The sequence below is a fragment of the Mustela putorius genome, unplaced genomic scaffold (genome assembly GCF_011764305.1).
Source record: "Mustela putorius furo isolate JIRA1106 unplaced genomic scaffold, ASM1176430v1.1 tig00000997_pilon_pilon_pilon, whole genome shotgun sequence".
Taxonomy (NCBI): Eukaryota; Metazoa; Chordata; class Mammalia; order Carnivora; family Mustelidae; genus Mustela; species Mustela putorius.
Window position 1 is genome coordinate 1,468,144 of NW_025421527.1, and position 58,871 is coordinate 1,527,014.

Consider the following 58,871-nt stretch of genomic DNA (forward strand, 5'->3'; position numbering starts at 1 on the left):
TGACAAGCCCTTGAAACAGACAGAGTGGCTTTCCCCTGAGGACTTAAGTGCTCTCACCTTGAGTTTTGCTAAGGACAATCCTAGCCTTACCAAGGCCCTACCCCAACAGGTCCGACGAGGATCCTGTAAGTCTACTTTAACAATTACTTTAGGAAACTTTATCTCTAAACCTCCAAACTAGTATCGAGAATCATTCCCAAGCATATGGCCCACTGATACACATCTAAAGGGTCTCACGAGAAGATTTTTATTACTGGTAATAAATAACCTTTCTCCCAACAATACCTAGCCCCTCAAGATCCTGGAGACCTTGCTTCCAAAAATCCTTGGAGACTTACATCATCCATAATCCCCTTTATCCTCACCCACTGCCGAGTCCACCCCTACTCTGCCTTTAAAAACTCTGTAATCTGGTTCGTGGTCCAAGTCCCTACTCCACTGTGTCGGGTATACTTGGGCCCAAGCTTAAGCTTGTCAAATAAACCCTCGTGTGATTGCATCGGTGTGGGCTCCTTGGTGGTCTCTCAGACACAAAAACTCCATAACAACTCCATCTAAACAGAGGACTGGGGAGGGAATAGAGAAAGGGAACCATCAGCATCACAGCTGTTGCATTTGGGGGAGACCTGTGACTTTTCCCTCTCCTCCTCACAAATGAGGTGCCCTTCTCATGATGTCCATTGAGAGGGGCCTCTGCAAGCGCCACTTGGGAGATTCAACGTATGCCAAAGACGTGGATACTAATGTCTCACTTCCTGGCCAGGCAGTGGGTCTGCTGATCTTCCCTACGGTGGAAGTGTGGCATTGGATGGGAGCACACCCTTGACTGGAATGGCAAGGATGTTGTTTCCCCAGAGGACGCTGAGACAGCAGCCAGGCTTCACAAGGTAGGTGGATTCCAGTGGCGAGAGGGAGCTACATCACCGGTGGGAGCTGAGTGGAGAAGAGAGGGCCAGGAGAGGCCAAGTCAGAGAACCTCTCCCACAGCAACACCGTCTTCAGTGAAGAGCTCCCCACCCCCACAAACCTTGCTGGGCCCCTTAAAGCACTTACAGGTGCTTCACAAAAAATCATATTCAGGTACCTCTGCAGTGGGTCAGTATCCGCCAGAGAAACAGAAATGACCGACAGCCGCCAGGCAACAGTTGGGCTCTCTCCTCCCTGCCCTGAGCCACTTGAGAAGCTGGAAATGGATGAGGTAAAATGGGAGGGTGGGGAGCTTAGGTCATACTTCCCTCCCGAGTACAGAGTTTCTGGACCATGAGATAAGCCTGTGCTGGAGTGACAGGAAGAAGTTAAAAGGGAGTTTTACATCGAACTGTACTATTAAATTACTAGAAGTGATAAAAATGAAACTGAGGGATTTTCCCAAAACATCCTTAAGTGACAGAAGGCCAATTTGACAAAGACTTGATAGTGGAAGGAGGGAAAAGATCATTCTTTGATGTTAGCTCCCAACCGAGTTCAGAATATTTCTGAAAATGTGGTAGTATTTTGGATGTGTGTGTGTGTTCATAAAGCGCTGCTATGAGTCAAACACAACCTTCGATTTAGTGCTCAGAAAGAGAGACATGGTTCTTGCCTTCATGCAGATGATATTCTAGTCTGGAAGTCTGCCCTAAGGAAAGTTAGTTATTTAATTTCAGTTAAGACAGTGCTACAGGAATTAGATATGACAACTTCCAGACAGAAGAGCCAGTAAGGACTGAGCTGAATCAGGAAGATGGGATCTAGTTTTGAGAATCAGGGAGAAATTCCCTTTGGAATAATCAGAGACTGAGAAAATGAGCAGGCATTAGATTAGTCAGGGGAGTGTGTGTGGAAGAGGAGCCCTCGGGATGGAAGAAAGGAGCATCCGACAGGGATACTCTGGAAGAAAAAAACAACCTGGTTGCTGGAGAGATTTAAAAAAAAAAAAAAATCCAAAGAAAGCTATATTTTTTTTTTCTTTCTTTCTTTCTTTTTTTTTGGAGGGGTGGTCAAGATGCCCCCCCCCTCAGTGTTCCAAGATTCATTGTTTATGCACCATCATATTTCTAGATGCCAGAAGAGAGAGCCATCTTGGGTGGTGGTCCTAGAAAAATAAACAAGTTCTCAAAGAATTGGATGTTCCTTCGCATAATAATCCTGGGGCTTTAATTTCACAAGAGTCAGGGTCATACCAAAGAAAATCTCCGTTTTCCTGATAGGACTGAGCCTGTTTATTTCCTAGGAAAACTAGTGAGAAAATTAGCTGCCAAATTTCACTGGCATGGAGACTTGATTAGTGGTCTCATCCTTTAGACTACAGTTTACTTTTCCCTACTCCCAAACCAACTTTGATTCAGCAAAGGAGAACTGCAGTCACATCAGGCTAAAGCCAGAGCCTCTGTACTTGCAAAAGGCAAGGTGTGTGTGTGAGTGTGTGTGTGTGCATGCACGCACGTGTGTGTGTGTGTGTGTGTGCAAGATACCCAAACAAAAGAGAATTTCATTGAAGGGTTTGGGAGTAACCAGGAGAATTGAGGGGAAAGTAAAACCTGGTGTCTAGGTAGCAAGATTTAGTGGGCAAATTTTTAGGGTTCCCCATCAAGATGAATCAGTTGTAATTATTTTCCAGACTTGTGACACTGCTTTGTGTGCAAATTCCTGTAACTAAGCACTGTTTCTTCTAAAGTTCCTTGGGCTTTCAAGATCTACTAGGCGATTCAATAAAGAACTTTATTTGCATCCATGGTAGAGAGGGCATTATTTCTCTAAGAAAAACAGGAAATACAGGAGTTAATCTGGAAAAGGCCAGTAATCCCTTTCCAAACTCTTGTGAGGGGACTGGGAGAAGTAAGGTGGGAGGAGAATCAGCACCTCCCCCTTGTGAATCTCCAAGTAATCAACAAAGATAGTTATTGGTAACAGATCCATAAGTCAGGACCTACAGAGACACTGCCCTAATTCCCACTTCCCACCTCTCCGGCTTTGCACCAGCAGATAAAAAACTGAATTCAGGAAAGCCTAACTCAGGAAAAGGAGGGAAGCTTTGCCATTCCTGAGATATAGGCTGAGATCAGTGGGTCTGGGAAGGCTGGAGAAAGTGTGGCAGGAAATGAGACTGATGGGACTGTGGGGCCCATTTCATACAGGGTCTTGGGAATTTTATCCCAAGAACATTGACAGGCAAATGATGGGCTTTCAGCAGGGAAGGTGCATAGCCAGATTAACAGTTTGTAAATGGGGGAGCCTGGGTGGCTCAGTGGGTTAAGTGTTTGCCTTCAGCACAGGTCAGGATCCTGAGGTCCTGGGGTCTGCCCTGATCCAGCTCCCTGCTTCCTGGGGAGCCTGCTTCTTTCTCTCCCTCTGCAGCTCCTCCTGCTTGTGCTCTCCCATACACGCGCTCTCTCTCTCTTTCTCTCAAGCAAATAAATAAGATCTTTTAAAAAAAAAACCTGTCATCTCTTTTTTTTCTCAAACCAACAAACCTGATATTTAGTTGGCCATGTTGCCATTCATCTAAAGGTTGCATTTCTCAATTCCTTTACATGTAGATAAATTTTAGCCATGTCTATACAAGCAGAAATTGTGTGGGATTTCTGGGAATGGATAGGAAGATATTTTCCATTTCTTTTTTCATCCTGTTTTTTGGGACAAAAATGCATGGATGGAGTTTCAATAACCATTTTGAAACAGAGCATAAGGGCCATGAAAGAACCACCATATCCTAGAGATATCCCAGATATCCTAGAAATATACAAAATATCGTTATACTGAACTAAACTGCCTACCTCTTTTTTTGTTGTTGTTGGGAGAACAATAAACGTGCATCTTGTTTAAGGAGCTCTTTTTCATTTCTCTTTAACTCATCTAGTCTCAATCCTAATTGGTTTTCATGTGGACTTTCAAGTAGATTTACCCACTCCCCAAAAGGAAACAACTAAAAGTTATAGCTAACTCTTGCACATAGAAATCATGCCATCCATACAGTCTTCTATGAGTTCTGTCAACTAAACGATGGTTATTTTCCCTTTAGTTCTCTTTTTTACAGGCCAATCTTACTTTTGAATAGAAATTCCAAATAAAATATTACCAAATTGAATTCATCAACATAGTAAGATATGCTATAGAACTTATTCCAGGAAAGCTAAGATAGTTTAACTTTTAAAAAAATATGTTTATGCCATAAGTGACTCTAAATCTCACAAAACAAACTGAGGGTAGCTGGGGAGAGGGGGGTGGGGTTATGGACATTGGGGAGGGTATGTGCTATGGTGAGTGCTGTGAAGTGTGTGAACCTGGAGATTCACAGACTTGTACCCCTGGAGATAAAAATATATGTTTATTAAAAAAAATCTGTTTATGTAATTAACCACATTGGCTAATTAAAGGGGGGGAAAGCAGAAATCACTTCAATAAATGAAGAAAAAAGGTGAAATATTTATGACAATTAAAAAAATCAACCTCTGTAGCTGAGAATTATCTTAACCTGATAGAATTTCACACATACACACATACCCACACATGGTACACACACATGGTATGTGTTAGCAAAAATGGCAGAGGAAGGTCCTCCAAAAGCTCTCTCATCAATAAAATCAATGAGAAAAGAGGGATAAAATAATCAGAACCAACTTTTTCAAAATTCTAGAAATGAATCAAAGGCTTATAGAAATTCAGAGAGTCTTTATTCAAGAAGAATGGCTGAATCCCAGTAAGAGTAGTGACTTTGTGGTATTTTAACTTGCCCTACACCCATCCTACTCTGTCTAGCCTCTCTCTTGCCTTTAAAACCAACTGCCCACAATTATGGTGAAAGCCAACAGTATGGCAGCCACTGGCAGGGCCAAAAGGGGTTGGACCTCCTTTGAAACTTCACTCTCAGAGAATTGTCATTGTTTGATCTATCTGGTGGTTCCTTGAAAGACCCACTTGTGGGGCTGTCTTTATTGGACATGACTGGGAAATGGCAGTGTAAAAGCCTTTATCCTGGGGGTGTTTGTCAAACACAATTAGAGGCAACTGATTAACTTTGCGGCTCTCTCAGGTATTGGATAACAGTTCTCGTATTCTTATTTTTCTGTGGAATCGAAAAAAAGAGAAGAAAGCTTCCATGAATAACAGCTAGGTAGGGGTTATAGGTTGGCTATAATTCAGCGGGGCTCTGCCCCACAAATGTCTTTCCATTTCAGTTCCCAGGCAACAGGAGCAGCTTATTTCTCTGTTGGGCTATTCTCTGGTAGAGGGTATGAATACAGAGTAGAAGGGTCTTTTTTAAAACTCAAGTTTGGCTGTGACATTTTCATGCTTAAAATCTTCAAGGATAGGTGCCTGAAGGTGACTATTAATCCCTACATGACTTGGCTTCTGTGAATTTCTTCTGTCTAATTTCTAGCCTGGCCCCTCCTTTGCATCAATGCTGCAAACTTCCTGAACTACTTGTAGTTCCTCAAATTCACGCAGCTTTTGCTCAAGCTTTTGTATTTCTTGGAATCTCCCCTCCTCCACCCTCCTTCCTTGCCCAAAAACTCCTACTCATTTTTTAAGATTCAAACCAATTGTTGCTTCTCCAAAACCCCAAAACCACTTCTTAGGGATGACACTCTCTCCTTCCCCATACATTACTTCTTTATATCCCCTGTGAGATGGAGATGATTACTACGGAGAAGACTTGGAAATCATCAGTAGGGAAACCCATAAAATTTGTATTTTCCCGTATTTTCTTCAGTCTTGAAAGACAAAGAGAGGGAAGTGAAATGCCCAAGGCCATATAACAAGTTACCTGCTAAGTTGAAGCTGGAAGTCAAAGATGTTTTCTCCTTCTTTTGGGATTTGCTGATGCCCACTTGGGCACTCTGTAGAACTTGACATATTTTCTCTTCTATGTTCATATAGGTATCCTGGGATTCTCTTAAATCCAAGACCACTGAATCTTGCAAGACTTGCTAAGATGGCAACTTTGGAACACTTGTTGTTACATCAAGAAATCCCTGAAATGAGTTCCACTTTTAGGCTTATACCTGATGTCTAGAACCACAGTGGAAACCTCTGGAAGGCTGCATGATGTGAGGGAAAGAGTATAAACTCTGGAGCCAGACATCTTATGTTTGACTTCCAACACCCACCAATTGTCAGTTTTAGAACCCCAGGAAAAGTAAACTTTCTAGACTCAGTTTCCTCTGTGAAAAATTGGATGCTCTTTTCATCCAGATTAAATGGGTTAATAGTAGATAGATCTTGGTAGATCATTCAGCACAAGCTCTGGCATACAGTAAGTACTTAGTATTAGTTGCCTTCTTTTGTCTCATACTGCTCCCTTCTCTTTCCCAGGCACAAGACTTTAATTTGACTGAATGAGGACAAGATCTCTTGGCCTCACTTTTTGCAGGTGTATAATAAGAGGGAATTGATTATGTGCTTTCTGTACCCCAAATAATATCTCTTTTCTATTTTTCTTACTTTTGACAATCTTTCCTTCAGGTCTGTGGACATGGCACAAAGCCTGCCCATGGGTGTGACTTACATGACAGAAGTTTTGCTCTCAGAGGAAGTAGAGGGGAGTTGGGAGGTACCTGGGGAAATGCAAATTTGTGGCTAAGTAGGAGTTCCCTGGGTCTGATGATTTCCAAGATGCTGCTGAGATATAATTCCAGTGATGACTAGAGAGGAGAGGCCAGTCCTGCCTCAAACAATGGTTGTAATTAGCGTGTCTATTCTATAGATATTTTTAACACCTACTGTATGTAGAGTATTGTTAGATTGGGGAAACATGCATATAAATAGAGCAAAATGAAACTTGGGGAGGGGGGTGGTAGATTGACTTAAACTGAAGAGAACTGGTTTCTGGTCATTGCTTTATAAAAACTGGCCATGTTGCTTCTGGCAAGTCCCTCAGTAGTAAGTGTTAACCTCTAAAATATGGCTTTCTGATAGTGAGATGAAGGACATGGAAAAATAGCTTCTAAGGTTTTGTGTGTGTGTGTGTGTTTCCGCAGATTTATAACTTCTCTGAAATTGAGCTCTATATATTCAAGTACTCTCTGGAAATTTCTATCTGGAAGAACCATAAACACTTCAACTGAACATATCCCAAGCTGACAAACTAATCTTATACTCTTGCTCCCAATTTTGACCCAAAGTTATCTTTACCTCCTATACTTCCCATCTTAGAGACTGATATTGTTATACTCTTGAAGACTATACCACAAATCTAAAGGCCATTGTATATGGGTTCTTCTCTGTCACACCCCATGTTCAATCAGTTGCCAAACTTTACCAAATCCACCTATGAAATGAGTCTCCAATGGACCTCCATCTCCCCTACCTCACTGCCACTTCTTTGATGGAGATTATTATCTCTTCTAATCATCTTCCTATCTGTAGTTTTACCTAAATCTCTCCCATACCGTGCCTGAAGTGATCTTACTGAAGGAGAAATATGGTTACTCACCTGCTTAAAACTTTTGGTGGTTCCCATCAAGAGGATGAACAACTTTCCAAGAATGTATTTAATTGTTTATGTCTGAAAAAGAGTTTTGATTAGGTGGAAGGAGGGACATTATCTGTTGCTGGAAGGTCTCAGTTCCCTTGGTAGAGTATCCTTAGGAATGAATGAAAGACAAAACAATGAGGAAGAGAAGGGAACTAGCAAATATTGATGCCCATGCTCTATCAAATACTGTACATTATATACACGATGTTGTTTTACCCCTTGGAAAATATATGAGACATTTAAGGTCAGGTTCCCTCCGAAGCAGGCTCTGAGATGGAGATTTGTAAGCAGTAAGTGCACTGAGGAATACTTGTGAAATCACCTGTGAGAAGTGAAGGACAAAGGACTGAGCAGAGGGAGAAGTTGAACTCTGGAAGCAGTGGGAACAAAGGCCTCAGCTGACTATTTGAGGTGTTCCAGAGCCGGGATGGCCCCTAATGGCTGCTCCAAATTGAGGCATGGGGACTAGACTTTTATACCCGTTCAGTGTCCAGATGACCAAGTAGATGCAGGTGGTGTTCATAGATGGAATTGCCTGAGGGTGTCTCCCAAGGAGAGACTTGACTGCAAGCCATCAGGCCCTGATGCTTCTGGCAACTGGGAATGGTTGTTTTGGTTCTCAGTCCCGAGCAACATACCCTAAAATCCATTACATGAATAAACTTGTAGTGCACTATTTTATAGATGGGAAAACTTAGTGTCACCAAGAATGTGACTTATGCCAGGTCATGCAATTAGTGAATGAAATCCCTGTAGTTATACTTCATATTTTTCTGACCCCATGCTCCTTTGACTACAAATATTTCTGCAATTAGAAAAGCCTTCATTGGCATCAGGTCAAACCTGAACCCTTAGGGACTTTGTATGGCACCATAAGCTATCACACACATTAATCATTAGAGGAAGAATTAGAGCCAACCCATAGTGGGGCCAAGTATTTAAGGACTTAGAGATTTCTGAGAACAGACAGTGTAAGTTTCAAGATCTGTCGGGCCTCCAGGTGAAAGCCAGGACCTGCAGAGCAGGACCATGCTTATGGAAGGCCCAGCATGGGTCTTTGTAGAGGACTGGTAGCTGGAAGAGCCATCAAGGCAGCAATCACAGACGTGGGAGCTGGTGACCAGAAGTGAACGGCAAGTTAGAGAGCTCAAAAGACTGATGATAGTGGGACCAAGGGGAGGGTGGAAAGGGCAGATGGAGGCAGTTCCTAAGAAGACAGAAAGTACCAAAGCAGTCAAGGGTCATAGATACTTAATGATAAATATATTGGGATATGGTGTGCAGAACTCAGAAAGAATGATGAAGGCTTTGCTAAGCAACATGTCTCCCAGGCCAGTGTGGCAGGAGGTGATGGAGCTTATATTCAAGTGCTATTCCTGTTCCTTATTTACTGTGGGACCCCAGACAAGTTATTAGCTGTCTATGACTGTGCTTCCTCATCTGTGAATTGGGGGTAGTAAGGTCTAGATCCAGTGTGAGCTCATGGGAAAGAGAAGCTGTTTCTGTTGTGGAATTCTCATATTCTTCCATGCCCATGACATAGCATACTTATGTGAACAAGCCAACTTTAGAACCCAGGCTCTTAAAGTAAATTCTTGTATTTTGAAAAGTTCAGTAAGCAACATAGGAAGCACTGTGATTGCCCCTCTTTCTCCCAGCTTCTATCTCAGTGCGGAATGGTGGACACTCTGGGATGCGGGTACACATGGCAGGTACTAGCTGGAAAGAAAGCTGAGAAGGACAGCTAGGTACCAGGGTACCACCTGAGCCTGCAGGGTTTTATATTCCAGCTGCTTGCATCCAGACAAGATCAGAATTTAGCATTTTAATGGCCTTAACCCTGGTTCTATCATCAGAACAGGGAGCTGGGAGCCATCCTTCTTAAAGACTGTACAGCACAAACAGAAGCCTGTTCTCAACTGACTTATTCATTCCTAGAAAAGGATCTCAGGGTGGAACCCAGGGCTTGCCATTTTAACCCTGTTATGTTGCTTAACAAAGCAAACAGTTGAACTAAGGAAAGAAGCCTCTGTGTCCAGGTATGGTCTGTACTGTCACCCCATGGAAGGCCTTCTACACTTTAATGTTTTGAACAATTTCATGATCTTCTTTTGTTCTCTTTTTAAGTCAAGATAATTATTCATACAATATTCTTTAAGAAATCCTTGTTCATTAAACTAGGAAATAGCATATAATCATACATTTTTATGTATTATGTTAAATAACAAAGAACACAAAAGTGTGTGCAGAACTGTGATTTTAGTTACACACATGCTTGTGGAAGGGGTAGCCTACTGAGGCAAGAGGGAAACTCACACCAGCCGTTGCTCAGGAGGGATCATGGCTTCCATGGCGGGCTCCAGCGTCTTGACCATGACTGTTACTTACAACAAGCCCAACTACCGGGTGTTTACTTAGGATGACCCCCAAGAGGCATTTTTTACTTGAAACTTCATAATACAGCAGAATAAATTGAGGTGTCCAACCCATCTCACAGAGAACTCTACAGGTATTTTTATAATCATGGTTAAATTAAACAATAACTAATTACTATGGTGTGTAATTTTGATCTTGACTTCAAATCCTTCCACACGTAGATTTTGCGAAACGGAACCAGGTGTGGCTAATGATTCAGTTCACATTTTCATTCTGTTTCACATTTTCTCTTCTGATTTTTGTGTAATGGTACAGTTCCTGTTAGGCTTTACATGCTGATGTTTTTCTTTATGAAATGTGATTTTCTGTACTGAAGTGTTCAATTCCTTTATAACAGAGTTTTAAAATACTTGTTGCAGAAAATTCACTTCTCTGCCTTAAATTGCTAAAAGTTTTTAATGGCTTATAATGTGCTTCATCTCTAATTTATGCCACAAAGCTACTGTTGTCTCTCATGGGGAAGCCCAGGAAAGACATCCATTACCAGAGTGCCCATAGCATTCTGGTCCAGTCTCTGAGGATTGTCCCTGATCTTGACCATAAGGTAGTACTTCCTGTGCATCACCTGCTGCAGCTATATGGGGTTCATCATCGAATCACTCATCCCTACTTTCAGGAAATGATGAAACCAAGAGATACCAAATTCAAAATGGCCGCCACACGTCAAGCTCCGAGCTGAGTGCCTTACTTGCACTGATGTCATTTAGTTTCCCACAACTCTGTGAGGTGTTTCCTTATCTTGAGGTCACTGATGAGGAAAGAAAGGTTCAGAGAGATTGTGCAACTTGCCCAAGGTCACCCGACTTATAATTAACAGACTGGGGACTTGAACCCAAATGTCTCTGACCACAAGTGGAGTTCTGAGCCAGACTACTCTAGGGCCTCCTAAACAAGGAGTTGGAGATCTACAAACTTGAAAGCAGTTGCAAAAAAGGTAGAAGATTATGGAAGATTTTACTTACTTTCTCCTTTAAAAAAATTATTTATTTTAGATAGAGAGCAGGGTGAGGAGTAGGGGGAGAGGGAGAGAGAGAATCTCCAGAAGACCCTCCGAAGAGTGCAGAGCCTGACCCGGGGCTCCAACCCAGGACCCTAAGATCATGACCTGAGCAGAAATCGAGAGTCAGATGCTTAACTGATTGAGCCACCCAGGCGCCCCTCTTTCTTCTTTTAAAATGTTCAATACTGTATTATATTCGCAATTTTAAAAAGAAGAGACAGAACCCTAATTTTTAAAAATCCCACTTCCTACATTTCCCACTCTTAACTAGAAATATTATTTGATAAATTTATTCAGGTGGTTGATAACTAAATGTGTAAGTCCTTGTTATGGTTCCATCATTAAGGGATGTTGAGAATCATTATATTTAAAACTGATAGAATGTTTTCCTCGTGATTAGCATGGGGTCAGGCAAGTGCATGGAGAAGAGGAAGATATTGGACTTCCTTGCTGTGTGTCATTCCAGGGTATCCCCATACTGTCCCTCTCTTCAGTTATGCCAACTAGAGTTCTTCACTCGAGTCCCCTAGTCTACAGCTCCATTTTCCAAGCTGCTCAAGTGTCCTAGCTTTTCCTTCTTCCCTGGACTTATTTCAGGTCAGCCTACATCATTGGCATGTCAGTGCCGGAATCCCACTACATTCACGGCTTGTGAGCATATCAGAAGTTCATTCAGTGACCCATGGGGCATTCAGTCCTCCTCCCCATCTGTCTTTGTCTCTCAGGAATGTGATCACTGGTTAGGGACTGGGACTACTCAGAAAGGAATGAATCCTTTTCCCTGATGAAAAGGAATGAATCCTTTTCCTCATCAGCTTTGCAAGATGAGTGCTCAGTGGACTTGACCAAGAGCCTTCTAGAACTGCCAATGACGAGCCCTTAGTTTGAGCTTTGTATGAAGGAAAGAAGAAGGCTGACCACAGTCATCCAGGATTTGTAGCATGCTTTGCAAGTTATTGTCATGTTTATAACTCTATCTAAGAAGGGAGATCAGAGCTATGGGAGGCAGCTTTTGGCACACAGAAAAAGTTTGAGGTTGGTGACTCAACAGCACTGTTGCTGGTTCCTAAACTCGGTTCCTTCCTAGAAGGAGTGGAATTGCGTGGGCATTTCCCTCTCTGTAGCAGCTTATGCCAGTAGAAAGCAGGCCAGAAAACTATATGGCTGTCATGTAGGATAATTTGGGGGATACTAGGAAGGACCCCCAACCCTACCAAGAATGTGTCTCAAAGAGCTATGGGGACTGTGGGACAAGAGAGACTTAGTCTCTTAGTCTCTTCTGGGCAGGCCCAGAAGGAAGAGATCCCCACATATTGACTCTGAGGTCTGGAAGGAGGGCAGGAGCATCAGGGGAAGTGACAAGAGTTTGGGGAGGTAACCTCAGATTACAGATGCCCGTGGATATCTCTCCTCAACCTCTAGATTCTAGTGTTCTGACCTGGATCTGAACCCTGGAGAAGGTGCTGATGTAGGAAACATGTGGAAGACCTCGAAGATAGCAATTTCAGCTTTACAGGCTAGGTAAAGGCCAGAAGGCACTTCCAGTGGCATCTTCACAAGCCACACTGGGCCACGTCCCCAGCTTCCCTTTCTGAGCCTTGGTCACTCAGTACATCCATTTGCTCAGATGGGTGGCTACTGGCATGAACATGTTGGGCAAAACCTGGGTCTCGGTCTGGGATAAAGCCACCTCATAACCTGGTTTCCCCACTCCCCCAACCCCCAATGCCCTTCAACCCCTACAGGCCCTACCCAGGAGGGCTGTCTGCTCCACTGGTCTGCTCAGTCTCTGTAACAGACACCTGTCCCATGGGCTTCCTCATCTCACCCAACAGAGCTGAGCTACGGTGTTTTTTCCAGTGATTTCCCCGGGCTGATTTTAGACTTTGCAATCCGGTCTCCTAGGAGATGTTTCAGATTTTGGGGGAATTTTGTATTTTCATTTTGGTTTTGTGGGGTTTTTATTGTTTTTTAATTGTTTTATTTATTTATTTATTTATTTTTGATTTTTTCTTATTCCAATGGAGATGCTTATTATGGGCTCCAAGCAGCCAGGTAGTGTGCTCTGCCCTTGTGAGATCCCTCCTTGAGTTGCTGGCTCATGTTATAGGGGCCTCTTTGGTCAGAGGCCTTGATAAGCATAGTCTTAAGCTGGGATGCCAAGATGTTCAGGGGCAGCCCAGACACAGGCACTTTCAGGCAGGTCACTCTGCAACCCTTGCCATAAAGGGTCAGGAGGGAAAGTAGCAAATCTTAGGGGGATGTTACACCCTTCTGTTTAGGAGATAATCTCAATGTGCAGCCTACCTTAGATCGGGGGAAGGCTCTTTTCCATAGACATATGGTCTTCCTCAATCTTAGAAAGGAGTTCCATAAAGCCAAAGGGAAGGAAGTGCAGCTTTGTCACCAGTGATGGAAGTCAGGGGGAGGAAATACTGGACAGGGTTCTCCTGTCGCCCATACCTTCATCTGTGCCAGATGTTCCATGGATAACAGGCAATTGACTAACATAAGCCCAAGGATTAGTTAATGTTCTTGCCAAGTGTAATGGAAGTAGTATGGTGAATGGAGAGAGCAGAGACTCTGGAGTCAGGTAATGCAGGATTTGAATCTAGTTCTTCCATTTTGGGCACTCTGAGCCATTAGACAAGTTATTTAGCAGGTCTGTACCTCAATTTGTAAAATAGTGATAATTATACCTGCTTTTTTTTAAATTATAAAAATTAATGAAATAACATAAGTGGAAGCTACAGGCATCCAGGGAGTTTAATTAGGAGGATTTTTTTCCTCCTTACTTTCTTGAGTATTCATGGGGATAATGAATATACTCCAGAGAAAGAGAAAGAGGTTTTGACCTGGAGACAGGGTTCCCAAGTTTTGTCCAGTCCCTGCTTTCCATCACCACCAGATCTGCTTCCTTCATAGAACTGTTACAAACATCAAATAAGGTAGTGAATATAAAGGATTTTGAAAATGGACTTATGAGTGTGAGACTTTATCACTTGTACATCTTTAGTTGTGAGTTTGTTCAAATCTGCTCTTTATAGCTGATGGAAACAGCTTGATGTACCAGATACAGTACAGGATAGACTGATTTTTGAATGTTGAACCAGCCTTGCATGCCTGGGATACGTTCCACGTCATTGAAACATAACACTTTTTATACATTATTGAATTCGATTGGACAGTACTTTGTAGAGGATTTGTGTACCTATGCTCATGAGAGATATTGGCCTCTAGTTTTTTTCTTGTGATATTTTTGTCCAATTTTGATATCAGAATAAGTTATATATTGAATAGAATAAGCTAGAAAGATAGGATAGAGTGAGTGAGTTAGTATGCATTCTGATTTGGAAGGTTATTTAATTGTTGGTTCAATTTGTTAATAGAAATAGACTTATTTAGATTGTCTATTTCATCTGTGAGTTCTGGCAAATTATGTCTTTCAAGGATTGATCCATTTTACTGATGTTATCAAATTTGTGGGCTTGAGGTTGTTCATAGTATTCTTTTATTGTCCTTTTTTTGTCCATGGGTTTGGTAGTGATGCCCCCTCTTACATTTCTGATATTAGTAATCTGTGTCCTCTTTTTTTTTTTTTTAATTTATTTAGCCTGGCTAGAGGTTTACCAATTTTCTGGTCTTTGCAAAGAACAAGCTTTTGCTTTCATTGATTTTTCCCTATTAATATATTGTTTTCAATTTCATTGCTTTCTACTCTAGTTTTTATTATTTCTTTTCTTCTGCTTACTCTGCACTTAATTTGCTCTTTTTTTTTTTTAAGATTCTATTTATTTATTTGGCAGACAGAACTCACAAGTAGGCATAGAGGCAGGCAGAGAGAGAGGAGGAAGCAGGGTCCCTGCCAAGCAGAAAGCCTGATGCAAGGCTCAATCCCAAGACCCTGGGATTATGACCTGAGCCGAAGGCAAGGTTTTAACACACTGAGCCACCCAAACGCCCCTAACTTGCTCTTCTTTTTCTAGTTTCCTAAAGTGAAGGCTTATATTGATTTTAGATCTTTTTTCTTTTCTATTATATGCATTCAATGCTATCAATTTGCCTTTAGGCACCACCTTTTTTTTTTCCTGATTCCTACAAATTTTGTTAAGTTGTGTTTTCATTTTTATTTTGTTCAAAATATTTAAAATTTTCTCTTGAGATTTCTTCTTTGGCCCATATGTTATTTGGAAGTGAATTGTTTAATCTCCACACGTTTTGGGATTTTCCAGTTGTTGTTTTTTTCGTTGCTGTTATGGACTTCTATTTTAATCTCTCTGTGGCCTGAGAGCAGACAATGTATGATTTCCATTTTTCCAAATGTATTAAGATGTGTCTTACAGCCCAGAAGGTGGATTATCTTGGTGAATGTTCCATATGAACTTGAGAAGAATGTGTATTCTGCTGTTACTGGGTGAAGTAGTCTATAGGTGTCAGCTGATTTGTGGTGGTGTGAATTTAGTAGTGTCCTGATTTTCTGCCTGTTGGATCTGTCCATTTCTGATAGGGGGATGTTCAAGTCTCCAATGATGATAGCAGATTTATCTATTTCTCATCATAGTTCTACCAGTCTTTGCCTTATGTATTTGAAGCTCTGTTGTTAGACACATATACGTTAAAGATTGTTATGTTTTCTTGGAGAATTGACCCCTTTGTCGTTATATAATAATTTTGCTCTGTCTGAAATTAATATGGCAACCTCTGCTTTCTTTTAATTAATGTTATCATGTTTTCTCTTTATCCATTTACTTTTAATCTTTATGTGTCTTTATACTTAAAGTAGGTTTTTTATAGATGACATAGTTGGGTTTTATTTTTGTTTTGCTTTGTTTTTTTGAATAATATTTCAATTTATTGTCATGGTTAGTCTGTGAATAAGACATGTATTTAGAGCAGATAGTTTTCAATCTGCCCTAACATGTGCCCACATATCTTCACCTGGAAAATGCAGCATTTCAAGCTTCAGTCAGAGTAGATTATTCCTTTTTCACTTTCACAACTTTTTTTTGCCGCTGCCGGAAGTCTTCTTGTCATTTGTTTCGAATTCTGTAGTCAGTGCATCTCTCACTGCTTTTGCACAGATCTGGGAGTTTCAAATGTAGCCGAGTCCAGTCTGTCACCAGTACACCATCATGATGTAAGGACAAGGCTCTGGACCTGCCAATCCTGCCACTTCTTGCCCTGGTCTACCTCTCTAATGGCCCCTGCTGTCCACCAAAAGCCAATAGGATCTTGTTTTTTGATCCATTCTGACAGTCTCTGTGTTTTAATTGGTTCATTTAGACCATTAACATTCAAAATGTTTCTTGATATTGTTAGAATAACATTACCATATCTGTTACTCTTTTCTATTTGTTGCCCTTCTGCTTTGTTTCTATTATTGCCTTCCCTCTTTTTCTGCCCTTTGTGGTTTAATTGAGGATTTCATTTTCTCTCCTTAGTACATAATCATACTTTTTTTTAAAACTTTTTTTTAGTGGTTGCTCTAGATTTTGCAATATACATTTACAACCAGTCCAAGCACATTTTCAAATAACACTATACTGTTTCATGGGTAGTGTGGGATCTTATGTAAGAAAATAATCCTAATTCTTCTTTCCTATCCCTTGTATCATTGTCATTCATTTCACTTATATATAAGCATTCAGAAGCACGTATATACATAAGAAATATACATAAGCACACATAATTGAATACATCGTTATTGTTATTATTATTTTGAATAATGTGTTATCTCTTAGATCAATTAAGAGTAATAAAAATAAGCTTTTATTTTTATCTTCACTTATTCCTTGTCTCATGCTCTTTCTTTCCTTATGTATATCTGAGTTTCTGACATATATATTTTCTTTCTCCCTAAAGAACTTCTTTGACTATCTCTAACAAGGCAGAGCTACTGACAAAACATTCCCTCAACTTCTGTTTGTCCAAGAAAGTCTTTGTTTCTCCTTCACTTTTGAAGGATAATTTCTCAGGACTTGGAATTCTAGGTTGGTGGGGTTTTTTCTTTCTCTCAACTCTTCAAATATCTCACTCTCTTCTCTTCTTGCTTCCAGTCACTTTTTTTTTTTATTTAGGTTAAAGAAATATGCAACATCAAAGACATATATAGCAACCTCATTTACTGGTCAGTGACATTAGTGACTTTTTGCTGAATAAGACCGTAGTTGTTAAATCCTGGAATACTACTTCCTCAAATTCTGTGTTCTATTCACAACATCGAAGCTACAGTCATGATATACTTTTAAGTTTAATCTGAATTATCACCTTTTCTTTATAATTTTCTTACATCCAGAAAACCAACATAACATTAAATCAGAGCTCTGATTCTATCATTTGCCAATAGGCTCCCACCCTGGCTGATTTCAAGCTACAAACATGCTGTCATTGAAAGTAATACAGAGCCCATATGATACCTGGTATTTTATTTCCACCATAGAGATACAATAGGTGTAAATGTCCTCAAGACCATAGATAATAATAAAATGTTGTGAACTAATTAGGAAGTAATTCATTTTGAGTTTTCCCCTTAGTTATTATTCTCTCATCTACAATTAAATAAATATAGTAAATTCATATAAATCACATTCTTAATAATGGTAATATTTATCAATCACCCAGCTTGTAAGATTCCTGAAAATTTAACAATCAGCTCTCAGTAGTTGGTACATGCTGGCTCCCAGACCCCACCAGGTAGTATTTGGGAAGGATGCTTGGGTGTTAGATGAGGGAAGGAGAAAAGCAGTGAAGATAAAGGGTAAGTTCCCATATATCGCCAAGTCTTGTAACCTTAATTTCCTCAGGAAGGCCCATTGGAGAATGCCTCAGATCTGTTAAAAAAATTTAAAAAAAAAATTTTTTTTTTCATTTATTCATTTGAGAGAGGGAGAGACAGAGAGAGCACAAGCTGGGGGAGCAGCAGAGGGAGAAGCAGACGCCCTGTTGAGCCAGGAGCCAGATGTGGGGCTCAATTCTAGATGTGGAGATCATGACCTGAGCCAAAGACAGATGTTCAACCATCTGAGCCAACCAGATATCCCTAAAATGGACTTTAAAAACAAGAAGCTGACCTTTCAAAATCTCTTCCTGAACACTGGTAAAAGTATCTTTCCAGTATTTTCATTTTTACAGCTTAACTCGTGGAAAAGTATGTCTTTCTTCTGCCTACTTTAGTCCCTCCCCCTCTACAAAAAGTTAGACACAAGCTCTGAAATAAAGGTACCCCCTCAAACACAACCGAGAGCTCACTAAATTCTACCACACTGCACCATCTGGGAAGTTGGATTTCTGCCAGCTGATCCACCCTTGCCTTCCCCATGTCTCTGGGGCTTTGACATCAGGACCCGACTGCGTGTGGAGGGGTTCAATGAAGTTATGGAACAAATCAGACATGAAACACAAGAACTCTTCAAAGTTTAGTCATCCAAGTTCAGCCTTGAACTAACTGACCCAGATCTGACAAGCCTTCTTTCCACTCTAAGAAGGGTTACCAGACAGAACTACCAGGGAAGGCTGGGGTTGGGAGGAGGGGGGTCAATTTCTGCTCAGGGCTGGGTTTGCTGAACTACTTTCCCGTCTTAGGCAGTCTGAGCATTTGACACGGACTTCTTGGGAACAGCAAAGTGATTTGAAGCCTAAAAGGAGATGAGCAATCTCCGACACTCAGGCAGAAAAAGTCCCAGTGATACAGGAAGCCATCTGGTTCCTGATGCATAACTAGGCGGCAGAGGCACCTCTGCCTGACACGGACCTCATTCCGTCGTGGCGTCTGCAAGCAGTTGTAGGGCTCCTCACGGGCTCCCTTCCCTCTCTTCGCCAGCTGATGGATCCCAAGAGGCTTCTCTCCTTGAACTTCCTGCTGTTTCTCTCCCTGGCTTTTGAGCTGAGCTGTGGAACAGGTGAGTGTTCATCTGTTTGAGGACGTGAGTCCCACCATTACCTGCCAGGAGTCAGCCAGACCATGGTTGGAGAAAAGTCACAGGGGCTGGGGGCTGTGGTTTGGCTGCCTCTCTCTCTCAGGGACTGGCTCTGAGTTCCTTCTGACTCTTTCAAAGAGGAAGGAATATTGTGGGTTCCTGGATGCCAAGGCTCAGCCCCACCAATCCTAGTTTCCAAGGAAACCAGGAGCCCTCAGCCAAAGGTACAGGTAACATTGCAGACCAGGGTCTCAGGATGGGACACTCTGGTCAAGGTTCTGGTTGAGTGGTTGTTTTTGCATCTGGCAAATACCCAGGCTAAGGGGCTGAGGTGGACCGATGGAGCTTGGGAGACGATGACTCCTACTTCCCTGCCCTTGAAGGGGATCCTCACACATGTGAGCAGCCCAGCCAGAACCACGGTCCAACAACAAGGAAGGGCTATAGTGTAGAAGTGAAGTGAAAACCTCAGGCATCAGTTGAGATCAGACAGTGGCTCCAGTGTGGTCATGCTGGTGGCTACTTTCCTGGAAGAGAACCTCCCAAGGCAGTGAGATGGGGGAGAGGCCAGGATTTCTGGAAATGCAAATTGGGAACTCTCAAGGGTCTGGGGAGCTCTGGCTGTAGGGCCAGACACACAACACAGGGTTTGGGGCTGAGCTCTGCTCTTGTCTTTCAGGTTTGTGTCCCTCCTGGAGGTGAGCTTGGGTGCTCTGTAGTAGTATCAGGGCTATGAGAAAAGGTATTTGAGAAAGAAAAGCCATACAAGAAGTGGACTTTGGGCTCACTGGGAATGTTTCAGAGCCTGGAGGCTGGTTAGACTAGGGGAGGCAGCCCAGAGTGGAAGCGGTATTAAGGGAAATCCTGAGGCTCTGGGTGTTTTGCACTTGGGGTTTTCAAGACCGCAAATCCATTAAGGACTTTTACAGGAAAAGTCCAGAGATACTCTATGGATGTCGGAGAGGCTGTGCATGGGATCTATCTTTTACTAGACTCCTAGATAAAGAGGACCTTTCTCGACCCCCATTTCCCTCAGAATCAGGGAGACCTAGAGCTCTTGCTTTCTGAGGTCTAGGGAAGGGGTGATTGAGCTCAAGGTTCAGAAAGCCAGACTGAACCACTTTAAGCCACCACAGAGAAAGCCAAACCATCCCAGATGCACTTCATATGTGGCTACCACTTGGGGATATTTCTTAGTGACTATCAGGAGTGATGGGGTTGAACAGTGGGTTGGACTTTTTAAATCTCTGTGTTTACTTGCCAGCTAGCCAGCCTGGCCCACGGTGCTCCCATGGCACCAGGTGCTGGCAGCTGCTCCGCTGGAGGCTTGACAGTCCCTGGTCAGCAAGAAGCCCAGCTCCGTGGGGTGTGTCTACCCAACCTGCAGTGCCTGTCTTCCTTGCATTCCGTTTTCTCTGAAACACGCACAAAATTTTTAGTGTTTTTATTTTTAAATACACACTCTTTTGTGAAAACCCGATTAAACACAGATGGAAATGCTTTGCAAGTGGGACAGGTCAACCATGACAGTTACTCAACCAAGAAGTGCAATTCTTGTAAAATCAGGAGCCACTCTCCTCCTTATCTCTACTCAGCTTACCTCCCAATTCCGTCAGAATTGTAGAATCAAAAGTCCACATGTCCCTTCCCCCAATAAAGTGAATTTTCCATTCCCTCAATGGCATTTAAAAGAAATAGACTTTATTTTTGGAGAAATTTGGGGCTCACAGCAAAAATGAGCAGAAGGTACCAAGATTTCCCCCACTCCCCCACATACATACTTCCCCATTATGAGCATCCCTCACCAGAGCGACGCGTCTCTTACAACTGATGAATTGCCCCAAGGGGATGTTGTATTCCTCCAGGTGGGTCCACCTCATTCACACACATGAAGGATAAGTGTGTGGGCTTCAGACTTGGCCCATCTTTGCTCACTGGGCCATTCTCTCCCAAGGTGCCGATCGAAGCTTCTCAAAAGATTTAATACTGGGATACTTTTTTCTCTAAAGATTTAATACTGGGAAATAAAGCCATCACCTTTGCATCTCCAGCACCAGACTGGAAACCATAATGTCAGGGCTGATTGGTTTTATCCATGGGTTGGTTGACTTTGGACAATCCCATTGAGTAACTATCTATTAAGGACCCCTGATGCGGCAGGCATTGTGCGAGGGGTGGGGGAAGCACAAGGAGCATCCACAGCCTCTGCCCAGGACCTGCCCCAGTATCTGGTATATCAGAGCCCTTCCACAAATGATTGTTGAATGAATAATAATAGTATGCAAAGCCTTGTTTGCTATATTAGGCACTGTTCTAAGTGCTATGTGTATTCACTTAATTCTCACACCACCCCTAGGGGATATGTTATTATTGTTACCATTACAATTTTATAGAAGAAGGAATGAGAGCCACAGAGAAGTTTAGCAGTTTCTCTGTAGTTACACAGCCTGACTTCAGAGACCTCAGTAAATGAGCCTGGATAAACTTGTGTTTGGTGGGGGTGGGAGGGATGTTAAAATTTGTCTCCAGGTCCCATGGTAAAAATTAGAATATGCTATCTGTAATTGGAGCATGTAAGTTGATTTTAATTGAATTGAAATGAAGTGTAGGAATCTTCAAAAGGTGAGAGAAGCTGATAAAACTATAGAAGGAAGTACAGGCACATGGGAGTATTTGATCTGGATAGGAACTCCTTTCATCACCTAAGTTTTCATTTAGTTTTTTTTGTTACCTAGTTAGTTTATTGCAAGAGTATCACACATACGTCTACTTAAAACCTCAGCAGTACAGAAGGGGATGCGATGGAGACAGGACAGCAGCTATCACCAGTTCCTTGTGTGTCTTCCCAAATATATACACTGGATTATTTATAAGACTTGATGAGAGTATTCCTGATGAAGATGTCAGTGTAGAGATGAGGTGTCGCGAGGGTTCAGGGGGATGGCAAGTGGTCTGCTGAGCTTGAAGCCTGGGCTCCTTAGCCAAGCGTTTTCCATCTGCTCCCCTGGCAAGCGGGGAGAAGGGTCACCATCATTTCCCAGACACACTGTCCTTCTCAGGGACGTTAGAACGACGAAACAGAGTACATTCTGATTTTGGAGAGAAGGGTTCTGAGGTTCTGTGTTGCTCGCTCATTCAGTTTTTCATTCTCTTGAGCAGCATGGTTTTACTGAGTTTCTACTGTGTCCCAGGTGGGTGTAAGGACTCTAAGTGGACAAGCAGACACAGTCGCTACTCACAGAAGCTTATTCTTGAGTAAGGGTGACAGGCAAAGAATCAGAGTTAAAAGGGCAAGGAGTGATATGAAGGGGACATAGGAAGGCACTGGAGGCACAAAGCAGGGAGGCCTCGAGGAGGCTAGGGTTCAGAGGCAGAGACGGGACGGAAGGAGTTAGTCAGGGAAATAGAGGGCAGTAACCGGCAGTCAGCCCGGGGCATGCAGATGCAAGTCCTCTGACTCAGAAAGACTCAGTAGCATCAAGGAAGGGGGGTGGGGAGAGAATGGCTCTTGGGAGTGCAGGTAACAGAACAAACGTCTCTTCTGGGGCCTCGCTCTGCTGCAAGAAGTGTGAGGCCTGGTAAGACCTGCCCGCGTCCTCTCCCTGAAAGCTACGGCAAGATGGCGTGAGCCCCTGTGAGCGGGGCATGACCTGGCAGTGTAAGTGGGTGGTTCTCATTAGGTAGAATCCCATCTTGAGAAGGGTCGGCCACATGGGGCTCATTTCAGGAAAATATCCATGGGCCCATGTGAATCACTCTACTTTCTAAGTAGAATTAGCCTTGAAAAAAACGAGTTGGTGGTAATGGCTACGAACGTTTCCTCCAGACTCTTGAGCAAACAGGGTTGACTGAATCACGGCCCCGCTGGAAAAGTAGCATCAGGCCGTAGGATGTTTCAGGAGTGGGGACTCCACTTGAAGGGCTCTCTGAACCACTTTAAAGTTCCCACTTGTTTTCCACTTGTGCTTAGCTGGTACTGGTTTCTAGACCCAGCCACTCACCCGCACTCAGTTGTGAGATCACCGTTCTTCATGTGGGTTGCAGAGTGTGAAGGTTGCTTGCTGACCGAGTTTCGATCCCACTCCCCGTGCGTGAGTGTGCTGATACCACTCAGCCTGCCCTCTCATCTGTTCCTTCTTCTCTTTTTTCTCTCTCCCTTCCTATTTTATTTCATTGGTTTCTTTGGTGGTGCTGGGGGTGGTATGGGGGCCCCTCCCGATGCCATATTATATCCTCTCTTCCCCTCACTTCTCTTCATCGTTATGAGTCTCCACCAATCTCACCCTAATTTCACCCAAGTGGACTGCCCATGATTTTCTCCCCATTTCTGGATCTCTAGCCTGATACTAGCTGGGCCCTTTATGGGCCTGTGTTGGGATTTCAGAGCATTTTGATATCAAGAACATCTGGACCAGTTTGTCCAGTTCTCCAACAACCCACGTGAGCCACAAGTCAATGGTGTCCTTTCTAGGCAGTTGCACTACTCAAGCAGGTGATTTTGTTTTACTTCTCTGGCTTCCTTATCAACTAAAGCAATCTATGTTCTCTGAGTCAAGGGCTCCATTTATGAGATTTAGCTTATGGGTAAGTTCAGTTACATATTGGGCAAAGCTAAATAAGAGAGATTTGAGTCAGGTAATATAGCTTTCTGCACTCATATTTTGAACAGATATTTATTAAAAGCCTACCATACACCAACTATTGTTGTAGGTCCTAGACACAAAATTACGAACAGAATGAAATTCTTCCTTTTGAAAAGTTTGCATCCTAGCCAGGGACACAAAAATAGAATAGAATAATACATGATGTATTTTCAGACAGGGGTAAGTGTGGAATCAGAAGGGGCGCTTATTTTGTATAGGATGGTGAGAACAAGTTTCTCAGAGGAGATAACTTCTTGAGCAGAAATCTAAAATAAAGTGAGGGAGTGAGCTACCCAGATATATAAAGAAAAAGATATCCAGAGAACAGCAGAAGCAGAAGCTCTGATGTGGGAATGTTCTTGATGAGGTGTCTGAGCCAGTATGACCATAGGGCAGTGAGTGGAGAGAGAGGGCAGTAGAAGGGTCAGGGAAGGGACGGGGTTGCTCAGAGTCTTTGAAGCCATAACAAGGCCTGTGGCTATTTCTTCTATGGTTGCTAGAAATCCCTGGAAGTTTCAAAGCAGGAGAGAGACAAAATCTGGCGTAGGTTTGAAAGATGAGTCGGTCTACTGTACAAATGCCAGAAGATCAGTTGGAAGCCAGTGGCCGTGCCAGGCTGTGACGACAGTGGCAGAAATGAAGGCGGCTGGAGGCGTTAGGATCGCAGACATATCCTGAAGGTAGAGCCAACAGGGGTTGTTGATGGACTCGATACGGCATATGACAGAAGGAAAGGAGTCAAGGATGATTCCAAACGTTTTGGTCTCAGAATCCGGGGGAGTTGTAATGTCGTTGGTGAGAGGGGCTATGGAGCCAAGAGTCCCTTTGCTAAGTTTGCAATGCCCTTTTGACCTCCAAACACGGATCCATGTGGGCAGTTTGGGTGCGAGGTCCATCTCTGCAGGCATTCCAGAAGCATCTTAACCCACGCACCTGGATGAGCACGGCTGGGAGAGTGGGGCTCTGAGTACTGAGTCCCAGGATGCGTCCGTATTTAGAGATCTTCAAGAGCAACAGGTTCCAGTTGGGGAGGCTGAGAAGGAGTAGCCAGTGAAATAGGAGGGAAACCAGGAGAGTGGTATTCCAGGGGTTGAGCGAAGGCCGTGCTTCAAAGAGGCAGTGACGAACCATGTCAGGGGCTCCTGAGAAAGCAAGACGAGGATGGAGGATAGACTCGGCGCGACGGCGCACACAGTGACCTTGATGAGGATAATTCCAGGGAGCGGTAGGGAAGAGCGCCTGCTAACGTGGGTGCAGGAAAAATGAGTCAGGAAACAGAAACAGAAAATATAAACACACATTAAAGGACTTTGCAATAAGGGAAAAGAGAGAAATGAGGCAGCCGCGAGGGATGAACCTGGGGTCAGGGGAGGGGTTTGTACGAGGAGGAACGTTACAGGTTGGTATGTTGTGTGTTGATGGAAAGAACCCACAACATTCTACACCAGTAATAAAGCTGATGGTGCAAAGCGTGGGGGCTATTGTAAGAGCAAAGGCCTGAGGTGGGTGAGTGCTCCATGATGGAAGAGGCTAACCTTAATGGGGGCATAGACCATCCAGCTGGGGCGGTAGGAAGTTCTCTTCTCGTTTCTTCTGCATTTTCAGTTCAGTGAGAAGCAGAGTCATCAGCGGAGGCCATGGGTTTGGGGAGAGAGGAGGTGTTACATAGTCAGCAGTAGGATCCCTTACCCTGATCTGAGAGGGTGGGGTTTTGTGTGTGTGTGTGGTTTTGTGTTGTTGTTGTGGTGGTGGTTGTGGTTGTTGTTGGCTCAGCTCTTTTGAAAAAGAGAAATAAAATAATTTCTCACCCTTGATATTAGGAACGATCTTTTTGAGAACAAGCGTTCCACAGTTTGAACACTGGGCTCACCACGCTCCTAGGTCCACGTCCCTCAGACTTTTTCTTCTTTTTCTGAAATGATGATGCTCTGTAGCCTTGGTCTCCTAGGCTCGCGGGCTCAGAATCTGTTCCAGTTGCTCTCTGACCTTCATAGTAGGTACCCAGCGGTGGTAAGAAGTCTGGTCAAGGAATGAGCAGACCTGGCTTCTAGTCCAGTTACTGGTTATGTGATTTCAGGGATGTCATTTAACTTCTCTACGTCTTAACTTCTCCATGCCTTTACTATAAATCTGAGTTGATAGAATTCTCTCCCAGATCAAAGAACCCCAGTGTCCTAATTAGTCTGTACCTCTCCTTTCTAAGCAATTTTAAGATTTCCATGGGGGTTTTTCAAACATTAAGAATATAGTAGGATTGTTATGACCATTCCTATAGGCTACTAGGGACCTGGCAACCCCGAGGAGAGCCTGAGAGGAAGAGCGAGCACCTTTAATCTGTCACTCCTGATGCACAGAGAGGATGAGATTCTCAAAGAGCTCTGCAATCACCGACTTTCTTCTTCCTTGCACAGGGGAGAGCTTGCTGAACTGCCCAGAGATACCTGGGCAGTTGGGAAACAGTGTGCTGCTGCCCTTGGCATCCGGAGGCATAAGTAAGAGCATGAACAAGAGCGTCCACGTCCTTGTCACCAGAGCAGAATCGCCAGGAAACAGTGTCAAGAAGAAAATAGCTTCCCTGGATCTGCCCGAAGGGGGGTCTCCGCGCTATCTGGAAAATGGCTATACCTTTCATCTGGAAAACCTGAGTCTGGGGATCCTGGAAAGCAGGAAGGAAAATGAGGGCTGGTACTTCATGACCCTGGAGGAGAACTTTTCAGTTCGACACTTTTGTCTGCAGCTGAAGCTCTATGGTAATCCTGGGGCTTCCGCAGTCTGCACGGGGAGGGGGGGGCACCCGAGGTCATTTCTTACCTAAGATTTGGGCATCTCTCAGAAGCAAGGGTATCCAAGGTTGGGCGCGACTTGAAAGATCACCTAGTCCGGGGTCTTTAAACTGTGCTTTAGGAAGGGGTTTCAGAGATTCAAGTCTTTTTCATCCAAATCGCTCACTGATGGTAGTTGATTAGCACTAGTTAGCCCTACCCCATTTCTCAAAGACAAGGAACCCAGCTGCCTATGGACTACAGGGCCTGTGGCCCCAAGAGTCTCAATTTGCAAATAAGACTTGGTTTGAAAATAAGTTTTTTCCCCCCAATTTTTAAAATGTTTGAATACCACAGATTCAACCCAATCTTTTTTCTGTTGATAAGGACACTGAAATCCAGGGAGAAGTGGTTGGCTTGTGTTTTCACGAGTCCTCGTGGGTGGTTCCCCACATGGGGGCCCAGGAAGAGGAGAGCTGAATCAATCCATGCACTGCCCGCACACCCCATGCGACCGTATCTACCTGGTGAAAAAGCACCTTTTTCTCATTGAAACAGAGGCTCTGGTTATAAGGTCACTTAACTGCAGAGCTTAAACCAGAATCTAGGTCCATCTGAACCCAAGGCCAGTGCTTTTATAAGCCTCTTTAGCTGCCAGCCCTTCTGGAATGCACCCAGATTTTGTATCTCTTAGACCCAGAGACTCTTTGAATTTCCAGGAATCCTGACAACAGCCATGTGGGTTGTCCTGATTTCTCACAGAGAGACTTCCTTATATTTGAGCTGGTACAGAGAGCCCCACCTACCCAGCATTTCTTTGAAATACTCAGGTGCCTACAGAAAAGAGGACAATACCCCTCTCACTCTTCCCCTAGCCCCAGCATCCCCTTCCTCCACATAGTTTATGCAGCCTCCCCTCAGCTCTCTGCCAGGTACAGAGAGTTCTGACTACTCTCAGAGGGTTGACACATCATGCATTTTCTAGAACAGTTCACTGCCTTTGTCACATCTTGTCACATAAACTCTTACCTTGGAAGACACAGTCTCTGCAACCATGATATTCTTCTCAAGTCCAAGAAAGAGGAGAGCCAGACAGCCTTAGGTTCTGATCTCAGCTTAAGTGATACTATATGAGACACTCCACCTCTCTGGGACTCCGTTTCCTTGCCTGTAGAATGGGAGTACTTATAACTAAGGTTATAATTGTTGAGAAAGTTGTTGAGAAGATTAAAGACTATGATAAATGTAAAATTCCAGAATCATGCCCATCGTACAGTAGTTATTGAATAAGTACAACTTGCTTACTTACCTTGGCTATTTCATAGATTAGAGTGAGATCTCCCCTACTCCCCTCTGCATACCCACACAGACGCACACAGACACACATACACTCCTATACACACACAGACACATAGACACACACTCAGACACATACCCACTTACCCACACACTCCAGGTAAAACCCCACCACTATGTCATTCTTTCAGGTCTAGAGGTAATACTTTAGCCAATGATAATTAAACCATGCAGATTAGTTTGCAGAAAATGCCACAGGTAAAAAAAAAAAAAAACAGAAGATTGGGAGCATCACCAAGAACAAGTGGATTCCTTAACAATAGTGGTGGGAGGGAACCAGAAGATAAATTATTTTTCCCTATTTTGTCCTGAGGTCATACTGGGAAAGAGTATAGTAGAGAGAGAGGGATTTGGGGGAGCCAGCAGATCGCCACAGCAAATAAATCACCCTGCACACCCACAGGGAGGGGAAAATAGCATTAGGCTGTATTTTCTTCTAACAAGAAGGTCAAGTTAGAATCCCAGGGGGTTCACTTTGGTGATGGCTTCCTTCCTCCCCCTCTTGACAGAGCAGGTCTCCACTCCGGAAATTAAGGTGTTGAACTTGACACGGGGGAATGGGAACTGCAGCTTGACACTGGCCTGCGACGTGGAGAAAGGGGACTATGTGGTTTACAACTGGAGTGAGGAATTGGCTACTGACCCACTGACCCCAGCCAACAACAGTACTCACCTCCTGCATCTCAACCTTGGCCCTCAGAATGTCAACAACGTCTACGTCTGCACTGTGAGCAACCCCATCAGCAGCCGCTCACGGACCTTCACCCCGAAGTCCCAGTGCAGACTAGAATCTTTCGGTGAGTGCCCTGGTGGGGGTGGGCGTGGCACATTGAGGATATGGGCTCAGTCCTCACCTGGATTAAATGATCTGCTCCCATAGCCATGGCCTCCACCTCGGTAAAACACTTTCTGTTTTCTCTATAGTTGATAAAAGCCTCCTCATGTGCATTCAGTGAATGTCCTCTGCTCATAACCACCAGGTTGGCATTGTGCTTGGTTCACACTTGAGGACAACGATAAGAAGTAATGGAGCCATACCCAGAGTGCAGGCCTCCCAGTTGGGATTCTTCCTCTCCCCTCCTGTCTTGACTCCAAGCCCCCAGGATAGCTGGGTGATAGAGTGTAGGTGGCAGGTCCCGACTCCCTTGTCCATACTCCACTAATGGTGGGACAGGTCTGCAACATCAATAAGTACTGTTGACCACCCATGCACAGAAATGGAGCAGGGATGTGATACGTGATCTCTGCATTCCAGCAACACGTTCTAAAGATGAAACTTGAAACATTTGCTCAATAATGAAAAGCAGGATATAATGAAGGGCCACATTTTATGGAATGGACTGTGACTCTCATAGCAAGTCAGAAGGCCAGGGGAGTCAGCTCTTGGACTGAGACCTGGACTGTGAAGTTTGGGGATAATAACAAATCACATAGTACTCTGTTATTGGCCGAGCACTTTCTATGCTATGATCTCTTTTGATCCTCACAATAGCCATACTATATACATGTTATCATCATCTTCACTGTACAGATGAGGAACTTGAAGGTCGTAGCATTTAAGTACCAGCTCAAGTTTCTTCAAATTATAAGCAGTAGAATCAGCACCTGAACCTAGACCTTCTGACTGCTCATTCTCTGGGAAGAACATCATTATTCTGCTATCAGAAGGAACAGAAGGCTGATTAAGTAACCATCTGAGGTTGGGAGCAGGATAGACAGACCACTGACTCTTTTCAATAACAGATCCTGTGTCCGTTCCTCAGGTGGGTTCAGGGACATAAGGACCTGGGTTCTAGGCTTCAAAGCATTAATTATGCCCTGACATTCTCCCCTGCATCCACTATAGGGAACAGGAATCCTTCCAAGGAGACTTCAGCCCAGTGTAGACCTGGTGTCCACGGAGGAGGCTTTGTAGAGTTTTAGAAGGTGGCCTCGGGAACACTGACGCAATGCTTCTCTGTTTACTTACAAGGATAAGGTCACTTAACCTGTCTAAGACTTAGATTCTTTATCTAAAATAGTAATAACTGACAGATCTTAATGATTTACTAAGTGCCACTTAGGTAGCAACTCGTTTAATCCTTACAGCAACCAAATAGTATGAGTATTACCACTTTATAGCTGAGGAGAGAAAGATATCAAAAAGGCACACATAGAGCAGGTAATAGAGCTGAGCTGTCTGACCCTGGAATCCTCATAGGGGCTAGTGGAAGAGATAATGCACAAAAATCATAGGGTTTTTTTTTCTTGGGGGCACAGTCTTCTGTGATTATAGCAACCGTCTTAGAGCAAAGAAAGGTCATCCAGTGTTTTACCCTGGCCTATCTCAAAAAAAGAACTCCCTTCATGCTTCTCAGTGTGGTTTAAGAAGAATTTAATTAGTGCACTCCAAAGTCTTGATAGGTCATGAAGCTTCACCAGAGGCACTTGGCTCAGGACAGTCTAAAGAAATGTGGAGATGCTCTTACTTACCGAGGCTACATGAAGGGCCAAGTACACACAGCATGACCAGATTTATTGAGTATGGAGCAGGCTCCTACAAGGCGTGAAGGAACATGAAGAATAGAAACATGGTCCCATGATAAACCCCATCAGGATCTCCTGTCAGTCGTTAGGAGAAAGCATCTGACATGAGGCAGCCTTTTCACCATCTTGGGCCCCTGTTCCGTTGTCTGTAAAATGAAGAGGGTGACCTAGGGAAGTTCTGTCCAGAGTCCATATTCTATGATTCAGTTTGTACTACGTGCATAAGAAGTGCTAACCAAAGGTTACAATGAGTATTAACCTGCTGAGGCTGCTGGGTCAAAGCATCATAAATGGGGAGGCTGAAACACCCAAAACTTATGGTCTCACAGTCTGGAGGCCAGAAGTCCAAAATCAAGGTGTTGGCAGGGCTGGTTTTTTCTGAGGCTGTAAGGGAGGGGTCTGTGGAGGCCCCTCTCTGGGGCTGGCAGGTGGCTGTCTCCTGTCTCTTCACTCTGTCTTCCCTTGAAGCATATCTCTGTTCAAATTCCCCCTTCTTACAAGAACATGGATCATATTGAATTAGGGCCCCCCTCTAACTAGGGCAGCTATAACAGAGTATGGCAGACTAGATGCTTGAATAACAGAAATTTATTTTCTCACAATTCTGGAGGCTGGAAGTCCAAGATCAAGTGTTGGCAGGGCTGGTTGTTTTTTGTTTTTTGTTTTTTGTTTTTCTCCTTCCCCTGAGGCTTCTCTCTTTGGCTTGCAGAAGGCTGCCTTCTTGCTGTGTCTCTACATGGTCTGTCCTCTGTGCATATGCATCCTGGTGCCTCCTTGTGTGTCCAGATTTCCTCTTCTTATAGGGACACTGTAAGATTGAATTAGGACCTACTCTAATGGCTTCATTTTAACTTAATCACATATTTTAAGATCCTATCTTCACATTCTGAGGTACTAAGGGTTAGGGCTTCAACATACGAATTTGGGAGGGATACAGTACAGCTCATAGCACCACCCTGCTGATGTCATTTTAACTTGATTGCCTCTTTAGAGACCCTGCTTCCAAATAAGGTCACGTTCTGAGGACTTCAACGTATGAATTTTAGGAGGAACATAACTCAATCCATAACACAAATAGAGATCCCTCCTCCCTGCTTGCAAGGACAAGAGACCACAGCACATCAGAAATCACACAGCTGGTCTGTGGCATGTCATTCCCAGTACACTAGGTTGCCTAAAGACAGAAAGCAGAGTTTTATTAGTTTATTGATTTGTGTTTGAAGATGAATACTACTAACTCTTAAAATACTGTGCTTAGTTTGATAAAACTCTTACTGAGCTTCTCCCGCATTCCAACATTGTGCTAGGGGCTGAGTCCACCAAGACCAAAAAAGACAGGATCCTTGCCCTGAAGGAAAAAGATAGTTTCTGTAAATAACTGACCTGAAATTGTGTGGTGTGATGGGCAAAATGGAAGTAAAAAGAGGGAACAATGACGGACGCTATCTGGAGGAATCAGAGAGAACAGCACAGAGGATGCGACATAAACTGGACTTTGGAGAATAAACAGAAATTACCCAAGCAGGTAAAAGAAAGACATTCCAGGCAGAGGGGAAAGCAGAGGCAGCTGGGCCTTGTCCTGTATTATCCTATAGGCAGGAAGTAATAAAGCCTCTTAGGTAGAGGAATAACATGATCAGCTTTGCTTTCAGAGAGAAAATTCAGGGGTGCAGACAATAGGTGGGGGCAGGGCAGAGGCAGAAGAAAGAGAAACTAGTTGTGGGGAAGAGCTCCCACTGCAGGGATCCATCAAGAGACGACAAGGCCTGGACCAAAGCAGTGACCATGAGTTTAGTGAAGACTTCATACAAGGGACTTTCCTGCCTTGGGATGAAGTGGTGGGGTCTGAGGATTTATTAAGGGTCTCCTCGCCACGCCATTTTTCTAATGACACTTGCCCAGGCTCTCAGTCATAGATTGGTCCTTCTTCCAGCTGGCACGTCATTGTTCTACAGTAAGAAAATTCTTCATGTCTCTTGCTATGAAGCATCTTTGTTGCAACGTTCAAGTCTTGGTTTCTACAGAGCGCCCTGGGGAGTCATGAGAAGCATGTTCATGTGGGTCAGTCGTGTATGACCTGCTGCCGTCCTTTTGACCATCTTCTGAAATAGTTGTATCTACGCCAGAATGAATAATATGAAACCTTAGGTAATTCAGCTGAAAGGGAATGCCCCTGGAAGCTCATCTTGAAAAGAGGGCCTTTTCAGTAGATTAGCAGAAAGTTGGCTCAGCAAGTCTGGGTTAGCTCAGAGGAAGAGACAACTGACACCTACTAGTGAGTCCCAGGGGTTCCCCCTTTCTAACAAGGCCTTTCTAATAATGGGAGCACCCATTGATACAGAGTCACCTAGATGTTCCACACACAGAGGCAAGGCCCTCTTCGTGGTACTCCCAGTCCAGGAAGCAACACAAGAGTGGTAGGAGGATGAGCCTGGTACCTCTCAGGAGCCTTGTCACAGGGCCACAGCTGCTGCGAGAGGAACTGAGATGACTGGTCCTTAGCTGGACAGCCATGTGGCTGGACAAGGTTTGCGAGGCCGCGGAAGCATGGGGGCAAACTATGCCACCGCTGGTAGCCTCTGCCCTACAGCATTGGGTGGGACAGACAGGTGGAAGGGGTTTTCTGGGAACTGTGAACTCTGTGAAAGTGTGTACTTGGATGGTCCCAGATCTTAAATTAGTGCAGGGTTTGTGTGAGCATCCTTTCCCCGCCCCCAACTCTGAGTGGAAGCCATCATCAACAAGAAGATGTTCTTTTTTGAAGATGGCTGGCTTCTTCAGGTAGTGCCTTGCAGACCGCCTTGCTGACAAAACCACATGAAAGGCAGGAAAGAGATCGGCATTCTCAGACCGTTATGGTCGCATCTCGGATCTCCTGGGAGCAAACTTTATTTGTTTCTCAGCCTTTTCTGTTTACTTCTTTATCTCCTTAAAGAATAAGTTTTGGGGAGGAAGAGAAGTTTTTGTGTTTCTGTGGCAGTAGACTCTTAGAGAGAAAACAGGCCCTCCAGTATTTTTCTTGGAGGCATGGCTACTTGTCAAGTTGTCACGGTTTAAACCACAGCCAAGAGGACTTAGGACCAAAGAGTGGGGACTCCTCGTAAATGGCACTGGAGTTCTCAGTCCACCTCCTTGGTGCTTCTGGGAGGCTCCAGTGGGGAAAAAGGCCCCAATCTCATGCATAGGAATATTCAGATTGGGTTTCTTTGTGTGTGAACAATGGGGCCCAGGGGCCTCAGGAGGACATTTCTCCGATTGCTGAACAGCACCATTCTGAGAGTCCTCAGTGAGGAAGAAGAGGGAGGGCTGGAGTCTTCTGTCACAGGAAACAGTGGTTTGAAAATGGGAACACAGGTGGTGCTGAGGGCACAGGCACTCCCTCTCTTCCTGGTTCCATTTCATTGTTATGAAGCATAGGCTAAGTAGGTCATCACTCATTCCCTTCCATTCCTGCTTTGAGCCTTTCAGAAGTGACCCTGCATTCCTTCTGAGACCTCCTGATGCTCAGCGCTGTGATCCTTCTTAACCGAAGGATAGAGGATACAGGATAGTCTTCCCCCCGGCTTTGTTCTGCGACTTCTAATTTAATTTACCTTCCTTCATCGTGTGTTTATTAAGTGCCCCCTAACCCTACCTCATATCAGGTGTGGGGGTGGCAGAGAAAATAAACCATAAGGAACAGGGTCTACCTTCAAGCATTTACAATCTAGGTGTGACTTCTATACCTTACTAGGTAGAAAAATAACATCATCTTAAGAAACGTCTATTAGAATTCTTCTTGCAAGGAACAGGGTACCTTACTTTAAATGTTAGGGGGCAGAAGGTGAGACCCTCCCCAAGGAATCCAGCCATGGGTTAGATGATTCTGTATGAGAAAGAGAACAGATGTGGCTTGTGCAGGTGTAGGAAGAGAAAAAGAGGGTCTGAGCCTGTCAGATTGTGGACACCTGCCCAGTTCACCATGGAATCTGCTCCCTGCGACCTTCCAGCTTTTCAGTAGCGGATTCATACCCATACATTCGTAGTGTCGGTGTTTGGCTCTTTTGTTTGGAAAGTGATGATGGCACTGCGCCTTGCACCCAGGATAGCCCGGACTATGGCAAGCAGAGCCGCGCAAGCAAAGATTTGGAGGACCGCAAGGAAGCTGTTACCAGAAATTGCAGGGATCGTGGGCAGCCTAACCCCAGCAAGCCATAAAGTACCATTTTGTCCATATTTATCCAATTTGTTAAGGGCATAGAGTTTCTGACATTCAGTTTCAGTTTCAGATATGAACCTTCTTATCCCTAGATACTAGTACCAAACAGATGAGCCAGACCACCCGGACCCACTAGATCGGGAAACGGAGTCATAAGCAAACAAGATGGGGCCGCAGTGTCCCTGAACACCAGTGAGGGGCCTCTCTGGATGTGAGATCAGACCTATCTTCGATCCTTCCTGTACTGTGCGCCACATCCTAAGACAGCCACAGAGGACATAGCGGTGCGGCCTCTGGCCTCTGAGGGGCTAGCGGCTGGGTGGGGGAGTTGAGGCTGGTGGAAGGAGCTGGCATTTCTGCACCACATTTGTCCTCCAAGCATTGCTCTGGGCGCGTCCCATCATTACTTCCTTGGCTCCTTTTTTTTCTTTTTAGATTTTATTTATTTATTTGAAAGAGAAAGAGAGAGAGTAAGAGAGAGCATGAGAGGGGAGAGGGTCAGAGGGAGAAGCAGCCTCCCCATCGAGCTGGGACCCCGGTGCGGAACTTGATCCCGGGACGCCGGGAACATGACCTCAGCCAAACCCAGTCATTTAACCAACTGAGCCACCCAGGCACCCACTTCCTTTGCTCTTTAGAAAGACTCTGTGATCTAAATATTGTTGGGCTCATTTTGCAATCAAGACTGAGGCCCCAGAGGTTATGAGCAGTCCGTCTGAGGTCACAGAGCTATCAAGTGGTGGGTTCAGAATCTGAATCCACCTATCTGGTTCCAAATGACCTCGCTGAAAATGGTCTACACAGCATCAGTAGTGTCGCAAGTCAGGTTCTAAGGCACATGACGTAAACCAAGGTGCTGCAGAGCCCCAGGGCGAGGGAAGAATGAGCGCTGGAATGGTCAGGGAAACTGACACAGAGCGGAGAGGGTTGGCCTGGGGGTCAGCACTGGACAGGCCTGGTGGGCAGCGGAGGGGTGGGGAAGGGGAGGGGGCACGGCTCAGAGGACAAGAACGGGCAGGCGTTGTCGGGAGGACGTGGATGGCTCGGGCACCTCCCAGGGCTTTCCTTGTGGGGGTCCATCGCCATAGGCAAACACTCAAATGTCGAGTCTACAGTTCTCATTCTGCTCAGTTCTGCCATCGGCTTCTCTGTGACTCTGGGGACACCTTTGAATCTCAGTTTCCTCAACAGAAAATTAGTGAGTAGGGTGAGAAAGCGCAATAGCTCCTTTAACAATGAAAAGCCTCTGTGGAGGTATCACTTAAATCTTGAACAGATTCATACTACTTTGTGTCCAAAGACTAGGAGAAACATTAGGGTTTATGAACTATGTCTCAGGACAAAGGCCAGCTTGCCTCTCAGGTTCAGCCGACAGGCAGAAGCTGGGTATTTATGTTACAGGACAAGGGTAGCGGATGGCTTTCATCCTCCTGACTCCCTGGAAACGACAGAGGGCTGCGGCGCAGTCATTTTTAGTCTATGTGAGTGGGTGAGCCTGTAGCTTTGGTCCACTCTGTGAATATCTTGAGTCTGCAAGGACTCTGTTCTTCTGTAAAGCACCTATTCCTTTTAGCTTCTCCCTCAGAAACCCACCCCATGCTCCCCAACAAGCAGGCTGATTCCACAATCATCCTTATAAACGATCGTGACACATTAATGTTAACACCTACTATCATGCTACAGTTGACCCTTGAACACACGGGTTTGAACTGGGCAGGTCCATTTATATACAGATTTTGGGGGACAAAGAAAGTACAGTAATGGAAATGTATTTTTTCTTCCTTGTGGCTCTTTAACATTTTCTTTTCTCTAGCGTACTTTATTGTAAGAATACTGTGTATAATCATATAACATACAAAATATGTGTTAATCAACTATGTTATCAGGAAGGTTTCTGGCTAATAGTAGGTTATTAACAGTTAAGTTTTAAGGAAATCAAAAGTTATATATGGGTTTTTAACTGTGTTAGGGGGCTCTGTACTCCTAACCCCTGTGTCATTCAAGGGTCAACTGTAGTTAGATCCTTAATGCTATTACTTTACTTAGAATCCTGGTGCTTCAGGCTGACCCCACTGTTCATTACCCTGGGGTAACTCACCCCAAGCCCATAAGTCTTGCTGACTCTCCAAGAAGTCTGTCTTCAGCATTCAGCCACGTTTCTACCCCCAGACCAAGCTCTAGTATGTGAAGGTCTCCGTGCCTGCTTCCTTTGCACAAAATCGGAGTAATGGGAGTAACTACCTTGTAGGATTATCAGGAGGATTAAAACCATTATCACACACAGTGCACTAAAAATAAAACGTGGGCCAGTGACAATGCTCCAGTAGTTGTCTGTTATTCGCTCAGTGAGCTGAATGTCTTGTCTGCTGGGGCATTAGTTCTCATTCACTATTTTCCAAGGTACTGCTCCTGGCTTGGAAGGATTCGGTGAACTGGGTATAGGAGAGAAAGGAAAAAAAAAAAGTGGCTCCATGACTTTGCGCCTGGCTGACTGCTACTCTAGGACCTGTGTTAAGCACCGGAATCCAAGAGGAAAATATACATGCTTTTCTTCCGGTTCAGGCTCAGTGGTTTCAGTACAGTTATTTGCATGGGAGAACAATAATAGCACTATTATGTTTATTTTTAAAAAACAAAAGTCAGTTGTTCTTCCTCCCAGCATCACATGAGCGTGGTGTGGGAGTGTGGGGACAGCAGATGGAAGTGTCATGTTCTCTCTACCAAAACGGATGCAGGCCCGCCCAGAGACTTAGAACCAGGGAGACGGGCAAGAGATGTTGACCTGAGACAGACAAAGATGAGTCTGATTTGGGGTATGTGGTCATCCAGGTGCAAATCAAACGTTTGAATAGAAAAACCCCTATGGAAGCTAGGACAGTCCCATAGGCAATTAGGAAAGTCAACACGGTGAGAGAAATTAGGATAAGAGAAGGGGCAGGAAATCATCAGTGGCCTGCAGCTGTTGTCTGAAACCATCAGAATGGATGTGTCCCCTGAGACAATACAGACAGAGAACATGGGGCTTGGTCTCCCCACTTCCGTGAAGGATGTTTTTAAACTTACAGTACTGTTGAGTTTGCCCTTTGACTTTTTTTTTTTTTTTTTTTTTTTTTTTTTCAGAATCAACACAATGGGGACTTTATGCTGGGCTGTTCATAGGGGGCATCGTTGGTGTCATCTTGATTCTCGAGGTGGTAATATTGCTGTTGAGAAGAAGAGGTATGTGTCTGACAATAAAGAGATTCGTATCAGACTCTGCGGTAAATGGGGAACCTCTCCGCACAGGCAAAGATTTGCTTGCCCCATTCCGGCTCTCTGCCGGAAACACCTTTGCAATAACACTAAATGCACATACTTGGGACCTTGTTAAGTTCAGTCTAATTCGCTATGTCCTGAGCCCTAATTAGGCCTTGGGGTTGGAAAGAGGATTGAGCCGCAGGGGTTGGATATGGGAGACGCGACACAGGTCATTCACATTCACTAGCACTAGCACTGCACAAGGGAAGGTACAGGATGCTGAAGGGGTCCGGCAAGACAACCTGACAATGTTCACCAAACATAGAATCCAGGGGACCCTTGGATCTCGTTCAAGAAAAGTTATAATTACGGACCTAAAAAAAGACGTTACAATAAGATGTTTTCATCCAAGGGTTGAAACCTTTCTACAATCTCTTTTTATTCTTCTACTATCCTTTTGAGAATAGTAAGTTGTTTCTATGTGAGTTAGCAGTGGGGTAATGGAGGCACAGAGAAGCCACACGACTTGTGCAAGATCACCCAGCTTGAGATAGGAGAACCAGAGCTGTAACTATGTCTCCCAAGAACCAGACCACGTGCCACCAGCAAGGCTCACGTGTCCCTGGGAAGACCCACAGCAGAGGGAACACTCTTTACCAAGATTTTTGCACAAATTCTGACTCATCTTGGGAAACTGTACAAATTGTGAGGTTGCTTAAGGCCAAACTAAAAAGTATGAAAGATCACCCGGGGTTGCTATTAAGGCCCAGTTCTCCCCTTGCAGTTTAAGTGCCTACAGGATTTGTCTCCTGGCCTCTCCTCCAAGATGTCCCCTGATTCCACATCACAGGGCAATATGCTCGGCCACACTTACATCACCCACCCACACCAGAGTCAGAAGGTCCTGCCCCCAGGCAAGGACAGGTCCCCGGCCTGGGTGTCCCCTCTCAGGGTGAGGACAGGACTTGGTCCTTACACCACCAACCTGACGGCTGATCTTTTTCTCAAGTAGATCAGTGTTCTCACGTGTAACCTTCTCAAAAAAGCCCTTACCACAGCACTCTTGCTGGGTTTGCTTGTGTAAGAAAGTCTAGATCACAGCACAGCTTACTTTTATCTCATTTCCTCCAACTAAGAGTTAGATGGGGAGGTGTGGGGGAAGGGTGATTCAGACAGAAACCGTGATAAGAGCCTAAGGCAGTGGGGGCAGGGCACCCACATTTGGCTTGGAAAATAAGGAAACAGTGAGATACCAGGATCAAGAAAACAGAGATTAACGCAGCCTTGCTAACCTATCGAGTGTGGGTGCGGGTACCCTAACTCACACTCTTTCCTCAACCACATTCTGCCCTTCACATGGTTGTGCTCTGAAGGAAATGATGCCCTCCATCTCCACACAAGTCCCTGTCACCCTCCTCTGCACACATAGCCATTCTTGTCTCCAGCCGCCCTGTATTCCTTGTAAACCAGGAACATGAAAGCCTTGCCTCAAACCTGAGGGAAAACCTGTATTAACTGCTGTGCCCTCTGCAAGACTTTGCTCAAGAGGTTCTGTTGGCACCTTCTAACACTGTCCCCTCCAAAGTGCTGCCTGGCTCCGAAGGTTTTCAGATGGTCTCCCTGGCAGTTTCATATCCAGAATACAGTCGTTAAAACATAGGGTTTGGCATCAGACAAACATACATTCAAATGCAGACTTTGCCCTGACAAGCTGTGTGACTCGGTGAATGAGCTCTTCTCTGCTAAATGGGGATGGTATTATGGACTACATGGTGTTGTGGGGACGCATGAGTCCATACACAGAAAGTACCCAATACAGTGGCGTCCATGGTTAGACGATGGGTCATGAACAGGTGTGTGATGGACGGATGGATGGATGGACACATACACCCAAATCTTTTAATGGAGTGAAGGAACACATCAATGTTTAAGCCCTATGGCCAGCAGGGGGCGGCACTAGGAGCAGCTGGGAATAGTCGTTAGGGCAGACGTAAATACATGACGTCCTGTTAACAAAGGATAACTTCGTGCTTCAGGACACAGTCCTATGCACAGTCTACATCTTTTACGGTTGTGATAAGAGGTCATCAAGGGCCCCAGAAACAGAGGGGTGAGAAAGCCAAGTGAGGCAATGCACGATAAGTGGGAGAGTACAAAAGGATAATGAGCCCTATCTCAGAGAACTCAGAATCCTATTAGGAGACTAGATATGCTCATTAAGCAGTAGAGATCAAAATAATTGGATGGCATTCCAATCGCATGTAACATATGCAGGGAATTTACTATGTGCCAGGCACTGTTCTAAACATTTTACAAATAGTATCTCCTGTGATCACCACCGCAACCCTGGGGGGCAGATACTTCAGTCCCATTTCACAGATGGAGAAGTTGAAGTAGAGAGATGGAGTAACTAACCTAAGGTCATGTGACACATATGGAGGTGGGGCCAGGTTGGGACTTGGACTTGGCATTCTTTCCTTTGGGCTTGCTTGGGGAAGGTGGGTATGTGGAGGGGGGTATAGACCACACAGGTCCGAGCAGAGTTTGCGGGCAGGTCAGGCAGAGATAACCACTGTGGTTTCTTTTCCTCAGGTAAAGCAAATCAATACCAGCCAACAATGGAAGCAAAAAGCCTTACTATTTATGCCCAAGTCCAGAAATCAGGGGTAAGTTGTATATTTTCTTTTGTGGGGTGGGCCTGTCCTGTTTCCCGTGGGATTCCTGGCCAGTCCACCTTGCAAAATGCATTAAATTTCAGTGCCAGATGGGACTATTTGTTACTTGAAATAGTGGAAATCACGGGGTAATCTTCTGGTCATTCTTGTCTTCATAAGGGAAAAATGAGGAAGCAAGAAGCACATGACACATGACTCCTCCAGCCCGGGCGTTCCAAATGTCTGTGGTTCTCTGTTACCAACCTCTCTCCTCTCTAGAGACAGGGGTGCAGGCTTGAGGGCAGAGGGAAGGTCCAGAAAGACTGCTGTCTGATGTGCTGGTCTGGAAGTGTAGGAGTTTGCAAAGCACCATGGAGACAGAGGACTTTGGCTGGGGAGATGGAAGGTGATATACAGGCGGGGAAGAAAGAAGGCAAAGCTTGACCGAAAGCGACTGGACCAGGGGAGAGGGATGAAAAACTAGCCATGGTGAAGCCGAGGAGCAGAGCTGTTAGAGGAAGAGGGAGGCTAAAGGAATATGGTTAGATGGGAAGATATTCCAGTTCTTCAGACACGAAGGCAATTCTAGGTAACGGCACAGGCCAGAATATGGCCATTCAGAAGACTCTAGGACAAATCTCTTATTTCTGCTGCCCCCTAGTGGCTTGGAGGATTTAATGCCTAAGCCAGCACCACCTCTGAGAACCAAGCTCCATTTAAATACAAGAGTCCCAAGAGCGAGCTCCACCTTTGCAATTGCACATTTAGGTAACCAGTTTCAACTTTAGCATAGTGCCTTCCCTGTCTACTCTATCCCATGCTGTTCTTTTTACTGTAAACTATGACGTATATCCCAGCAGCACACCAGGTATAAATGTCAACTCAATGAGTTACCCTATCGTGTTATCTACTAAAGCAGATCTTCCCACCTTGTTTTTCTCCAACACTTTTCATCTTGTCCCTTTACACTTCTGTACATATTTCAGAATCAGCTTTTCAAGTATCAGAAAAAGGAAAAATTCCTATTAAGATTGCATGGAATCTACAGATCTAGTTGAGGGGAAATTACCTCTTTCGGTACTGAGTACTCTAATACCATAGAAATACCACCCAGATCAAGGAACAGAACATTGACAGCAACCCCCACAAGACCTCCTGTGCCCACCCCTTCATCTCTATTCTATCTCTCCTCACCAGACATATCACTATCTTGACTTCTAAAAATATATTTTAGTGCATGCTCTCTCTCTCTCTCTCTTTAACTTTATAAAAATAGGATTCTATAGTATTTTTTCTCTTGGGTCTGTTTTTTCCCCCCCTCAATAGTACTTTCATGAGATTTGTATGTCTTTGTGCTTGGATATAATGCATTCATTTTCACTACTTTATAGAACATCAGTGCATGAATATACTCGAGTTCGCTTATGTAGTTGACTACTGATGGACATTTGGGTTATTTCCAGTTTGAGACTATTATAAAAATTCAAACTATGAACATTCACATGTGTGTCTCTTGGTAGATACGTGCACTATTTTGTTGGGTATGCACCTAGAAGTAGAATTGTTGAATCACAGTGTGCGTATTCTCAAATTAGCTAGATAAGGCCAAACTGCTTTTCAAAGTGAGCACACCAATTTACCTTCAGGCCAGCTACACATTCTAATCAAAACTAGGTGTTATCAGCCTTTTAAATTTTAGTCATTCTGTGGGATGTGTCTTTTTTTTTTAAGATTTTATTTATTCATTTGATAGATATCACAAGTAGGCAGAGAGGCAGGCAGAGAAAGAAGAAGGGAAGCAGGCTCCCTGCTGAGCAGAGAGCCCGATGTGGGGCTTGATCCTAGGACCCTGGGATCATGACTTGAGCCAAAGACAGAGGCATTAAACCACTGAGCCACCCAGGTGCCCCGGGATGTGTCTTTTTATAGTTTTATTTTGCATTCCCCTAATTATTAAGGAAGTTGGACAATGCTTCTTTTATTTATTGGTCATCTTAATATCCTCTGTCTTCAAGTTCCTGTTCAATCTTTTGCCCATTTTCCTTTGGATTTCATGCTTTTAAGAAAAAAAAAAAGATTTTATTTATTTATTTGACAGAGATCACAAGTAGGCAGAGAGACAGGCAGAGAGAGAGGAGGAAGCAGGCTCCCTGCTAAGCAGAGAGCTGACATGGGGCTTGATCCCAGGACCCTGAGATCTCAACCTGAGCTGAAGGCAGAGACTTTAACCCACTGAGCCACCCAGGCACCCTGAATTTCAGGCTTTTTAAAAAGTGATTAGTATGAGTTCTTTAAGTATTTTTAGCTTTTTGGCAGTTACATTTTGTTTTCTTTTTTAATAAAAAAAATTTTTTTGGCAGTTACATTTTAGCAGAGACCTTCACCCATTCTGTGATTTGCCTTTGCAATTTGTCAGTGACACCTGATAAAGAAAGGTTCTTAACTGCAGTGTAGAGCAATTCAGTAATCTCTTCCTTTACAGATAATGCTTTTTGTGTCCTATTTGAGAAATCGTTCTGTACTCCTGGGTAATGAAGATATCCTATCATTTTCTAAAAGCTGTGTTGTTTATCTTCCACATTTATATCTGTTATGTACCTGAAATGACTTTTGGAGTAGGGTGTGAGATGGGTCAGGTTTCATTTTTCTTCATCTGGTTGTCCTATCAACCACATATTGAAAAGATACCCCTTGCCTCTGTCAGTGCTGCCTTCATCACAAACCAAGGGTCCGTATACGTGAGGATCTCTGTATTGTTTGGTTCTCCGTCCTGCACCCTTTCCCTGTGTGTTTGCACTTGTGCTGGTGCCACGCAGCCTTTACAAATCCATCATAGATTACAGATTCATCACAAGTTTGATGTCCAGCAAAATGTCTTCTCATTTGTTCTTGTTCTTCATCAAGAGTTCTTGGCCATTTTCATTCATTTGCATTTCATATATATTTTAGATTCAGTTTGTCAAGTTCCACCTAAAAATCCTGCTGGCATTTTAATCAGAACTGCACTGATGACTTTGAGAAGACTATAATTACTTACAGTAATGAGCCTTTCCATTCACAGAAAAAGACATCTTTTCCTTCATGTCGGTCTTCTTAAATTCTCTAAATGATGTTTTATCGTTTTTTGCATAAGAGGACTTGTCCATCATAATTTATTACTTGGAATTTGAGCATTTGAGATTTCTGGAATACTATCATCAACATTATATTTTTAAAAATCTTGAGTTTCTATATGTTACTGATACATAGAAATACAATTAATTTTTGTATTTTAACCTTATATTTGCAACATTGCTAAACTCACTTATAAATTCTAGTCATTTATCTAGAGATGACTTGGATTCTCTCTGCACACAATCGTATCATCTGTAAAAAGAAATTACAGTACATTTCTTCATTTTCAAGTCACATAACTTCTCTTCCTGTTTTTACTGGCTGAGATTCCCTACCCAGTGCTGAATGGAAGTGTTAGAAGAGGCATCCTTGGATGGTTCTAAACCCAAAAGGGAAACTTTCAACATCTGATCATCAAGTATGGTTTTTTGCTGAAGGCTTTTATAGCTACATTTTCACCTGACTGAGAACATTCTCTTCTATTCCTAGTTTGCTAAGGAACAGACGTCGAATTTTATCAACACTCTCTCTGCATCTGTTGATATAATCTTCTGGATTTTTTATATTGATCTTTTTTATTTATCCGCGGAACCACAGTGATCTACAAAGACTACACGGCATTCGCATTCCTGGAACAGAAATGATCTAGTCTGGCCCTTTTTAAATATTGCTGGGTCCTATTTTATTAATACTTGGTTGGGAGGATGCTGTTACTGACCGTTTGGTTTCCAAGTGCAACTGGCCTGCAATTTTCCTCTCTTGTGATGCCCCAGTGAGGTTTTGAACCAAGATTATGCTAACCTGACAAAATGAGTAGAAGTGCAGGCTCATTTCCTAGTGCTACTATAACAAACATCTGCAGACAAGGAGACTTAAAGCTATAAAGTCATTCTCTAACAGTCATGGAGGCCACAAGTCCGAGATAGAGGTGTGGGCAGGGCCATGCTCCCTCTGAAAGTGTGGCTTTGCCTCTCGCAGCGTCTGATGGTTCCAGGCACCCTTTGGCACGCGTCGGCTGTAGCTACAGAACTTCTGCTTCCACCTCCACATACATTTCTTCTCCCTGTTTCTCTGGGTCTTGTCCCTTCCTGTCTCTTACAAGAAGCCTTACAACCCTTACAAGAAATCTCTGGATTTAATCCAGTGGGACCTGAGTTTGAAATCCTTACCTTAATTACATCTGCAAAGACCCTCTTCCAAGTAAGGTCACATTTCTAGATTTTGGATGGATCTATCTTTTGGGGATCACAGTTCAACCTCCTACAGGGTATATTTCCTTTGGGCAGGATTGATGTTTTTTTTTCCCTTAAATATTTGGTAGGATTCATGGGTGAAGCTATCTGAGTCAGGGGTTCCTCTGAGGGAGGAATCTTTTAAATTACACTTTTATTATCCCATTCTCCTCCCTTTTGTTAATTAAGCAACCTTTTTTCCTGTTTTTTGGTTGCTAACCTGGAAATTACAAAATGCATCTTTGACTCACCAACGTCTAATAGTTAGTCTCTTCCTGGACAATACGTCATCTTCCCTTTAACATCACCCTCTGATTTGTGTACATTTTTTGGCCATGATTTTAATTTTATGTATGTTTTCAATGTGGGAGACATAGTTGTTATTGTTTTACACATCAATATGCGTTTACACTTGCCTACGTTTTTATAGTTCTCTTTGTTCGAAGAGAACAAAGAGAAAAAGCTTTTTGCAAAGCTATATGTTATGATATAAAGACTAATAACGTGGAAAATAATAAAATGTTAATATTTCCCTTGCTCTTATTCAAAATGGTGGTATTATAAAGACTAGGGTAACAGGGAAATTATGTAACACACATTTGCTGTCCGCTAGAGAACTCTCATAGGTCTTACCAGGACTGTTGCCTTGTACAACTCTGGGAGACACTGCTTATGAAGAATATGTGAGAGTAACACCCCTGGGGCTGCTTGTAAGTCATGCTCCCTGGACCCATGCCCTAACTGAAGACACCTGCATAAAAAATGTACTAAGTTATTACAACTGTGTTTAAGAGAATTCCCTAAGTCCTGGTTAAAATCCTGAAGGGAGCACTAACCACGCGCTAACCATGTTGTGTTGAAGTGGAAAGACTATAAGTGGTTTCCTTTATGCTTTTTTCCTCCTTTCCAAAACTTCTTAACTAAATATTAAAAGCATAAGTTATTAACTTCTCCCCTGGGCCCCTAAGTCAGGTCATACCAAAGTCCTTGCAGACAGGAAGACAGGCAGGGGTGGATAAAGGTCTCTTAATTAAATTGTTTCACGTTGTCTTCATCTATCTCATTATTAAAAGTACTTCTCCCTTAAATTCATTTTTTTTTCTCCAAAATATGGCATCTATGAGCTGTATGGGATCTTGAAGGTCATCTATTTGAATCACTCAATTGCTGCTTGAGTTATCTTCTCATTATTACTTCCAAAGTGTTGGCTAGCTTCTTTTTACTAAAATATAGTCTGTGAACAAGCAGCATGAGCATCACCTGGGACCTTATTAGAGATGCAGAAGCTCAGGGCTTACCCCAAGTCTTCTGAAAGAGAACCAGCCTTCTAACAAGACAGCCAGGTAATGCATATGCACATTCAAGTGTGAGAAGCCCTAGTCTACCCCAGGCACTTCTGGTAATGGGGAATTCTCTGCATCCCAAGGCAATCCACTCCACGTCTGAGCATCTCTTAGTATTAGAAAGATCTTCACTATTTTGAAACAAAATGTTTCTTCCAAATCCCAATCTTGGCTTAAACCTGAAGGACTCTACAGAACAAATCTAATTCCTCTTCTTCAAGACAATCCAGCAAATATATAAAGAGATTCCCACCTTGAATCTTCTTTCCTCCAATCAACTTTTTCAATTCTATAATTCTGAGCTTCTTCATGTTAAAACCCATGTTTAGTTTCTGGTCTTGCTCTACATCCAGGAGAAGTGGGGGGCAGCACTATGCTAGACCAGAGTTCTGAAGTGTGTTGAAAGGATGACTTCCCTGAGATAAGTCTTGTTGCCTCTGTCTTACGGGGATGTGGTCTCAATTTACCCCTACATTGACTTCATCCTGGTATTATGGATTGTAAATCATTTAAAGTAACATCAACTGATTTTTTTTAAAATGTGCCGGGCACTACTTTTGTGAAGAATGGGAAGAAATATGGGAATAGTCTGTTTGAAAAAACAACATGTAAATAAGTGAGAGTGTTTTAAATATCATACAGTTACATGCCAGACTTTAAATATCTGGGAATCCAGGTAGAGGAGAGGTCATTACAAGTTGGGGTAAGGAAAGAAGAACAGCCTGATGAGAAGACCAGGCACTTAAAGCTGACGAGCCTCTGGGGACTCCTGGCTTTGATACTTCGTACACATGCACACAGGAGAGTACTAAGTCTTTCGGAGCCTTCGCTTGTCCATCTGTGACAATGGGATTTAAGGTGCAGAGTTGGCGGGAGACAAATTTGGCACTTGTGGAAAACACTGTAAACACTCAGAAATGTATACTTACTACGAAGTTCCTCACTGGGGCAGGAGAGAGAGACGTTCCAGGAAACCATGTCAGAGTCCAGAATAGTGGGAGCGGCAGCGTGTGCTGGAATGAACTTGGTGTGTTGTAGGTGACAGGAGCCAGACAAATGTTAGGACGATCCTGTTCCCTTCCACTGCGCTGGTGACAGCCACACCAGTTCCAGTGCACTGCGAGGAAGACTTAAAACATCTGGGGAGTGTTCTTGGTGCCGTGGGCTGCCTCTCGAGGCTGTGAGCTCCGCGAGGCCACTTGGGGAGTCCAAGCAAAACCCTGGGAATTGAATTCTGGGGAATCTGCAGGAGCATTTCCACCTGAGAAGGAGGCTGGGCCCGTGGACTCGGAGGGGCTTTCTGGCTCCAAGTTTCTGGATCTTGTGTTTCTCCGTGGGCAGACTCGGATGGGAAAGACTCTGCTCAGCTGATTTCCTCCTCTTTGCGTCTCTTCTAGTCTGTTCAGAAGAAAGCCGACCCCCTGCCGGCTCAGGACCCCTGCACCACCATTTACGTCGCTGCGGCAGAGCCTGTCCCAGACCCTGTCCAGGTGAGGCATCCCTCGGAGGCTCCTCTCCACAGGGAAGGAAGAGGTGGAGGGAGGGGGTGGTGGGACCTGGGGAGAGCCACGATCCAACAGTCCTGAAGTGGAGAAGGCAGGCCCTAGCAAGTGGGTCACAGGGGTCCTCCGTGGCCTCGGCTGTGGGACTTCCGGGAGCCCCTCCTGGCTGCTCACACGGGGACACAGCTCTCTGTTCGCTAGTGTTTCTCTGAGAGCTGTCCAAAAAGCTGTCATCAGAATCAGCTGGCATATTTGCTAAAAATAAAGATTTCTGGAGCTTTCTCCCAGGATTCTGTTCAGTCAGAATGTCCATGGTGAGCAACCAGGCATCTACACATTAAAAGCAACCTCCCCAAGGAGTCCCAGAGCGTGTTTACCTTTGCGATGTGCATCTTGATTCCAAGAGCTCCTGACTTCAGCTGCATAACAGCATCGCAGGACAGCTTTGTACAAAAGGCTCATGCGGGGGCTCCATCCAGCCCAGCCGCGTCGGAGTCTGTAGGAGCGGAACGGTGCCTGGCATAAGCCCGAAGACAGTGCAGTGCGCGGCCGGGCGGAGCCTTGCCATCTACGCCCACTGCAAGATCAGCATGGGTCCGGTTTCCGACAGCAACTGTTCCTTTTCCTAAAGGGACAGACGTAAATTCGGGGCTGCTATCTTGCCTCCAGTGGGATTCTGTTAAAGAAAGCATTTTAGAAGATAATTGAGGGTCAAAAGTCCACAGAAATGCTTACATGGACCCCTCCGCCTGAAAGTGCTTCCTGGACAGACGCCTGGGAATGCCTGGAGAGGATGCCCTGTCTGCATCTGGAGGTCTAGTCTCAGAGCACTGTCCTCTCCTATGGGGGAAGTAAACATGTGAATCCAACTTTTAAAAGCTTTAAGAAATAATGCAGATTTTTAGTGATGCTTTCTTCATCAAAAAACAGCCTGTTGTATTTCACATTTCACAGCAAAACCTCCTGAATTCCTCCATTCCTGTCTTTCTCTGACTCTTGAATCTACTCTACCTAGAAGACACCTTTGCCTGCAGTCCTGTCTCTCTCCCCTCCCTCTCTGCTCCAATTCTTCCTTCTCTCTTTGGGTCTCACTATCCCTTTCCAAAGTTCAGCGAATTAGGGTTCTCTTGGCTTCCCCAACTGTGCCCCATGCCCAGTAGCAAAACAAATGGTTTTCCTTATAAGGCAAGGTCAGGGAAGAAAGCAAAGAGAAACATCTCCCGGGTCTCCCTGACTGACGGGGAGTGATGGGGTGCACACACCTGGACGGGATCTGGAGCCCTGGGGTGCGCCTCCCAGCAGGTCACTGCACCCCCTGAAATCTGAGACTCTTTCCCTTTAGTCAGCAGCGCAGTTCCCATCTGTAGCCTGTGAAGGTGGTGCCTCTCCTCACAGACTTCTGTTTTGCCCCCAGGAATCAAATTCCATGACAGTCTATGCCAGTGTGACACTTCCTGAGAGCTGACACCACAGACTCAGCGAAGGGACTTTCTGAAGGAATCTGGAGGGACCACAATAAACACTGAACTTGGCTCCAGGTCCCAAGCTCCCCATGACTCTCTGCACACCTGTACTCTTCTCAGATCAACTCCTCGGTGATGCTTTGTCCGCAGCCACCTGCGGGATGGACAAGGGACTGAGGCTTTCCGAGCCCTCAGCCTGCTCCTCAGGAAGAGAGAGCTGTAGGATCACTTGCCAGCTCTGCGGTGTAGCAGACGGAATGAGTAACGTGGGTCCAGGGAGCCCAGACCTCCCGGTTCTTGCTTCTTGCTGGGACTGGACAATAAGAACCAAAGGCAGGAAGCTGGGACCTCCAGGACCTCTGACAGCTGACCCACCAGCCGCAACATCTGGAACATTTTACGTCTCGGCTGGCGGTGCTCGGTCCCGGGAGCTGACCCCGCTCCGCACAGACCTGACCAGGGCTCTGTGCCTCGCTCTCTCTCCGGACGGGCAGTGAAGGGTGAACTCCTCATCACAGGTGGAGCGCTCTCAGATTCTTCTATGAAAGAAGCTAATAGAGTCAGTATTTTATTTGTGAAACCCGGAAGCTGAAGGATCAATAAACTGACAATGTGACTGTGAAGTCTTTGAGCTCTGAATAATGGAAACAAAATCACCCAAGATTCTTAAAAAATTCTAGAATATTTAAGTTTAATATTATATAACACATATACTTACATATGTAATATTTAAGGATTTAAGAATACGTAAAGGTATTCCGCTGAGGTTTAAAGGGACGTGACAAGCGTTTGGGGGCGCTGTTGCCGAGGCACGTGGCACCTTCAGGACTTGTCCCAGGCTGACCTTTTACTTCTACTTCTCAAAGTGATCTTTCAATCCCTACTTCTCTGTTTACTCGGTTGAACAGCGCCTGCGGAACATCCACTAAAATGCTCTCACCACGCTTGGAATCCGCTCACACCCATGGTCCACCGTCCTCCGGGTCTTTACCGGGGCACCTGCCCTCCCCTTCTCACACAAAATGTAACCTGATCTAGAAAATTAACATATGGTGACCCAACAGCATCCGATAATTGCATGCTGGGTAACTTCAATTGCAGGTCGCAGACAGAAAGAGCCTCTGTTGGCAAAGTCCTCTTTTTCCCTATTCTCTGCTCTCAGGCAGGCCCGCTTCAAGGTAAGCTCTTAGTGAAACCTGCTAAGTCGGTTCTTGGAAGACCTTGGTGAACCCTGGTTCGGAAATCACCAGCCATGTCGCAGCCGTGTGAGGCCATCAACTTGCCAGCGCAAGGACGCCGGCCCCAGCTGCTTGACTGTCGTCTTCCTGGATCCAGACCGCGGCTCCTCCACCCCTACCCTGCCTCCTCTGGACCTGGAAACTCAGGGTCGCGGGCGCACTGTCTGCGCCAGAGTGACCTCGCCCCGTGTCCCTTCATCTCCTGCTTTCTAGTTTCTAATTCGGACTCTGGGACTGAGTGGCCAGGGCGAGGTCACGCAACCACGTTCTGCCTCCCAGGGGGGCTGGGAATTGAATATCTGACAGGTTCCCCTTTCACATGGTCGGTGGGATCTGCCTTTTACAAGTTAGGGAATTCTACAAACACAAGCAAGTGAGACGGAAAGCCGAGCAGGCAAAAAAAAAAATCACTGTATGTCGTATAAACGTAGGCTCACAGTCTGTTCTCAGAAACCGAGGAAGCTACTAGCGAGGGTCTGTAAGCCTTCGGGTGATGAACCCTCAGACCTTTACCTCAGCTCGGCTTGTTCTAGCCCCTTAGTTCTCACGCTTGGCTTTTCCTTGTGGCCGAATTCTGCCCAATGGAAGGAAAGAAAGGAAGGAGGAGAGAGGAAGCTCTCCCCTCAAAATTCCCCAGCAGAGGCTCCAGACCTCACTGAGGAGGATGGCTGCGTCTTGTGGACTTTCAGACTGTCCTTCAAATGACGTTTGATGTCAGGTTCTGCACCATCAGCTTCAGGGTCACGTGGGAAAGCACACACCCCTCGGCTCACACCCTTCCCACCCAAGACACTGCTGGTGGGGCCGGAGTGTTCCTTTTCCTCAGGCCTAAAAAATGAAACTGATACTATAGAGTCCAGCTTCCCCATGTTTCTTTTCTAATGTCTTCTTTTGATTGAGCATTTCTGAATTTTAGAGAACTCAAGAGGAACAGGCCATTCCCAGTATTAAGGGGCTGGGCTCCAAAATGCAGCTGGGCGTAGTCCCTCCCGAGGACACGGCTCTGGTCCTACCAACCCATGTGATTGGTCAACCGGGCCTAGGCACACTGGAGAACCCCTGATGACAGTAAGCTACGTCTCTTCCTGAGTTTTTGTTTCTACCTCCTGGAAATGAATAAAATTTGGATAATCGATCAAGGAATTTGCCCTTTTGTCTTGTGTTACCTAGAAGTTTCCTAAGATGGCAATATGACAAAGACACGTCCCACTGCCTGGTGTCTTTGCAGCTGTGAAACCCAGAGGGTGGCTGATTGGGTCTGATAAGGTGTGACGTTGTCCCTTTCCTAGGGTGTGGGCAAGGGTTAGCTCTGTGCCCCCAAGTCACCGAAGTTGGGAGCCACTCTCCCCCAGAGAAGAGAGCTGTATATATGCCAATATTCCCAAGGTGATATAAATAGTAGAGTTTCCAGGATACCTTTAAAATAAACACTGATGCCCAAACCCTACCTCCAACCCGAACGAAATCTGGGTGGACGTCTTCAGAACCAGGCCCCTAAAAGCAGCCCCGAGAGCCAGAGAGGGTTTTGTGACGCGCTCCCTGCGGCAGTCGCTAGAGGGAGATGGAGCGATGCGGTCCCCGCCGCGCCCGCGTCACCAGCGCCGCTTCTCGGTCGGGACCCGCAGGGCTGAGTCCCGACTCACGCAAGCGGCGGCTGGACTCTCATCGGCTCCGCACCGACCGGCTGAGGAGGGCGGACATTCTAGCATTCCTGGATGCTCAGGAAGCAGCTGGGACGCGTGTCGAACTCTGGCTTCGGGAAGGAGGAGAGCAGGTTTACTTTACGCAAGAAGTTGGAAGTAACAACGGGAATGAACTAGAACGTTCCCAGCCAAAGAGAAGACCCTGCAGCTCAGAATTTAAAAAAAAAAAAAAAAAAAAATTGAACCAAGATAACATTGACTTTTACTGCAGTCACTCTCCCGACCTGAAAATAGGAGGAGGGGAGGGGGGAAAAGAGAAGCATGATTTATGTAAATATCGATGCAAATATTTATGCAAATATTCAACTCTCTAAATATATGCAATTGTTCTGCACAATATATACTCCTGCTGAGCACATCAGAGCCCCTCCTTTAGCCATTCCTCAATAACACTTGGTATTAGCTGATTTTCTTGGCCAATCAAGTATGTGATGTAGCACAGTTATTTTATTTTTCACTAAAATTATGTCCAATTTTTTGACATAAATTTATGTCTATTTGTAGACAAAATGTTTTGAAAATATTTTATGAAACTCTTTTTCCAGTTCACCATTATAATAAAAATCAATTTGTCATCCCATATATTAATATTTCAGAAAACCAAATAGTATTAATTAGGTAAGTGCCCTTTTAAATCTCAAACATCCTTTGGTTTGGATGATAAATTATGTGATTATTCTAGAAAGAGGAGAACAAGGAATTGACCCATAGAGTTCACAATGTGATCATGCCAGCCTACTGAGAGAAGTAAATGCTAATTCACTTTGTTAGGAGGTAGGGATATCAATACTAATTAATTCTTATTACTGGTGGAAAAATACAGACTTGTATATGTTTCTTTTTTTTTAATTTTATTTATTTATTTGACAGACAGAGATCACAAGTAGGCAGAGAGGCAGGCAGAGAGAGGAGGAAGCAGGCTCCACGCTGAGCAGAGAGCCTGTTGTGGAGCTCAATCCCAAGACCCTGAGATCATGACCTGAGCCGAAGGCAGCGGCTTAACCCACTGAGCCACCAGGCGTCCCAACTTGTATATGTTTCTTAACATGTAATGTGTAATCACTAATAGAATGGATTGGTTTCCAGATGTAGGCCAGTCAATTAAGGCATTATGACATATTGGCGAGAGAGGGAACGAGGCCATAGGAAAAGTGGCTTCTGGCGGACCTGTTTGTGGGTGTAATGCCCCACCAAGAAGGAATCAGAAGGACATACCACAGTGAGCGGGCCCACGGGCATCATCATGAAAATGTCAAGGGGCCAGGTCAATTTGAATAAAAAGAAACATGGCCATCCTTCTGACAAATTCTAATTGTGTTTCAAGCAATTTTTGTTTCGTGAATGTAAATACTATGCTGTTAGGTGCCTGCAAGTTTTATGAACACGACGTCCTTTTAGCAGATTGCGCCTCCCTTTTATCATGACGCACGCTCTCACTCGAAGCACACCTACGATGTGCTTAGTGCACAGAGCTCACATGAAAAAGAAATTCAGGAATTATGTGGGAGGCTTGATGGCATCAGGTGTATTGACTGGTTGATAGAAGCTCCAGGACTAGGACTCACTAGATGACACACTAGTGATCCACCATTTTCCAAGGACACCAATTACATAAAATGTCTAACAGTAATATTGAGAGTCTGACATTTGGGGATATTCGGTCAATCTGCAACATTGCAACCAAAATTGAACACAGTGTAAATTGAGTTCCAGGTTCCCAGAGCGCTCTCTACTCAAGAAAACATGTGTAGGGAACTCCAAAATATGCTTAAGTGTGTGTATGTATATTTTAAAATATATTCATATTTATAAACATATTTTTAAATATGTATATATATATATGTATCTATATTCTGCAAAACAACTACCGTACCCAAAATAATGAGCACATCCATCACTGCTAAAAGTTATTTTGTGCCTTTTGTGATCCTACTCGCCTGTCCCCCAACCAGGTAAATTTGATGTGCTTTCTGTCCCTATAGATTAGTTTGCATTTTCTAAAATTTTTTTCTAGCTGGAACTCAGAGTATACTTTGTATCTGGCTTCTTTCACTTGGCATGGTTACGCTGCGATTCCTGCATGCCGGCATGTGCGTTAATAGACGCCGGCATGTGCGTTAATAGACCACTCTGTTTCACTACTGAGTGGTCTTCTCTTGTATCAATATAACACCATTCATTTATCCATTCACCTACTGATTGCATTTGGGTTTTTTCTAGTTCTTGGCTATACCAGATAAAGTTGCGACAAACATTCCAGTACAAGTCTTTGTATGGACATATCCTGTCATTTCTTTTTAGTAAATGTCTAGAAGTAGAAGAGCTGAATTATGTGGTACGTAAAGTTAAACTTGTTAAGAAATTGTCACTGGTTTCTAAAGTGTTTGTAATATTGTCTTAGTCCATTCAGGCTGCTATGACAAAAAACTGTAAGCCAAGTGGCTTATAAGCAACAGAAATTTACTTGTCACGATTCTGGAGGTTAGAAAGTGCAAGGTCATGGTGTCCGCAGATTCAGTGCCAGCATGACCCAGTTCCTCGTTTGTCGATGGCTGTCTGCATGCTGTGTCTTCAGATGGTGGAAAGAAGAAGAGGCTCTCTGCACTTTTTTTTTTAATATTTTTTATTTTTTAAAGATTTTTATTTATTTGACAGAGATCACAAGTAGGCAGAGAGGCAGGCAGAGAGAGAGGAGAAAGCAGGCTCCCTGCTGAGCAGAGAGCCTGATGCGGGGCTCAATCCCAGGACCCTGAGATCATGACCTGAGCCTAAGGCAGCAGCTTAACCCACTGAGCCACCCAGGTGCGCCTCTGCACCCTTTTTATAAGGGCATTAATCCCATTCAGGAAGGCTCCATTCTCATGATCAAACCACTTTCCAAAGCCCCCACCCCCTGATACCATCACATTGAGGGTTAGGTTTCAACATACTAATTTTAGAGGGACACAAACATTCAGTCTACAGAAATCATTTTAGGAACATATATACAGCAGTGTATAAGAGTTCCAGTTCCTCCACAACCTTGCCAACATTTGCTTACAGGGACCCAGATTTCTCCCAAGAAACAGAACCAGTTGGCTATCTCCCTGGGTAGCTAGAATGAGGTTTATTATAAGGAATTGGCTCATGATGTTGATGGAGCTGAAAGTCCTACAGTCTGCCGTCTGCAAGCTGGAGGACCTGGAGGGCTGGTGGTGTGACTTCCAGTCAGAGTTCAAAGGTCTGAGAACCCAGAGCATAGACTGTGTAATTCCCAGGCAAAGGGCAAAGACGATGTCTCAGCCTGGGCAGTTAGGCACAGAGAGCCAACTCAACCTTCCTCTGATTTACTCAGTGCACCAGTTCAAATGCTAACCTCTTCTAGCAACACCCTCAGAAATAATGTTTTACCAACTATCTGGGTATTCTTCAGCTTAGTCAAGTTGACATATAAAAGTGAGTCTTTTTAGTTTTATCTATTTTAAAGGATGTGTAGAAGTACCTCGTTTGGCTCTAATTTGATTTCCTAATGGCTAATGATGTTGAGCATCTTTTCATATACCTGTTGGCCATCTGTATGTCTTCTTTAGAAAAACGTTCATTCAGATCTTCTGCCCATTTTTTTTTTAAAGATTTTATTTATTTATTTGACAGACAGAGATCACAAGCAGGCAGAGAGGCAGGCAGAGAGAGAGGAGGAAGCAGGCTCCCTGCTGAGCAGAGAGCCCGATGTGGGACTCGATCCCAGGACCCTGAGATCATGACCTGAGCCGAAGGCAGCGGCTTAACCCACTGAGCCACCCAGGCGCCCTTCTGCCCATTTTTAAATTGAATTTATTTTTGCTATGGAGTTTTATGAGTTCTTTATATATTTTGGATATTAGCACCTTATCAGATGTATAATTTGTAAATATTTTCTCCATTCAATCAGTTGCTTTTACATTTTGCTGATGGTTTCCTTTGCTGCACAGAAGCTTTTTAGTTTAATGTGGTCCCATTTGTTTTTGTTTTTGTTGCTTTTGATTTTGGTGCCAGATTAAAAAAAATAAATAACACCACCAAGACTTATGTCAAGAAGCTCACTGCCTTTGTCTTTTTCTGCACGTCTTATGGTTTCGGGTTTAATATTCAAATCTTTAATATATTTTGAGTTAGTCTGTCTCTGGTGTAAGATAGAGGTCTGTTTCAGTTTTTGCATGTGAATATTCAGTTTTCATAGCACCATTTATTGAAGAGACTGTCTTTCCCCATTGTAGATTCTTGGCTCCTTTGTTATAAGTTATGTGACCATATATGTGTAGGTTTATTTCCGATTTTATTTATTTGACCCCTCTCTCTTTTTTTTTGATTGGCGAGAGTCTTTTCAGTTCTGTTTATCTTTTCAAAGAACCAACTCTTAGTTGATCTTCTTCTCTATTTTCTTTTTCATCCCTATTTCTCTTATTTCTGTTCTAGACTTTATTATTTCCTTCCTTCTACTAACCTTAGGCATCACTTGTTCTTCTTTGTCGAGTTCCTTGGGGTAGAACGTTATTTATCTGCTTTTTTGAGATAGACATTTATGGTTACGAACTTCCCTCTTAGAACTGCTTTTGTTGCATCCCACAAATTTTGGTATATTTCCATTTTAATTTTTCTCAAGATACCTTAACATTTTTGTTTTCTTCTTTGACCCATTGATTATTTAGCAGCATGTTATTTAATCTCCACATATTTGAGACTTTTCCAGTTTTCTTTGCATAATTTTTAGTTTCCTACTATTGGGATCAGAAAAGATGCTTGATACAAATTCGATTCTCTTCAATTTATTAAGACTTGTTTTGTGGCCTAACATATGACCTATCCTGGAAAATATTCCATGTGTACTTGGGAAGAATGTATGTTCTATTGTTTTGGGATGGAATGTTCTGTGTATCTGTCTGTTAAACTCCATTTGGTCTAATGGGTCATTTAAGGCTGATGTCTCCTAATTGTTTTCTGTCTGGATGGTCTATGCATTGATGTAAATGGGGCACTAGAGGTCCCTATTATTGCCTTGTTGTCAGTTTCTCCCTTTTGTGTCTATTCACATTTGCTTTATGTTTTTATGTGCTCCTATGTTGGGTACATAAATATTTACAATGTTACATCCTCCTGTCAAATTGATCCCCTTATCATTATGTAATTGAGTGTACATAACTTTAGATGTAAGGACACACACAGACTGAGGGTAAGGGATGGAAAAAGATATTCCATACAAATGGAAACCAGAAGAAAGCTGAATCAGCTACACTTATATCAGACAAAATAGAATTTGAAACAAAGGATAATATGTATCCAAGGATAATACTTTTTATTCTGCTTTGCTTTATTTATTTTCTTGGGCATGTAACCCTTCCCTCTGCATGGCTGTTTGAGGGAGAAGCTGATCATTAATATTTTCCCGAGAATGAAACTGAGCTGGAATAGGGTCACGGTGTTAGATTAAATTCATCTGTAATTAACCTAACCCGTTACTTCCTTCACCATCAGTGCCTTTTAGATCTTGCTACTGTTTGAGGTGGGACAGTGTTGGGCTGTAGTTTCAGTATTTTTTGATCTGCTTTTATATTAAAACTCTAGAATCCAACTATTATGAAATCTGTGGTACCTTACAATGGGTCTCTGATTTCCAGTCCCTCCTCAGTGCCACTTTCTCAGCAAAATTCTGGAGGGGATGGGAATTGCTGGGCAAAATGATTTGGTTTTGCATCGGAGGCTTTCAAATTCCATCCTTTCTTGCCAGTGTACATTGTCATTTAAGTTTCATCCAAACTTGTCCTTCTTCTCAAAGTCTCTGTCTATGGCAGGCTTGCTTTTCTGGCCTGGACCCCAGACCAGCCTCCTGCCCCAATTCTTGAGCTATTTAGGTCTTTGCTCAATTAGAAAGGGCACATTTTTTACTGGAATTCAATACATCAAGGGTTTTTTGCATGCACTACTCATTGTAGGTCCCATAGAAAAGTATGATTTTTGTTTTGTTTTTGCGTTATTATGAAATGGGAGGACTTGTTTTAAACTTTTTTTTTTCTTACAGACTTTATTTATTTATTTGACAGACAGAGATCACAAGTAGACAGAGCAGCAGGCAGAGAGAGAAGGGGAAGCAGGCTCCCTGCTGAGCAGAGAACCCAATTCGGGGCTTGATCCCAGGACCCTGGGATCATGACCTGAGCCGAAGGCAGAGGCTTTAACCCACTGAGCCACCCAGGTGCCCCATGTGAGGACTTTTTTATCTTTTTGCATTATATTAAAAGAAGAGGTGTCAAAGATTAGTAACGTCTTGATAAAAACTTACTAGTTGGGTCTGGTGATCTAGGGCCGAAAGACAGAAGACATATGACACTGGTCCGGGTTCAACAGGAAGTATGTCTTTGAGTAAGATGCCAATCTAGAATTTCTGAAGACATAGACATGAGACCCAGCAACACTTGTAAATGGCCAGAGAGGATTGAACATTCCTAAAGAGAAAGAAAAAGGAAGAGAGAGAATACAAAGTTGGGTTTTCAGCAGCTCTTGGCAACTTCATATTTTCTTCTTTCTTCCTTCTCTGGGCAATGACTAGATGGTAGATGTGTGATAATACACCCGTAGCAATTACATATTTCAGGAAGACATCTTGCTAGAAGTATGAAAGTAATATGGTTCAATCTTATGAAAAGAATGAATTAATTTGGGAAATTTCATTTCTATTTCCAATGTTTCTTTGGCCCCGAACAGATGCCTATGTTGCCCGTATACTACCTTTATGTAGATAAATGTATTCCTCTACTCAATTTTGAGCAAGTATACAAGAAGAATGATGAGCATGATAGTTTCATGAATGACTCTGGAGGCCCAGAAGCTGGCAAAGGACAATCCTCAGGGGGAAAACCTTTGCACAGTCTTACTACCGTTAGGTCTCAGGGGCCATGTCCTCAGCTTCTTCCAGCACTTCCTGAAACAGCTGGGTTCAAATTTTTAAACTGCTTGGCTTATGGGCCCAAATATTTATTCACATCACCTCTGACACCCCCCCCCACCCGTACAAGGCCCCTGTCATTCTTCTAACAGGGAGTGCAGGCTTCTACTAGAGAACGTTCCTGTATTACATGT

The 58,871-nt window shown here is 44.0% G+C and overlaps 1 protein-coding gene and 1 pseudogene across 3 annotated transcripts; one reads left to right on the forward strand and one right to left on the reverse strand.

The window, feature by feature from the left end:
- Positions 1-15,868: 15,868 nt before the first annotated feature.
- On the reverse strand, positions 15,869-16,026 carry LOC123393717 (annotated as a pseudogene).
- Positions 16,027-18,388: 2,362 nt separating this feature from the next.
- SLAMF1 (signaling lymphocytic activation molecule family member 1) lies at positions 18,389-51,211 on the forward strand. 3 transcript variants are annotated; one of them, XM_004775878.3, is made up of 7 exons: positions 18,396-18,790; positions 25,863-26,201; positions 28,079-28,366; positions 37,414-37,512; positions 40,123-40,196; positions 47,271-47,363; positions 48,790-51,211. In XM_004775878.3, the coding sequence occupies exons 1-7, from the start codon at positions 18,715-18,717 to the stop codon at positions 48,838-48,840; spliced, it is 1,020 nt and encodes a 339-aa protein (XP_004775935.1). In that variant the 5' UTR covers positions 18,396-18,714; the 3' UTR covers positions 48,841-51,211. The 3 variants fall into 3 exon arrangements, with proteins under 3 accessions (XP_044942519.1, XP_004775935.1, XP_044942520.1); XM_045086585.1 differs by lacking the exon at positions 18,396-18,790 and adding an exon at positions 23,940-24,131; XM_045086584.1 differs by lacking the exons at positions 47,271-47,363; positions 48,790-51,211 and adding an exon at positions 43,788-47,264 and having other exon boundaries at positions 18,389-18,790.
- Positions 51,212-58,871: the final 7,660 nt, after the last annotated feature.

Excerpts from the sequence above, each read along its gene's own strand:
- SLAMF1 (XM_004775878.3), top strand. The coding sequence starts at position 18,715 with ATGGATCCCAAGAGGCTTCTCTCCTTGAACTTCCTGCTGTTTCTCTCC. Across the intron at positions 18,791-25,862 it reads TGAGCTGAGCTGTGGAACAG|GGGAGAGCTTGCTGAACTGC; the intron begins GTGAGTGTTCAT and ends TTCCTTGCACAG. Across the intron at positions 28,367-37,413 it reads GTGCAGACTAGAATCTTTCG|AATCAACACAATGGGGACTT; the intron begins GTGAGTGCCCTG and ends TTTTTTTTTCAG.